Source organism: Salmo trutta, unplaced genomic scaffold, assembly GCF_901001165.1.
Source record: "Salmo trutta unplaced genomic scaffold, fSalTru1.1, whole genome shotgun sequence".
In the NCBI taxonomy this organism is placed as follows: domain Eukaryota; kingdom Metazoa; phylum Chordata; class Actinopteri; order Salmoniformes; family Salmonidae; genus Salmo; species Salmo trutta.
The window spans coordinates 658,500-730,588 of NW_021823073.1; the positions used below are offsets into that span (position 1 = coordinate 658,500).

General features: G+C 43.9%; 3 protein-coding genes and 1 long non-coding RNA gene across 8 annotated transcripts; all 4 read left to right on the forward strand.

Annotated features, from left to right (window-relative positions):
• Positions 1 to 2,283: 2,283 nt before the first annotated feature.
• LOC115188764 (uncharacterized) lies at positions 2,284 to 23,876 on the forward strand. Of its 3 annotated transcripts, XM_029747587.1 has the most exons (10): positions 2,284 to 2,390; positions 5,497 to 5,684; positions 6,207 to 6,397; positions 6,650 to 6,865; positions 9,009 to 9,345; positions 13,974 to 14,110; positions 14,689 to 14,928; positions 15,315 to 15,485; positions 23,032 to 23,121; positions 23,554 to 23,876. In XM_029747587.1, exons 2-10 carry the CDS (start codon positions 5,504 to 5,506, stop codon positions 23,728 to 23,730), a joined length of 1,740 nt encoding a protein of 579 aa, XP_029603447.1. In that variant the 5' UTR covers positions 2,284 to 2,390; positions 5,497 to 5,503; the 3' UTR covers positions 23,731 to 23,876. The 3 variants fall into 3 exon arrangements, with proteins under 3 accessions (XP_029603447.1, XP_029603445.1, XP_029603446.1); XM_029747585.1 differs by lacking the exon at positions 2,284 to 2,390 and having other exon boundaries at positions 5,422 to 5,684; XM_029747586.1 differs by lacking the exon at positions 2,284 to 2,390 and having other exon boundaries at positions 5,422 to 5,684; positions 13,977 to 14,110.
• LOC115188766 (pirin-like) lies at positions 23,764 to 45,353 on the forward strand. Of its 2 annotated transcripts, none has more exons than XM_029747591.1 (10): positions 23,764 to 24,178; positions 24,510 to 24,666; positions 24,799 to 24,891; positions 29,682 to 29,762; positions 31,810 to 32,016; positions 40,655 to 40,739; positions 42,313 to 42,357; positions 44,697 to 44,779; positions 44,862 to 44,928; positions 45,032 to 45,353. In XM_029747591.1, exons 2-10 carry the CDS (start codon positions 24,574 to 24,576, stop codon positions 45,148 to 45,150), a joined length of 873 nt encoding a protein of 290 aa, XP_029603451.1. In that variant the 5' UTR covers positions 23,764 to 24,178; positions 24,510 to 24,573; the 3' UTR covers positions 45,151 to 45,353. The 2 variants fall into 2 exon arrangements, with proteins under 2 accessions (XP_029603451.1, XP_029603452.1); XM_029747592.1 differs by having other exon boundaries at positions 23,977 to 24,178; positions 24,524 to 24,666.
• Positions 33,775 to 35,239, forward strand: LOC115188767 (uncharacterized). The gene is made up of 2 exons (XR_003876595.1): positions 33,775 to 34,229; positions 34,605 to 35,239. It is a non-coding gene; the product is annotated as an uncharacterized LOC115188767 (long non-coding RNA).
• A 133-nt stretch (positions 45,354 to 45,486) lies between the features above and the next one.
• On the forward strand, positions 45,487 to 56,199 carry LOC115188765 (vascular endothelial growth factor D-like). 2 transcript variants are annotated; one of them, XM_029747590.1, is made up of 7 exons: positions 45,487 to 45,563; positions 47,302 to 47,496; positions 52,904 to 53,156; positions 53,922 to 54,112; positions 54,769 to 54,902; positions 55,037 to 55,155; positions 56,020 to 56,199. In XM_029747590.1, the coding sequence occupies exons 2-7, from the start codon at positions 47,395 to 47,397 to the stop codon at positions 56,154 to 56,156; spliced, it is 936 nt and encodes a 311-aa protein (XP_029603450.1). In that variant the 5' UTR covers positions 45,487 to 45,563; positions 47,302 to 47,394; the 3' UTR covers positions 56,157 to 56,199. The 2 variants fall into 2 exon arrangements, with proteins under 2 accessions (XP_029603450.1, XP_029603448.1); XM_029747588.1 differs by lacking the exon at positions 45,487 to 45,563 and having other exon boundaries at positions 46,245 to 47,496.
• The last annotated feature ends 15,890 nt before the right edge of the window (positions 56,200 to 72,089 follow it).

Genomic DNA, 72,089 nt, shown 5'->3' on the forward strand with positions numbered 1-72,089 from the left:
ACATCGTTGTCGCTGATTGGGAGCCATACTTAGGCAGCCTGTTTTCCTTTGGGGTTTTGTGGGTAGTTGTTTTCTGTCTTGTGTTTTTCACCTGACAGAACTGTTGGCTTTCGTTTTTGTTTCTTTAAGTGTTTCGTCATTTATAATAAATTATGACCACTTACCACGCTGCATCTTGGTCCCCTCTTTCAGACAATCGTTACAAGGCTTCACCATGTTTCATTGAAATGTACAGCTGTGTGTCATCCGCATAGCAGTGAAATGTAACATTATGTTTTCGAATGACATCCCCAAGAGGTAAAATATATAGTGAAAACAATAGTGGTCCTAAAACGGAACCTTGAGGAACACCGAAATTTACAGTTGATTTGTCAGAGGACAAACCATTCACAGAGACAAACTGATATCTTTCCGACAGATAAGATCTAAACCAGGCCAGAACTTGTCCGTGTAGACCAATTTGGGTTTCCAATCTCTCCAAAAGAATGTGGTGATCGATGGTATCAAAAACAGCACTAAGATCTAGGAGCATGAGGACAGATGCAGAGCCTCGATCTGACATCATTAAAAGGTCATTTACCACCTTCACAAGTGCAGTCTCAGTGCTATGATGGGGTCTAAAACCAGACTGAAGCGTTTCGTATACATTGTTTGTCTTCAGGAAGGCAGTGAGTTGCTGCGCAACAGCTTTTTCAAAAAAAATTGAGAGGAATGGAAGATTCGATATAGGCCGATAGTTTTTTATATTTTCTGGGTCAAGGTTTGGCTTTTTCAAGAGGCTTTTTTAGTGAGTTTGGTACACATCCAGTGGATAGAGAGCCGTTTATTATGTTCAACATAGGAGGGCCAAGCACAGGAAGCAGTTCTTTCAGTAGTTTAGTTGGAATAGGGTCCAGTATGCAGCTTGCCTTCAGACTAGTTGAGTATCTGGAACATCAGCATTTGTGGGTTCGGTTACAGGCTCAAAATGGCCAGTAACAAAGAACTTTCTTCTGAAATTCGTCAGTCTATTCCTGTTCTTAGAAATGACGGCTATTCTATGCGATCAATTGCCAAGAAATTGAAGATCTCGTACATCACTGTGTACTACTCCCTTCACAGAACAGCTCAAACTGGCTCTAACCAGAATAGAAAGAGGATTGGGAGGTCCCGGTGCACAACTGAGCAAGAGGACAAGTACATTAGAGTATCTAGTTTGAGAAACAGACCCCTCACAAGTCCTCAACTGGCAGCTTCATTAAATAGGGGCCGCAAAACACCAGTCTCAACATCAACAGTGAAGAGGCGACTCTGGGATGCTGGCCTTCTAGGCAGAGTTCCTCTGTCCAGTGTCTGTGTTATTTTGCCCATCTTAATCTTTTCTTTTTATTGGCCAGTCTGATATATGGCTTTTTCTTTTTCTAAATCTGGGACACTCAAATGAGTATGGTATGTTACGCTTAGTATAGTTATTTAAGACAGAAGGTTACTTAAGGCCAAAACAAAAGGAGGGTGGTTGGTCGGGGTGGATGGGCCGTTTTTTATAACGAGAATGTCGAGCAACCCAAGGGTTGCGTGTTTGAATATAATTACGGACAACTTCAGCATTTTAGCTAAGGAATTTTTCAAGTACTTAGCATTCTAGCTAACCCTTACCCTAACCCTAACCATAATGCCTTTAGCTATCCTTTCCCCTAACCCTAACCTTAACCCTAACCCCTAGCCTAGCTAACGTTAGCATTAGCCACCTAGCTAACATTAGTCACAACAAATTGGAATTTGTAACATATCGTACGCTTAGCAAATTCGTAACATATTATACTTTTAGCAAATTCATAACATGTCATACAAATTGTAATTCGTAACATATCATACAAAATGGGTGCTGGACATCCACAAAATAATACATACCATACGAAACGTAAAATATCATGCTAAATGGGATGTCTCGGACTTACGTAAAGAATAATATTAAATGCTCTGAGACCAGGTTGTGTGTTTACACATTTATCATATTTATAGGACGTCTCTATAGTGCAATTGGTAGGTAGCCTATAGGTTAGAGCAAAGGACTTATAGCCAGAAGGTTGATGGTTCAAGTCTAGTGGTCTAAAAAACCACTAAAGTGCTGTTATATTTTTTTAATATCAATCCTATGATGTTATAGGTTCAGGGAGCACCATTGGTGGACAGTATCAAGTCAGTTTAGATAACAGTGGTAATAAGCTGTGAGACTGTGAGAGAGTTCAGAGCACCCCCCCCTCCCACCCCCCACCCTGCTTTACAAGGCTATTTTGAGAGCCCTCCCGGTAGCCAATGACACTCAACTGTGTCTATAGATTCCTGGGGTAGATAGGGTTACGTATTTACGTATTTTGACAAACTGAGTTGACAGATACTGGAATCTTAAGGTACTGTGTTTTATGTTTTGTTTTTGTGTTTGACAAACTGAGTTGACAGATACTGAAAGTTCAATGAGGTACTGTTATGTGTTTACTTTGTCTTGGTACTTTTTAGGTAGCTAAATGACTAACTAGCCTATGGTAAGTGAAAATATATCTGAAGCAGTAGGCTTGAAGTGTTGGCATGAAATCTTAAACTGCCACACATTCCTGTAGGGTAGAGATCCCTCTGGAAGCCTTAGTGGTTTCAAAATCACTCACTGTTTTGCTCGGTTGTACTTTGCGGTGGAGAGTTAGAGATTGACAGTGTGTTTGAGTGTGTGTGTGTGTGTGTGTGTGTGTTTGTGTGTGAGTGTGGTTGTGTGTGTGTGTGTGTGTGTGTGTGTGTGTGTGTGTGTGTGTGTGTGTGTGTGTGTGTGTGTGTGTGTGTGTGTGTGTGAGTGTGTGTGAGTGTGTGTGTGTGTGTGTGTGTGTGTGTGTGTGTGTGTGTGTGTGTGTGTGTGTGTGTGTGTGTGTGTGTGTGTGTGTGTGTGTGTGTTATATGAACAGTTTCTACTCCCAAGTCATAAGACTGTTAAATAGTTAACCAAAAAGCTACCTGACTATCTGCAATGACTCTTTTTACACTGACTCTTTTGACTCATCACTGCTGTTACTGTTTACTATCTATCCTGTTGACTGGTCACTTTATCCCTACCTATATGTACATATCTACCTCAATTACCTCGTACCTGTGCACATGGACTCGTACTGGTACTCTGTGTATACAGCCAAGTTATCATTGACTCGGTACTGGTACTCTGTGTATATAGCCAAGTTATCATTGACTTGGTACTGGTACTCTGTGTATACAGCCAAGTTATCATTGACTCAGTACTGTTACTCTGTGTATACAGCCAATTTATCATTGACTTGGTACTGGTACTCTGTGTATACAGCCAAGTTATCATTGACTCGGTACTGGTAATCTGTGTATACAGCCTTATCATGGACTCGGTACTGGTACTCTGTGTATATAGCCAAGTTATCATTGACTCAGTACTGGTACTCTGTGTATACAGCCAAGTTATCATTGACTCAGAACTGGTACTCTGTGTATACAGCCAAGTTATCATTGACTCATTACTGGTACTCTGTGTATACAGCCAAGTTATCATTGACTCAGTACTGGTACTCTGTGTATACAGCCAAGTTATCATTGACTTGGTAATGTTACTCTGTGTATACAGCCAAGTTATCATTGACTCAGTACTGGTACTCTGTGTATACAGCCAAGTTATCATTGACTCAGTACTGGTACTCTGTGTATACAGCCAAGTTATCATTGACTCAGTACTGGTACTCTGTGTATACAGCCAAGTATCATTGACTTGGTAATGTTACTCTGTGTATACAGCCAAGTTATCATTGACTCAGTACTGGTACTCTGTGTATACAGCCAAGTTATCATTGACTCAGTACTGGTACTCTGTGTATACAGCCAAGTTATCATTGACTCAGTACTGGTACTCTGTGTATACAGCCAAGTTATCATTGACTTGGTAATGTTATTCTGTGTATATAGCCAAGTTATCATTGACTCAGTACTGGTACTCTGTGTATACAGCCAAGTTATCATTGACTCAGTACTGGTACTCTGTGTATACAGCCAAGTTATCATGACTCAGTACTGGTACTCTGTGTATACAGCCAAGTTATCATTGACTCAGTACTGGTACTCTGTGTATACAGCCAAGTTATCATTGACTCAGTACTGGTACTCTGTGTATACATCCAAGTTATCATTGACTCAGTACTGGTACTCTGTGTATACAGCCAAGTATCATTGACTTGGTAATGTTACTCTGTGTATACAGCCAAGTTATCATTGACTCAGTACTGGTACTCTGTGTATACAGCCAAGTTATCATTGACTCAGTACTGGTACTCTGTGTATACAGCCAAGTTGTCATTGACTCAGTACTGGTACTCTGTGTATACAGCCAAGTTATCATTGACTCAGTACTGGTACTCTGTGTATACAGCCAAGTTATCATTGACTCAGTACTGGTACTCTGTGTATACAGCCAAGTTATCATTGACTTGGTAATGTTACTCTGTGTATATAGCCAAGTTATCATTGACTTGGTAATGTTACTCTGTGTATACAGCCAAGTTATCATTGACTCAGTACTGGTACTCTGTGTATACAGCCAAGTTATCATTGACTCAGTACTGGTACTCTGTGTATACAGCCAAGTTATCATTGACTCAGTACTGGTACTCTGTGTATACAGCCAAGTTATCATTGACTTGGTAATGTTATTCTGTGTATATAGCCAAGTTATCATTGACTCAGTACTGGTACTCTGTGTATACAGCCAAGTTATCATTGACTCAGTACTGGTACTCTGTGTATACAGCCAAGTTATCATTGACTCAGTACTGGTACTCTGTGTATACAGCCAAGTTATCATTGACTCAGTACTGGTACTCTGTGTATACAGCCAAGTTATCATTGACTTGGTAATGTTATTCTGTGTATATAGCCAAGTTATCATTGACTCAGTACTGGTACTCTGTGTATACAGCCAAGTTATCATGGACTCAGTACTGGTACTCTGTGTATACAGCCAAGTTATCATTGACTTGGTAATGTTACTCTGTGTATATAGCCAAGTTATCATTGACTTGGTAATGTTACTCTGTGTATATAGCCAAGCTATCATTGACTCAGTACTGGTACTCTGTGTATACAGCCAAGTTATCATTGACTCAGTACTGGTACTCTGTGTATACAGCCAAGTTATCATTGACTCAGTACTGGTACTCTGTGTATACAGCCAAGTTATCATTGACTCAGTACTGGTACTCTGTGTATACAGCCAAGTTATCATTGACTCAGTACTGGTACTCTGTGTATATAGCCAAGTTATTGTTACTCATTGTGGATTTATTCCTTGTGTTTTTATCTTTCTATTATTTCTCTTTTTGTCTCTCTGTATTGTTGGGAAGGACCGTCAGGAAGCATTTCACTGTTAGTCTACACCTGTTGTTTACCAAGGAGTAGAATGTTTTTTAAATTTGATTTAGATTTTGTAACTTTTTTTCTGTGCGTGTGTGTGTCTCATGCCAGCCGTGTGATGTTGGACGTCCTAATAATAGGTGGAGGACCCCATGCCCTGACCCTGGCCACCCTGCTGTCCTGTCCAGACCAGGCCCTGTCCCCACCTCCCCCCAACACAGACATCCTCCAGGGGATCCAGCTCAGCCAGGGCAGGGCCAAGACCAGCCGCTCTAAGAACAAGAGAGGAGGAGCTACCAGTGAGGCTAACTACACTACAGCTCAATGTTTTTACATGAGCTTTTCATAAAGGGCCCAGATGAAGCCTGTTCCCAGACTAAAGAGTGAATGTTTATTAAAAGGACGTTTTAGTCAGAGGTTAGACGCAGGCATGATCTGGGTCCAGGAAAACAGACCATCAAGTAGACAGATGTTTTTCCTCACATTTTGGCCTTTCTTTATTTCAGTTAGGAGAGACATTCCTCTCTAATCTCTCTACACATATACTGTAAAGCCTGCTGTTAGTGCTCTCTGTTTGACAGGTCTCTAATGTCTCCCCATCCTCAGGACAACAGCCAGCTGAGGAGCAGGCCGCTCCAGGCCTGGCCCAGACCCAGTCTCTAGACTAAAAAGCAAATCTCCATTGAAAGTGCTTTTTAGTCGAGGTTGAAGGTGTAGGCTTAATTTGAAGTAGACACTGTATAGACTGTATTTTAGTCTCTCCAGTTCACACCATTCTGCTGGTGATGCTGTCTGGTTAACAGGTCTGTAATATCTCCCAGGACAGCAGACAGCCGAGCCCGAGGAGCAGGCCGCTCCAGACCCAGAGTCAGTTTCATCCTGCCCTCCGCTGGCCTTCAGAGTGGTGGACTCATACGGAGCATGGACCTCACTGTGGGAGAGCCAGTTCAGAGCACTCAACATCCCTCACCTTCGCTCACACACCCTGGTGCACACAGACCCACTCAATAAGGTACATCCATCACCTCTGCTCACACACCCTGGTGCACACAGACCCACTCAATAAGGTACATCCATCACCTCTGCTCACACACCCTGGTGCACACAGACACACACACTCAACAAGGTGATGGTCCCAGCTGTAGGGTTGAATGAATGGTTCCTTCTGGACAACGCGAGTTGAGGTTTCATCAGTTTTCAATCCAGTCAATTCAGGCAGTGTACTTGTTTTTGCCGATAATGCCTTTGTGTTGGTTCCCCCCAGAGGGCTTTGCAGGAGTTTGTTCTGGAGAAGGATCGGACAGCGGAGCTACACTGCCTCCCTGACCACACCTTCATTCTGGATGAGAACGCCTTCTTCAACGACATGCGCCTGGGCAAGAAGGACAGGAGGAGACTGAGCAGCAGCAGAGGCCTGCAGAAGAGCCTGTACTTTAGCCTGCCAGGCACCAGGCTCAGTGTGGACTTCTTCAGGCAGCAGGTCGGAGATGGAGATGCACGTTGGCCGTGGCTTGAGTTGAAGTGAAAAGGCACCATACCATGGTTGGGGTGAATTCCATTTCAATTCAGTCAATTCAGGAAGTTAACTGAACTTCCAATTGGAATTGAAATGGAATTGACCCCAACACTGCACCATACTAAACATACTATGTGAGTCACTCCACTACACCAAATTGTGCAATAACAGTGACGCTTCTCTGTGTGACACAAGTAGGACTTGGGCCTTAACTGGTAGTGACCAACTAACCCTCCTCCTGGAGAGCTACTGGGGTTACAGGCTTTTGTTCCAGACCTGCACTAATACACTTGAAGACTGCTAATTATAGTGAATGTGAGTTTAACAGTGAATGCTTGCTATATTGTAGGGTTCATGAACAGCAAGAAAAAGTCAGTGAACCCTTTGGAAATACCTGGATTTCTGCATAAATTGGTCATAAAATTTGATCTGATCTTCATCTAGGTCACAACAATAGACAAACAATCTGCTTAAACTAATAACACACAAACAATTGTACGTTTTCATGTCTTTATTGAACACACCATATACACATTCACAGTGCAGGGTGGAACAAGTATGTGAACCCTTGGATTTATTAACTGGTTGACCCTCCTTCGGCAGTAATAACCTCAACCAAATGTTTTCTGTAGTTGCAGATCAGACCTGCACAATGAGGAATTTTGGACCATTCCTCTTTACAAAACTGTTTCAGTTCAGCAATATTCTTGGGATGTCTGGTGTGAACCGCTCTCTTGAGGTCATGCCACAGCATCTCAATCGGGTTGAGGTCAGGACTCTGACTGGGCCACTCCAGAAGGCATATTTTCTTCTGTTGAAGCCATTCTGTTGTTGATTTACTTCTGTGTTTTGGGTCACTGTCCTGTTGCATCAACCACCTTCTTTTGAGCTTCACTTGTCGGACAGAGCCTTACATTCTCCTGCAAAATGTCTTGATAAACTTGGGAATTCATTTTTCCGTCGAAGATAGCAAGCTGTCCAGGCCCTGCGGCAGCAAAGCAGCCCCAAACCATGAAGCTCCCTCCACCATACTTTACAGTTGGGATGAGGTTTTGATGTTGGTGTGCTGTGTCTTTTTTTCTCCACATATAGTGTTGTGTGTTCCATCCAAACAACTCAGTTTTAGTTTAATCTGTCCACAGAATATTCTGCCAGAAGTGCAGTGGAACATCCAGGTACCACTTTTGCAAACTTCAGACTTGCAGCAATGTTTTTTTTTAGGACAGCAGTGGCTTCTTCCGTGGTGTCCTTCCATGAACACCATTCATGTTTAGTGTTGGACGTATCGTAGACTCGTCAACAGAGATGTTAGCATGTTCCAGAGATTTCTGTAAGTCTTTAGTTGACACTCTAGGATTCTTCTTAACCTCATTGAGCATTCTGCTCTGTGCTCTTGCAGTCATCTTTGCAGGACGGCCACTTCTATGGAGAGTAGCAACAGTGCTGAACTTTCTCCATTTATAGACAATTTGTCTTACCGTGGACTGATGAACATCAAGGCTTTTAGAGAAACTTTTGTAACCATTTCCAGCTTCATGCAGGTCAACAACTCTTAATCTTAGGTCTTCTGAGATCTCTTTTGTTCGAGGCATGGTTCACATCAGGCAATGCCTCTTCTGAATAGCAAGAGGCATTGTTTTTTGTAGGGCAGGGCAGCTCTAACCAACATCTCCAATCTCGTCTCATCGATTGGACTCCAGGTTAGCTGACTCCTGACTCCAATTAGCTTTTGGAGAAGTCATTAGTCTAGGGGTTCACATACTTTTTACAACCTACACTGTGAATGTTTCAATGATGTATTCAATATAGACAAGAAAAATACAATAATTTGTATGTTATTAGATGAAGATCAGATCAAATTGATGACCAGTTTATGTATAAATCCAGGTAATTCCAGAGGGTTCACTGATTTTTTCTTGCCACTGTAGTTGTTCATTAAAATCTATGAACTTGTGATATATAATGTAATATGTGTATGCATGTAATCTATTATTAAAATCTATGAACTTGTGATATATAATGTAATACGTGTACGCATGTAATCTATTAGCCATCAACTCAAATCACCCTGAACAAAATAACTATACAACGACATTACTCTATACAGGTGGACAAATATGGCCTGGACAGTGTCCTGACAAAGGGCACAGTGGACAGACTGACCCCTGTCATGTCTGAAGGAATTGTGACATCATTCAGGGTGTTCCTTCAGAACGGGGACGTCCTTGAGGCAAAGAGGGTAGTCATGGCGACCGGGCCGACCCGTGCCCAGATGGCCAACATTCCTTTCTGGGTGTCGTCCATAGCGGAGAGCTACCCTGAGGAACGCCTGCAGCACACCGTGCAGCTCATGCACCACCACCCCGCCTCACGGCCAGCACGGCAACAGGAACCAAGAAGCCAGAACCAGGAACAGGAAGAGAGTTCTTCTTCTTTCTCATCAGGTGGGTTGAGATGAGAATCCTCTGGTATTGAAAGCTATAGAAGTCACACATCTATATAGATGGACCATATGTCTCCACATGATACTGTACAATAATGCCCTCTCCTGGTGTAGAGGTGACATGGCATGATACTGTACAATAATGGCCTCTCCTGGTGTAGAGGTGACATGACATGATACTGTACAATAATGCCCTCTCCTGGTGTAGAGGTGACATGGCATGATATTGTACAATAATGGCCTCTCCTGGTGTAGAGATGACATGGCATGATATTGTACAATAATGCCCTCTCCTGGTGTAGAGGTGACATGACATGATACTGTACTATAATGCCCTCTCCTGGTTTAGAGGTGACATGGCATGATATTGTACAATAATGGCCTCTCCTGGTTTAGAGGTGACATGACATGACACTGTACAATAATGGCCTCTCCTGGTGTAAAGGTGACATGACATGACACTGTGCTATAATGGCCTCTGCTGGTGTAGAGGTGACATGACATGACACTGTACAATAATGGCCTCTCCTGGTGTAGAGGTGACATGATACTGTACTATAATGCCCTCTCCTGGTGTAGAGGTGACATGATATTGTACAATAATGCCCTCTCCTGGTGTAGAGGTGACATGACATGACACTGTACAATAATGGCCTCTCCTGGTTTAGAGGTGACATGACACTGTGCTATAATGGCCTCTGCTGGTGTAGAGGTGACATGACATGACACTGTACAATAATGGCCTCTCCTGGTGTAGAGGTGACATTACATGACACTGTGCTATAATGGCCTCTGCTGGTGTAGAGGTGACATGACACGGTGCTATAATGCCCTCTCCTGGTGTAGAGATGACATGACATGATACTGTACAATAATGCCCTCTCCTGGTTTAGAGGTGACATGACATGATAATGTACTATAATGGCCTCTCCTGGTTTAAAGGTGACATGACATGACACTGTACTATAATGGCCTCTCCTGGTGTAGAGGTGACATGACATGATACCATACAATAATGGCCTCTCCTGGTGTAGAGGTGACATTACATGTCACTGTGCTATAATGGCCTCTGCTGGTGTAGAGATGACATGACATGACACTGTACAATAATGCCCTCTCCTGGTTTAGAGGTGACATGACATGATACTGTACTATAATGGCCTCTCCTGGTGTAGAGGTGACATGACATGATACCATACAATAATGGCCTCTCCTGGTGTAGAGGTGACATGACATGACACTGTACAATAATGGCCTTTCCTGGTTTAGAGGTGACATGACATGATACTGTACTATAATGCCCTCTCCTGGTTTAGAGGTGACATGACACTGTGCTATAATGCCCTCTCCTGGTGTAGAGATGACATGACATGATACTGTACAATAATGCCCTCTCCTGGTTTAGAGGTGACATGACATGATACTGTACTATAATGGCCTCTCCTGGTTTAGAGGTGACATGACATGACACTGTACTATAATGGCCTCTCCTGGTGTAGAGGTGACATGACATGATACCATACAATAATGGCCTCTCCTGGTGTAGAGGTGACATTACATGTCACTGTGCTATAATGGCCTCTGCTGGTTTAGAGGTGACATGACATGATACTGTACTATAATGCCCTCTCCTGGTTTAGAGGTGACATGACATGACACTGTGCTATAATGGCCTCTCCTGGTGTAGAGGTGACATGATAGTGTACTATAATGCCCTCTCCTGGTGTAGAGGTGACATGACATGACACTGTACAATAATGCCCTCTCCTGGTGTAAAGGTGACATGACATGACACTGTGCTATAATGGCCTCTGCTGGTGTAGAGGTGACATGACATGATACTGTGCTATAATGCCCTCTCCTGGTGTAGAGGTGACATGACATGATACTGTACTATAATGCCCTCTCCTGGTGTAGAGGTGACATGACATGACACTGTACTATAATGCCCTCTCCTGGTGTAAAGGTGACATGACATGACACTGTGCTATAATGGCCTCTGCTGGTGTAGAGGTGACATGACATGACACTGTACAATAATGCCCTCTCCTGGTGTAAAGGTGACATGACATGACACTGTGCTATAATGGCCTCTGCTGGTGTAGAGGTGACATGACATGACACTGTACAATAATGCCCTCTCCTGGTGTAAAGGTGACATGACATGACACTGTGCTATAATGCCCGCTCCTGATGTTGAGGTGACATGACATGACACTGTGCCTTCAATGGCCTCTCCTGGTGTTGAGGTGACATGACATGCTGTCAAGCCAAAGGCTGCAATATTGTAATATCACACTGACAGGGCATCTGTTTGAGTTATCATATGTAGAAATTCACTTATTTACTTAGTACTTAGTCCTCACCATCTTAAATAAGCATGCCCCATTCAAAAAAAATTAGAACCAGGAACAGATATAGCCCTTGGTTCTCTCCAGACCTGACTGCCCTTGATGAGCACAAAAACATCCTGTGGCGTTCTGAATTAGCATCGAACAGCCCCCGTGATATACAACTTTTCAGGGAAGTTAGGAACAAATATACACAGGCAGTTAGGAAAGCTAAGGCTAGCTTTTTCAAGCAGAAATTTGCATCCTGTAGCACAAACTCAAAAAAGTTCTGGGCCACTGTAAAGTCCTTGGAGAATAAGAGCACCTCCTCCCAGCTGCCCAGTGCACTGAGGCTAGGAAACAGTGTTACCACCGATAAATCCACAATAATTGAGAATTTCAATAAGAATTTTTCTACAGTTGGCCATGCTTTCCACCTGGCCACGCTCAAGGTCCTAAACGATATCATAACCGCCATCGGTAAGAGACATTGCCTGGCTAAGGCTTTCGACTCTGTCAATCACAACATTCTTATTGGCAGACTCAACTGCCTTGGTTTCTCAAATGAATGCCTCGCCTGGATCACCAACTACTTCTCGAATAGAGGTCAGTATTTCAAATCGGAGGACCTGTTGTCTGGACCTCTGGCAGTCTATGGGGGTGCCACAGGGATCAATTCTCTGGCTGACTCTTTTCTCTGTATACATCAATGATGTTGCTCTTGCTGCTGGTGATTCTTTGATCCACCTCTACGCAGACAACACCATTCTGTATACCTCTGGCCCTTCTTTGGACACTGTGTTAACTAACCTCCAGATGAGCTTCAATGCCATACAACTCTCCTTCCGTGGCCTCCAACTGCTCTTAAATGCAAGTAAAACTAAATGCATTCTCTTCAACCGATCGCTGCCTGCATCTGCCCACCCGCCCAGCATCACTACTCTGGACAGTTCTGACTTAGAATATGTGGACAACTACAAATACCTAGGTGTCTGGTTAGACTGTAAACTCTCCTTCCAGACTCACATTAAACATCTCCAATCCAAAGTTAATCCAAATTTCGCAACAAAGCATCCTTCACTCATGCTGCCAAACATACCCTCGTAAAACTGACCATCATACCGATCCTCGACTTAGCCTCCTCGACTTAGCCTCCTCCTCCTCGACTTAGCGACCTGTACGCTCTTGTTGGCTGGCCCTCGCTTCATACTCGTCGCCAAACCCACTGGCTCCAGGTCATCTACAAGTCTCTGCTAGGTAAAGCCCCGCCTTATCTCAGCTCACTGGTCACCATAGCAGCACCCACCCGTAGCACACGCTCCAGCAGGTATATCTCACTGGTCACCCCCAAAGCCAATTCTTCCTTTGGCCGCCTCTCCTTCCAGTTCTCTGCTGCCAATGACTGGAACGAATTGCAAAAATCACTAAAGCTGGAGACTCTAACCTCACAGATCACTGCACCTGTACATAGCTCATCTGTAAATAGCCCATCCAATCTACCTCATCCCCATAATGTATTTATCTTGCTCCTTGCACCCCAGTATCTCTACTTGCATATTCATCTTCTGCACATTCTACCATTCCAGTGTTTAATTGCTATATTGTAATTACTTCACCACCATGGCCTATTTATTGCCTTACCTCTCTTATCCTACCTCATTTGCACATGTTGTATATAGATTTTTCTACTGTATTATTGATTGTATGTTTGTTTACTCTATGTGTAACTCTGTGTTGTTGTATGTGTCTGTAACGGCTGTCTGAGGAAGAAGTGGACCAAAATGCGGCGGAGTTAGGGTTCGTCATATTTAATACACGAACACTATGCAATTCACAAAAAAACAACAAAACTGACAGCCAACACAGTCCTGTCAGGTGCAACCACAATGACAAGAACAATTACCCACGAAACACAAAGGAAACGTAGGCAACTTATGTGTGACTCCCAATCAACCACAACCCTCTACAGCTGTGCCTGATTGGAAGTCACACGGCCAAAATCAATGAAACAATAAAAAACACACACTCCCTTCTGCCACGTCCTGACCCAACTACCCCCTCTACTGGTCAGGACGTGACAGTGTCGAACTGCTTTGCTTTATCTTGGCCAGGTCGCAGTTGCAAATGAGAACTTGTTCTCAACTAGCCTACCTGGTTAAATAAAGGTGAAATAAACAAATAAAAAAAATATTTGTGTTGGACAATCTGTTCCTGTTAATTAAGAGTCAGTGTGGTGTCAATATCTCTGTCTCCATCCAGCAGGTCCCTGCATGGTGTCACTAACTCTGTCTCCATCCAGCAGGTCCCTATGTGGTGTGTGAGCCTGGCCAGAGGGTGGTGGTGGTTGGTGGAGGCCTGACCAGCGCTCACATCATCTCCATCGCTCTGCAGCAAGGAGCCAGTCATGTGACCTGGGTGATGCGTAAACACTTACAGGTCTGTTTCTGTTTAGATCTATGGCCATGTCCCAGTTATCTTTCCTTCCTCCTGAAGTGGAAACTTGTTAGTTCTGGGAATTATCACATAGAAACTTCATTTGGAAGATCAAGGAGGTTTTAATATGCTTTTAAATTTGTAGCACAAACCATTGTTTAGAAAATCATGGTGAAAGTGGCCATTTTAGACGTATACATGCCTCCTGTAAGACCCTATGATCTGTGAACCCTACATGACACAGACATCATGGTGTCATTACACTCTTCATAGAGTACTCTAAAATATGGACTATTTATATATGTATTTAATATAGTATGTCTATATTGTTTAATACAATTTTACACATGAATTTATTCAACATTAAAACTAATAATATGAATATCTCAAAAGTACCCTTTTTGATTTTGTTCACTTTTAGACATATTGTTTTAAACAATATACTCTAGAAGTACATCACATTTGCAGAGTGCCCCCCCCCCCCCCCCCTCCACTGAAGCAGTTTGATGTTAAGAGACTGTTATAGTCAGACCACCATGATCTCCAACCCCAGACCCCTCTGCCTCGGTCCTCTCCCCCAGCTGAAGCAGTTTGACGTGGGTGACGTGGAAAGCCTGGTGGGGCGGTACTCCCATGTGGAGCATGGCATCAAGATGGACGGCCTGGCCTACTTGCGCCAGTTCTACAACGAGAGCAGCGTCCATAAGAGACTGGCCATGATCAGACAGGCCAGGAAGGGAGGGGCAGTTACACCTGAGGCCTACGCAGCTCTGCAGCCCTACATCCAGAATGGACAGCTGGCTGTCCGAGCATACTGCCAGGTACAGAAATAACAATAATATTGTAATACTACTAGTCAGAATAATACTGCTAGGTAAATAGATATCAATAATATTAATACTACTGCAACCCCCAGATACACACAACCTCTGTCCACCCTCTCTACTGTGACCCCCCTCTGTCCACAGAGGTTGTGTGTGCCTGGGGGTCACAGTAGAGAGGGTGAACAGAGGTTGTGTGTGCCTGGGGGTCGCAGTAGAGAGGGTGGACAGAGGTTGTGTGTGCCTGGGGGTCACAGTAGAGAACTAACATTTGGAACTAACATTTTGAAACATAAAACAATACAATCTGGTGAAAGAGAGAAAGTAGAGCCATGGTATTCATGGTGAACAGTGGTTATGGATTCATAACCTGTTGTGTTCTACAGGTGACTGAAGCTAAGTGGTGCTATGAAAGCCAGGTGTGGAGACTGTCACTGTGTGGACAGAATGGCTGTGAGACTTGGACTGGGGACAGGATATGGCTGGCTACAGGATGCAAACTGGACGTCAACCAAGACCCTATGCTCTCTTCTGTCATCAAGGAATTCCCCATTCAGGTGTGCTGCTATCATATCATATCTCAACCTCTGTACAAAATGACTATGCTACTATACTATACTACAGTGGTGTAAAGTACTTAAGTAAAAATACTTTAAAGTACTACTTAAGTCATTTTTTGGTGTATCGGTACTTTACTATTTATATTTTTTTACTACTTTTACTTTTACTTCACTACATTCCTTAAGAAAATATTGTACTTTTTACCCCATACATTTTCCTTGACACCCAAAAGTACTTGTTACATTTTTAATGCTTAGTAGGACAGGAAAATAGTCCAATTCACACACTTATCAACATAACATCCCTGGTCATCCCTACTGTCTCTGATCTGGTGGACTCACTAAACAGAGAACATCCCTGGTCATCCCTACTGTCTCTGATCTGGTGGACTCACTAAACAGAGAACATCCCTGGTCATCCCTACTGTCTCTGATCTGGTGGACTCACTAAACAGAGAACATCCCTGGTCATCCCCTACTGCCTCTGATCTGGTGGACTCACTAAACAGAGAACATCCCTGGTCATCCCTACTGTCTCTGATCTGGTGGACTCACTAAACAGAGAACATCCCTGGTCATCCCTACTGTCTCTGATCTGGTGGACTCACTAAACAGAGAACATCCCTGGTCATCCCCTACTGCCTCTGATCTGGTGGACTCACTAAACAGAGAACATCCCTGGTCATCTCTACTGTCTCTGATCTGGTGGACTCACTAAACAGAGAACATCCCTGGTCATCCCTACTGTCTCTGATCTGGTGGACTCACTAAACAGAGAACATCCCTGGTCATCCCTTCTGCCTCTGATCTGGAGGACTCACTAAACAGAGAACATCCCTGGTCATCCCTACTGTCTCTGATCTGGAGGACTCACTAAACAGAGAACATCCCTGGTCATCCCTTCTGTCTCTGATCTGGAGGACTCACTAAACAGAGAACATCCATGGTCATCCCTTCTGCCTCTGATCTGGTGGACTCACTAAACAGAGAACATCCCTGGTCATCCCCTGCCTCTGATCTGGAGGACTCACTAAACACGCATGCTTTGTTTGTAAATTATGACTGAATGTTGGACAAGAAAATGGTGCCATCTGGTTTGCTTAATATAAGGAATTTAAAATAGTTTATACTTTTACTCTTGATACTTTAGTACATTTTAAAACAAATACTTTTATACTTTTACTCAAGTTTATTTTACTGTGTGTATTTTACTTTTACTTGAGTCATTTTCTATTAAGGTATCTTTACTTTTACTTAAGTATGATAGTTGGGTACTTTTTCCACCACTGCTATACTACTATACTATACTACACCACAATACCACTATACTACTACACTACAGGCTTCTAGTATACTACTATACTATAGGATACTACTATACTATACTACATGATACTACTATACCATGCTACTATACTATAGGATACTACTATACTATACTATACTATGGGGTGCTACCATACTATACTACTATACTATCGGCTGCTAAGATGCTATGTTAATATACTATAGGCTACTATTATACTGTACTACTATAATATAGGCTAATACTATACTACTATACTATAGGCTACTACAATACTATACTACTATGCTATAGGCTACTACTATACTATAATACTATACTACAGGCAACTACTATACTGCTATATGCAACCGCTATACCATAGGCTACTACTCTACTCTACTACTATACTATAGGCTACTGCTATGCTATGATTCTCTACTATACTACTATAGGCTGCTACTATACTATAGGCTACTACTACATGACAATACTACCATACTACTATACTGCAGGCTACTACTGTACTACTATACTACACTACTATAGGCTACTGCTATACTATAGGCTACTACTATACTACACTGCAATACTATTATACTACTATACTGTTGGTTACTACTATACTGCTATATGCTACTACTATACTATACTACAACGCTATAGGTTATTACTATACTACTACAGGCTACTACTATACTATACTACCATAGGCTACTACTATACTACTATACTACACTACTATACTATTAATAGGCTACTACTATACCATACCACTATAATATAGGCTACTACTATACTACACTACTATACTAATATAGGCTACTACTATACTATAGGCTACTACTATACTATAGGCTACTACTATACTATACTACTATACTATACTAATATAGGCTACTACTATACTACATTACTATACTAATATAGGCTACTACTATACTATAGGCTACTACTATACTATAGGCTACTACTATACCATACCACTATAATATAGGCTACTACTATACTACTATACTACACTACTATACTATTAATAGGCTACTACTATACCATACCACTATAATATAGGCTACTACTATACTATACTACCATAGGCTACTACTATACTACTATACTACTATACTACACTACTATACTATTAATAGGCTACTACTATACCATACCACTATAATATAGGCTACTACTATACTACACTACTATAGTAATATAGGCTACTACTATACCATACCACTATAATATAGGCTACTACTATACTATACTACCATAGGCTACTACTATACTACTATACTACACTACTATACTATTAATAGGCTACTACTATACCATACCACTATAATATAGGCTACTACTATAATACTCTACTATACTAATATAGGCTACTACTATACTATAGGCTACTACTATACTATACTACTATACTATACTAATATAGGCTACTACTATACTATACTACTATAGGCTACTACTGTACTATACTACTATACTATACTAATATAGGCTACTACTTTACTATACTGCTATACTATACTAATAAAGGCTACTACTATATTCTACCACCATAGGCTACTACTATACTATACCGCAATACTATACTACTATAGGCTACTACTATACTATACTACTATAGGCTACTACTATACTATACTACTATAGGCTACTACTATACTATACTACTATAGGCTACTACTATACTATAATTTAGGCAACTACTATACTATGCTACTATACTATACTACTATAGCCCACTACTATACTATATCCTACTATACCATACTATACTACTATAGGCTACTACTATAGGCTACTACTATGCTGTAGGCTACTACTATACGGCAATACTATACTACTATAGGCTACTACTATACTATACTACTATACTATAGGCTACTACTATACTATGCTACTATACCATACTACTATACTATACTATAGGCTACAACTGTACTATACCATACTATACTACTGTACTATACAATTATACTAGTTGAATATACTACTATAGGATACTACTATACTACTATACTATGGGCTAAAACTATACTAGTATACTATACTACTATACTATTAAAAGGCTACTACTATGTTACTATAGGCTGCTAATTTAATATTAAACTATAGGCTACTACAATACTACTATACTATAGGCTGCCACTATACTATACTACTATGCTATACTACTATACTGCTATTGTCACGTCCTGGCCAGTATATAAGGTTAATTGTTTGTAGTTTGGTCAGGGCGTGACAGAGGGTATTTGTTTTATGTGGTTCAGGGTGGTGTGTTTGGTTTAAGGGTGTTTGTTTTAGTAATTCCGGGTGTTGGTTTGTTTAGGTATTTCTATGTGGAGTCTAGTATGTCTGTTTCTATGTCTGGTGAATTGGTGTTGGGACTCTCAGTTGAAGGCAGGTGTTTTCTATCTGCCTTTGATTGAGAGTCTCATAAATGAGGGTGTGTTTGTGTTTGTGTTTTGTGGGTGATTGTTCTGTGTAAAGCACTATGCTTTGACAGACTGTTAGTTGTTCGTTTTCGTATTTTGTATGTTCATTTTTGTAGTGAATAAAAATCAAGATGAGCATTCACGAACCTGCTGCGTATTGGTCCACATTTTCCGATGACGATTTCGTTATATCGTCAGAGGACGAAGACAATCGTGACAGAATCACCCACCTCAAAAGGACCAAGCAGCAGAGGAAGGAGCAGACGGCGTTCGAGTTGGACTGGCGGGAGAAGTGGACTTGGGAGGAAGTTCTGAACGGGGCCGGACCTTGGCATCAGGCTGGGGAGTATCGCCGCCCGCAGTGGGAAATAGAAGCAGCCAAGGCAGAGAGGCGGTGGTACGAGGCCAGAGTGGACGCGCTGAAGGAGATGCACGAGAGGCACCCCCAAGAAAATTTTGGGGGGGGGCACACGGGTAGTTTGGCTAGGCGTAAGAAGAGCCGGAAGCCAGCTACCCGTGGATATATGGAGGAGCGTATGGGGTGGAGAGCGCCATGTTTCACTGAGAAGCGCAATATCTCACCCATACGCACGCACAGTCCGGTGCGAGTTATTCCAGCCCCTCGCAGGTGCCGTGCTAGAGCGGGCATCCAGCCTGGTAGGAGGATGCCTGCGCAGCGCATCTGGTCGCCGGTACGCCTCCGAGGACCAGGCTACCCAACTCCCGCTCTACGCACGGCTACCATCAAGCCCCTGCACAGCCCAGTCTGCCCTGTACGAGCACTCCGCTCGTGCAGGGCTACTAGTTCCATCGAGCCAAGGCGGGTTGTGCAGGAGGTAAGATCTAGACCGGCTGTGCGCCTCCATAGCCCTGGGTTTCCAGCTCCTGTCTCTCGTGCGGACCCGGAAGTGCGTCCACCCAGTCCGACTCGTCCTGTTCCCGCTCCCCGCACTAAACGGCAAGTGCGTAAACCCAGCCTCGCCAGTCAACAGTCGTCAGAGCTGCCCGCCAGTCAACAGTCGTCGGAGCTGCCCGCCAGTCAACAGTCGTCGGAGCTGCCCGCCAGTCAACAGTCGTCGGAGCTGCCCGCCAGTCAACAGTCGTCGGAGCTGCCCGCCAGTCAACAGTCGTCGGAGCTGCCCGCCAGTCAACAGTCGTCGGAGCTGCCCGCCAGTCAACAGTCGTCGGAGCTGCCCGTCAGTCAACAGTCGTCGGAGCTGCCCGTCAGTCAACAGTCGTCGGAGCTGCCCGTCAGTCAACAGTCGCCGGAGTGGTCAGACTGCGCTGAACTGCCGGAGTGGCCAGACTGCGCTGAACTGCCGGAGTGGCCAGACTGCGCTGAACTGCCGGAGTGGCCAGACTGCCTGAACTGCCGGAGTGGCCAGACTGCCCTGAACTGCCGGAGTGGCCAGACTGCCCTGAACTGCCGGAGTGGCCAGACTGCCCTGAACTGCCGGAGTGGCCAGACTGCCCTGAACTGCCGGAGTGGCCAGACTGCCCTGAACTGCCGGAGTGGCCAGACTGCCCTGAACTGCCGGAGTGGCCAGACTGCCCTGAACTGCCGGAGTGGCCAGACTGCCCTGAACTGCCGGAGTGGCCAGACTGCCCTGAACTGCCGGAGTGGCCAGACTGCCCTGAACTGCCGGAGTGGCCAGACTGCCCTGAACTGCCGGAGTGGCCAGACTGCCCTGAACTGCCGGAGTGGCCAGACTGCCCTGAACTGCCGGAGTGGCCAGACTGCCCTGACCTGCCGGAGTGGCCAGACTGCCCTGACCTGCCGGAGTGGCCAGACTGCCCTGACCTGCCGGAGGGGCCAGACTGCCCTGACCTGCCGGAGTGGCCAGACTGCCCTGACCTGCCGGAGTGGCCAGACTGCCCTGACCTGCCGGAGTGGCCAGACTGCCCTGACCTGCCGGAGTGGCCAGACTGCCCTGACCTGCCGGAGCTGGCCAGACTGCCCTGACCTGCCGGAGCTGACAGACTGCCCTGACCTGCCGGAGCTGACAGACTGCCCTGACCTGCCGGAGCTGACAGACTGCCCTGACCTGCCGGAGCTGACAGACTGCCCTGACCTGCCGGAGCTGACAGACTGCCCTGACCTGCCGGAGCTGACAGACTGCCCTGACCTGCCGGAGCTGACAGACTGCCCTGACCTGCCGGAGCTGACAGACTGCCCTGACCTGCCGGAGCTGACAGACTGCCCTGACCTGCCGGAGCTGACAGACTGCCCTGACCTGCCGGAGCTGACAGACTGCCCTGACCTGCCGGAGCTGACAGACTGCCCTGACCTGCCGGAGCTGACAGACTGCCCTGACCTGCCGGAGCTGACAGACTGCCCTGACCTGCCGGAGCTGACAGACTGCCCTGACCTGCCGGAGCTGACAGACTGCCCTGACCTGCCGGAGCTGACAGACTGCCCTGACCTGCCGGAGCTGACAGACTGCCCTGACCTGCCGGAGCTGACAGACTGCCCTGACCTGCCGGAGCTGACAGACTGCCCTGACCTGCCGGAGCTGACAGACTGCCCTGACCTGCCGGAGCTGACAGACTGCCCTGACCTGCCGGAGCTGACAGACTGCCCTGACCTGCCGGAGCTGACAGACTGCCCTGACCTGCCGGAGCTGACAGACCGCCCAGACTGCCCCGAACCGCCAGACTGCCCAGACTGCCTGGAACGGCCAGAACCTGAGCCGCCTCCAAGATAGGTGGGTTGGGGAGGGGGGGGTGTAGCACAGTGCCGTCGTTGACGGCAGCCACCCTCCCTTCCCTCCCTTTAGTAAGGGGGAATTTTTCTTTTAGGTATTGTTTGGGGGTATTTTTTTTTGTTTTTAAGGTGCTTCTGGGGTAGCACCTTTAAGGGGGGGGTACTGTCACGTCCTGGCCAGTATATAAGGTTAATTGTTTGTAGTTTGGTCAGGGCGTGACAGAGGGTATTTGTTTTATGTGGTTCAGGGTGGTGTGTTTGGTTTAAGGGTGTTTGTTTTAGTAATTCCGGGTGTTGGTTTGTTTAGGTATTTCTATGTGGAGTCTAGTATGTCTGTTTCTATGTCTGGTGAATTGGTGTTGGGACTCTCAGTTGAAGGCAGGTGTTTTCTATCTGCCTTTGATTGAGAGTCTCATAAATGAGGGTGTGTTTGTGTTTGTGTTTTGTGGGTGATTGTTCTGTGTAAAGCACTATGCTTTGACAGACTGTTAGTTGTTCGTTTTCGTATTTTGTTATTTTTGTATGTTCATTTTTGTAGTGAATAAAAATCAAGATGAGCATTCACGAACCTGCTGCGTATTGGTCCACATTTTCCGATGACGATTTCGTTATATCGTCAGAGGACGAAGACAATCGTGACAGCTATACACCTATACTATACTACTATACTATAGGCTACTACTATACTATAATAATATAGGCTCCTACTATACTATAGGCTCCTACTATACTATAATACTATAGGCTACTACTATACTATACTACTGTAGGGTACTACTATAGGCTACTGCTATACTATACTACTATACTATAGGCTGCTACTATACTACTATGGACTACTGCTATACTACACTACTATAGGCTACTACTTACTACTATACTACTATACTATAGGCTGCTACTATACTACTATAGACTACTACTATACTATACTACTATACTACACTACAATAGGCTACTACTATACTACTACTATACTATACTACTATACTATTGGCTGCTACTATACTACTATAGACTACTACTATACTATACTACTATACTATGTTATACTACTATACTACAGTTACCTGCATTTGATCCAAGTCTAATTACAACGTGTCTCAACGTAAGGTCCTGGATGGCTGGCCGTGTATATCTGAAAGCTTGCAGTGGGCTCCAGGATGTCCTCTGTACCTGATGGGACAGTACACAGCACTTCAGGTATATTGGTATTTTTTGCTAATCACACAATGAAAACATTTTGTAGAAAATAATAGAATGGAATGTCAGAGGGAGAATATTTCATTCATATTGCTGGGAATTTGTCAAAGCATTGACAGACACATGTAATGAAAAAATGCCCATATGGATTAAAATAAAAGTAGCTTTTCTGGGTTTTGTAGGGGTGGAACGATAACCCAATTGAGTCTTGTCAAAAACGAAGCAGAGGAGGGATAGCCTTTTGATATATTTATAAACTTGTATTTTCTTTAGTCTTTCAAGGACACATGTAATGAAAAATGTAGGCTCTGAAATATAGGCAGCAAATACCTACTAAATATGGCTTGGAAAGTAGACCTAGAGAGAGAGTTGGTTATGTAACACTGTACAGTCAGAGTGACTCAGCTGGATTCCCTTTGTTATCACAAACAGGTTGGTCCACACGCGCTGAATCTGGCAGGAGGACAGGCTGCAAGTGCGCGCATCGCGAAGGACATAATATTCCAGCACAGCCAGAGTGGTGACGGAGGGACAGGGACACAAACCACCGTGGAGAGAGCACACACCGAAGAATACATTCAACAGATGCACGGGCTGATGTGGTTATGATTAAAGACCTTAGCGCAAATCATGTTTTGATGTCAAAGGGAGATTTACGCAGCGATAGATCATGGATTCAGCTGCCTTCCTAGCTGAGAATAAACTACACCTCACCCCTTCCTAGCTCAGAATAAACGACCCCCCTTCCTAATAAACTACACCTCACCCCTTCCTATCTGAGAATAAACTAACCCCCCTCTTTTTTAATTCAAACTAATCCCTTGCGGTCAAGCCACGCCCTTCATGTCCGTACATGCGCAACAGATGCAGTGTTGGCCACCGCGACAACAACATGACTGCGCTTGGAAGATGATAGGCTCCTAATGATGATAGGCGTCTAATTTTGTTGTTGCCAACACACTGGGAGGATTTGATAGCCTACATTACGTGCTTGCGTGATTGTAGTTGATATTCGGAGTAAATTAGTCTTGTTGAGTCCACATCCAACTTCTGCCAGGTTAGTGACATTGAGTTTCATGTATCAAAGTAAACTCCACTCCACGGAGAAGGACGTTTTTATTCACCATGGAGTGGAGTTTAGTCCGCTAAACTTAATTTATCCTAGCTAGAGACCGATGCTGTTATTGATCTGTCATGTTGTCTTTTTACTCCATATTATCCCAATAAAAGTCTTAGCAAAATAAGAAATATTGTAACATCTAATAACAAACACTCGTTATGGTGTTTGGTATTGACGTGATGTTTTGTATTGACGTTGAACATCAACGGTGGGTATTTGAAGGCTTAGGCTATATATTCAATGCAGTTATTTTTCCTTTTCTCTTCAGTATTTTTGTTCAAGGTGTACCATAATAAATAAGGTACTACTAGTAAATAACCCTATCCTCTACAATGAGGATAAGAAGAGTTGTGAAGACAGTTTTGAGTGTGGAGCAGGTAGAAGGTGTGGGAGCCCATGTCCGCAGAAGCATAGGAAGAAAGGAGGTGAGTTACTGTCATACTGTCTGTCTTACATCTGCCTAGTTTATCATGTTTAATAATATCCTTTTAAAATACCAAACTAAAGCACAAATTATGACATGGTAGGCTGATATCTTGTCCATCCATTTATTTCAGCTGATTAACCTGGATCCTTTCTTGATGTTGGATGAGTTCAAAGTCAAAAAGCCATCTGGCTTCCCTGATCACCCCCACAGAGGCTTTGAGACCGTGAGTAGGCTATCTATTCTCTCTCTCTCTATTCTGTCTCTCTGTCTCTCTCTGCCTCTGTCTGTCAAGCTAGCGCGATGCAGCATCTATACTGTCTCAATCTGGAGTGATACAATGTTGTGTTCTGACTGAAACCCTGGCAGATCGGACCGTCATGTGGAATAACAGGTTCATATGAGGCCGTTGAGGGAGGGTGAGGCACATACACCATTAATGATGAGGGAGGGTGAGGTACATACACCATTAATGAGGCACATACACCATTAACGATGAGGGAGGGTGAGGCACGTACACCATTAATGATAAGGGAGGAGGAGGCACATACACCATTAATGATGAGGGAGGGTGAGGCACATACACCATTAATGATGAGGGAGGGTGAGGCACGTACACCATTAATGATGGAGGGTGTGGCACATACACCATTAATGATGAGGGAGGATGAGGCACGTACACCATTAATGATGAGGGAGGGAGGGTGAGGCACATACACCATTAATGATGAGGGAGGGTGAGGCACATACACCATTAATGATGAGGGAAGGAGGGTGTGGCACATACACCATTCATGATGAGGGAGGGTGAGGCACATACACCATTCATGATGTGGGAGGGTGAGGCACATACACCATTCATGATGAGGGAGGGTGAGGCACATACACCATTAATGATGAGGGAGGGTGAGGCACGTACACCATTAATGATGAAGGAGGGTGTGGCACATACACCATTAATGATAAGGGAGGGTGAGGTACATACACCACTAATGACGAGGGAGGGAGGGTGTGGCACATACACCATTAATGACGAGGGAGGGAGGGTGTGGCACATACACCATTAATGACGAGGGAGGGAGGGTGTGGCACATACACCATTAATGAAAAGGGAGGGTGAGGCACATACACCATTCATGATGAGGGAGGGTGTGGCACATACACCATTAATGATGAAGGAGGGTGAGGCAGATACACCATTAATGATGGAGGGTGTGGCACATACACCATTAATGATCGAGGGAAGGATGGTGTGGCACATACGCCATTAATGACGAGGGAGGGAGGGTGTGGCACATACACCATTAATGATGAGGGAGGGTGAGGCACATACACCATTCATGATGAGGGAGGGTGTGGCACATACACCATTCATGATGAGGGAGGGTGTGGCACATACACCATTAATGATGAGGGAGGGTGTGGCACATACACCACTAATGACGAGGGAGGGAGGGTATGGCACATACACCATTAATGATAAGGGAGGGTGAGGCACATACACCATTAATGATGAAGGAGGGTGTGGCACATACACCGTTAATGACGAGGGAGGGAGGGTGTGGCACATACACCATTAATGACGAGGGAGGGAGGGTGTGGCACATACACCATTAATGATAAGGGAGTGTGAGGCACATACACCATTCATGATGAGGGAGGGTGTGGCACATACACCATTAATGATGGAGCGTGTGGCACATACACCGTTAATTATCGAGGGAAGGAGGGTGTGGCACATACACCGTTAATGACGAGGGAGGGTGTGGCACATACACCATTAATGATAAGGGAGGGTGAGGCACATACACCATTAATGATGAGGGAGCGTGAGGCACATACACCATTCATGATGAGGGAGTGTGTGGCACATACACCATTAGTGATGAGGGAGGGTGAGGCACATACACCGTTAATGATGAGGGAGGGTGAGGCACATACACCATTAATGAGGCACATACACCATTAACGATGAGGGAGGGTGAGGCACATACACCATTCATGAAGGAGTGTGAGGCACATACACCGTTAGTGATGAGGGAGGGTGTGGCACATACACCATTAGTGATGAGGGAGGGTGAGGCACATACACCATTCATGATGAAGGAGGGTGAGGCACATACACCATTAATTATGGAGAGTGTGGCACATACACCATTAATGATGAGGGAAGGTGAGGCACATACACCATTCATGATGAGGGAGGGTGTGGCACATACACCGTTAATGATGTGGGAGGGTGAGGCACATACGCCATTCATGATGAGGGAGGGTGAGGCACATACACCATTAATGATGAGGGAGATTGAGGCACATACACCATTAATGATGCAGGAGGGTGAGGCACATACACCATTAATGATGAGGGAGGGTGAGGCATATACACCATTCATGATGAGGGAGGGTGAGGCACATACACCATTCATGATGAGGGAGGGTGAGGGACATACACCATTAATGATGAGGGAGGGTGAGGCACATACACCATTAATGATGAGGGAGGGTGAGGCACATACACCATTAATGATGAGGGAGGGTGAGGCACATACACCATTAATGATGAGGGAGGGTATGGCACATACACCATTAATGATGAGGGAGGGTGAGGCACATACACCATTAATGATGAGGGCGGGTGAGGCACATACCCCATTAATGATGGAGGGTGAGGCACATACCCCATTAATGATGAGGGAGGGTAAGGCACATACCCCATTAATGATGAGGGAGGGTGTGGCACATACACCATTAATGAGGAGGTAGGGTGAGGCACATACCCCAGTAATGATGAGGGAGGGTGAGGCACATACCCCATTAATGAGGAGGGAGGGTGAGGCTCATACACCCTTAGTGATGAGGGAGGGTAAGGCACATACCCCATTAATGATGAGGTAGGGTGAGGCACATATCCCATTAATGATGAGGGAGGATGAGGCACATACACCATTAATGATGAGGGAGGATGAGGCACATACACCATTAATGCACTTCCTGCTAACGCCAGCAGATGGCACTAACAGGCCTACTGTCGGTAATCCTCGTCCAGAGAAAGCTTCTCAATAGGTTTGTTATACATAGCATTATCTTGCTTTTGGATACTGGGGTTTGAATGAAAACCCACCAATATCACATATTTAGACAGAGGGGAGGAGGGAAATTAAACTTCTGCTTTGGAAGTGGTGTTGGTGAATCACGGTTTCCTCAACCATAAAGGCGATGGTCCACAGTGGGAATTTATAGAGTCAAAACAAGTGTTTTTAATAGAAAAGTCTTGGCCTGTGTTTGATACTGTAGATACATGTGTAACCTAGCCTAGTGTCCACCATGGCCCAGACCAGATGAGGCCATAGGCCCAGCTGATACTGTAGATACATGTGTAACCTAGCCTAATGTCCACCATGGCCCAGACCAGATGAGGCCATAGGCCCAGCAGATACTGTAGATACATGTGTAACCTAGCCTAGTGTCCACCATGGCCCAGACCAGATGAGGCCATAGGCCCAGCTGATACTGTAGATACATGTGTAACCTAGCCTAGTGTCCACCATGGCCCAGACCAGATGAGGCCATAGGCCCAGCAGATACTGTAGATACATGTGTAACCTAGCCTAGTGTCCACCATGGCCCAGACCAGATGAGGCCATAGGCCCAGCAGATACTGTAGATACATGTGTAACCTAGCCTAGTGTCCACCATGGCCCAGACCAGATGAGGCCATAGGCCCAGCTGATACTGTAGATACATGTGTAACCTAGCCTAGTGTCCACCATGGCCCAGACCAGATGAGGCCATAGGCCCAGCAGATACTGTAGATACATGTGTAACCTAGCCTAGTGTCCACCATGGCCCAGACCAGATGAGGCCATAGGCCCAGCAGATACTGTAGATACATGTGTAACCTAGCCTAGTGTCCACCATGGCCCAGACCAGATGAGGCCATAGGCCCAGCAGATACTGTAGATACATGTGTAACCTAGCCTAGTGTCCACCATGGCCCAGACCAGATGAGGCCATAGGCCCAGCAGATACTGTAGATACATGTGTAACCTAGCCTAGTGTCCACCATGGCCCAGACCAGATGAGGCCATAGGCCCAGCTGATACTGTAGATGCATGTATAACCTAGCCTAGTGTCCACCATGGCCCAGACCAGATGAGGCCATAGGCCCAGCAGATACTGTAGATACATGTGTAACCTAGCCTAGTGTCCACCATGGCCCAGACCAGATGAGGCCATAGGCCCAGCAGATACTGTAGATACATGTGTAACCTAGCCTAGTGTCCACCATGGCCCAGACCAGATGAGGCCATAGGCCCAGCTGATACTGTATATGTGTAGCTTAGTGTCCAACTGGCCGCGGACTGGACCAGACCTGACGGGGGCGGGGCTGAAGCGCCCACGGCCCAGCATGCCATGCAGCAGGTGTGTTGGCTCACGGTTACATCTCAGAGCTCATAACCACGTGCACTGCCAGATCAGAGAGAGGCTCTCGCCCCCCTGGCTGGAGGTTTGGAAGCCTCTCTGAGAGACAGATGTTTACCTCTAACCTCTATAGCTTTCTACTTCCTGTCCGTTTTGACCTCAGTCCATGTGGCAGTGGAATGGACACGGAGTGAACACGTGCTCTTGTCTGTCCTGCTCAACGGACACTGCATTACACACACGCACACACACACTGTACATATTTAATCTGTTAGACTTGCATGAGGAAAATATGAAGGAAATTATTTACCATACTATGTTTTCCAGTCGTACAAGCTTTATGATGAGATTTCCTTCCGAAACCATTCATGTTTACAACTGAGATTCATTCATCTCTTTCCTAACCTCAACCTCAATTGGCAAAGACTTAGAGAAAGTTGTTTTCCAATTCTCTAGACATGGTTGGTATTCGGGAGAGGGACAACTGCAGAGCACAGTTAATGTTTTGTTTTGCCTCTCAGCTGTTATATAAAATCAGCAATGGCTCATCTATGGGTTTGAGAATATATTTGGATCTATTCTGTCTTTGTTTAGGTGACCTACGTTTTGAAAGGCGTTTCAGCCCATGAGGATTTCTGTGGCCACTCTGGACTACTGAAACCAGGGGATTTACAGGTAGAGAAACATCTTGTGACAGTACTGTAAGCAGGTTCCTACTCTTCACCATACTCCCACCAGAACCAATGAAGCATCGTGCCTTCAGGGCATTTCCTGTGTTTTTCCCATGCAGCAGTCGTAAAGCTGTTGTCCCTGGTCAGTCAGTCAGCATCGACCAGGGAGTGGTTTAAAAGGCACTAATGCCACTGGCATTTAACAAAGCATGTTTGTCCATGTATGCTAATGATTCAACCATATCCGCATCAGAAACCACAGCTAGTGAAGTCACTGAAGCCCTTAAAGAGTTGCAGTCTGTTGTGGAATGGGGAGTAATAAACTGGTCCTGAACATCTCTAAAACTAAGAGCATTGTATTTGGTACTAATCATTCCCTAAGTTCTAGACCTCAGCTGGATCTGGTAATGAATGGTGTGGCTGTTGAACAAGTTGAGGAGACTAAATTATGTCATGTTCTGTGTGGACCCAGGAAGAGTAGCTGCTTCTTTCGCAACAGCTAATGGGGATCCTAATAAAATACCTAAATCCTACTACAAGAGACTTGGTGTGTGTGCGTGCGACAGCGAGAGAGAGCCAAACACCATTGGGGGGGGGGGGGGGGGGGGTGCTGGAGCTACTAACCCAGGGCAGACGGGTTTCCTCACAGTGGAACAGGAGGGGAAAGCTGCTGACTAAACTTGAAGTGTTATTGCTCAATTAGCTTCCCACAGCAACGCTGCATCACCCTTAGGGCACTGAAAAGTTGCATCAGAAATGGCTCCCTATTCCCTATGTAGTGCACTACTTTTGGCTAAAACCCCTATTCCCTGAGCCCTTATTCTCTAGACCAGGGGTACTCAACTCTTACCCTGCTGGTTTTCTGTTTTACCTGATAATGAATTGCACACTCCTGGTTTCCCAGGACTAAATCAGTCCCTGATTAGAGGGGACAATGAGAACATGCAGTGGAACTGGCTTCCAGGTCCAACGTTGAGTTGGAGGGCTCTAGACCCTATTTAGTGCACAGCTTAGCCCCTAGACCAAAAGTAGTAGCAGTCATTTTGAACACAACCTTCCAGTGTGTTATTTTGATGTTAGCGGAGCTTTGAGAAGAACAATGGACATCCACTAGGTACATATCACAGCAGTGGGGAAGATGGACATGCACTAGGTGCATATCACAGCAGTGGGGAAGATGGACATCCACTAGGTACATATCACAGCAGTGGGGAAGATGGACATCCACTAGGTACATATCACAGCAGTGGGGAAGATGGACATCCACTAGGTACATATCACAGCAGTGGGGAAGATGGACATCCACTAGGTACATATCACAGCAGTGGGGAAGATGGACATCCACTAGGTACATATCACAGCAGTGGGGAAGATGAACATCCACTAGGTACATATCACAGCAATGGGGAAGATGAACATCCACTAGGTACATATCACAGCAGTGGGGAAGATGGACATCCACTAGGTACATATCACAGCAATGGGGAAGATGAACATCCACTAGGTACATATCACAGCAGTGGGGAAGATGGACATCCACTAGGTACATATCACAGCAGTGGGGAAGATGAACATCCACTAGGTACATATCACAGCAGTGGGGAAGATGGACATCCACTAGGTACATATCACAGCATTGGGGAAGATGAACATCCACTAGGTACATATCACAGCAGTGGGGAAGATGGACATCCACTAGGTACATATCACAGCAGTGGGGAAGATGGACATCCACTAGGTATATATCACAGCAGTGGGGAAGGAAAGGTGTAAATGTGAAGTAAATTTCCTCCTGGAAACCAGTTAGTTCCAGTATTAAGTCCACATGGGTGATTTATTATGGAAATCATATCAGACAACACTTATTTCATGTATATTATACTGTACAATTCTCCTTTATATTTTTAGTAATTGTGTTTTGTGTGTGTGTGTGTGTGTGTGTGTGTGTGTGTGTGTGTGTGTGTGTGTCTATGCCTCTCTGTATCTGTGTGTGTGTGTGTGTGTGTTTCTGTGTCCGTCTCTGTGTGTCTATGTCCATGTCTCTTCATAAGTGGATGACGGCAGGCCGAGGGGTGGTCCATGCAGAGATGCCTGTGTCTGAGGAGCCGGTCCAGGGCCTGCAGCTGTGGGTCAACCTGAGGAGGGAGGACAAGATGGTGGAGCCCCAGTACCAGGAGCTGAAGGACAGCCAGGTCCCCAAGCCCAGCAGGGAGGGGGTCACTGTGGCCGTCATCTCTGGACAGGCCCTTGGGGTACAGGTGAGGAGCACCATACAGGTCAGGAGCACCATACTAACCATAACCCTGGGTGTACAGGTCAGGAGCACCATACTAACCATAACCCTGGGTGTACAGGTCAGGAGCACCATACTAACCATAACCCTGGGTGTACAGGTCAGGAGCACCATACTAACCATAACCCTGGGTGTACAGGTCAGGAGCACCATACTAACCATAACCCTGGGTGTACAGGTCAGGAGCACCATACTAACCATAACCATAACCCTGGGTGTACAGGTCAGGAGCACCATACTAACCATAACCCTGGGTGTACAGGTCAGGAGCACCATACTAACCATAACCATAACCCTGGGTGTACAGGTCAGGAGCACCATACTAACCATAACCATAACCCTGGGTGTACAGGTCAAGAACACCATACTAACCATAACCATAACCCTGGGTGTACAGGTCAGGAGCACCATACTAACCATAACCCTGGGTGTACAGGTCAGGAGCACCATACTAACCATAACCATGGGTGTACAGGTCAGGAGCACCATACTAACCATAACCATAACCCTGGGTGTACAGGTCAGGAGCACCATACTAACCATAACCATAACCCTGGGTGTACAGGTCAGGAGCACCATACTAACCATAACCCTGGGTGTACAGGTCAGGAGCACCATACTAACCATAACCCTGAGTGTACAGGTCAGGAGCACCATACTAACCATAACCGTGGGTGTACAGGTCAGGAGCACCATACTAACCATAACCCTGGGTGTACAGGTCAGGAGCACCATACTAACCATAACCCTGGGTGTACAGGTCAGGAGCACCATACTGACCATAACCCTGGGTGTACAGGTCAGGAGCACCATACTAACCATAACCCTGGGTGTACAGGTCAGGAGCACCATACTGACCATAACCCTGGGTGTACAGGTCAGGAGCACCATACTGACCCTAACCCTGGGTGTACAGGTCAGGAGCACCATACTAACCATAACCCTGGGTGTACAGGTCAGGAGCACCATGCTAACCATAACCCTGGGTTTACAGGTCAGGAGCACCATACTAACCATAACCCTGGGTGTACAGGTCAGGAGCACCATACTAACCATAACCCTGGATGTACAGGTCAGGAGCACCATACTAACCATAACCATAACCCTGGGTGACAGGTCAGGAGCACCATACTAACCATAACCATAACCCTGGGTGTACATGTCAAGAACACCATACTAACCATAACCATAACCCTGGGTGTACAGGTCAGGAGCACCATACTAACCATAACCCTGGGTGTACAGGTCAGGAGCACCATACTAACCATAACCCTGGGTGTACAGGTCAAGAACACCATACTAACCATAACCATAACCCTGGGTGTACAGGTCAGGAGCACCATACTAACCATAACCCTGGGTGTACAGGTCAGGAGCACCATACTAACCATAACCATGGGTGTACAGGTCAGGAGCACCATACTAACCATAACCATAACCCTGGGTGTACAGGTCAGGAGCACCATACTAACCATAACCATAACCCTGGGTGTACAGGTCAGGAGCACCATACTAACCATAACCCTGGGTGTACAGGTCAGGAGCACCATACTAACCATAACCCTGAGTGTACAGGTCAGGAGCACCATACTAACCATAACCCTGGGTGTACAGGTCAGGAGCACCATACTAACCATAACCCTGGGTGTACAGGTCAGGAGCACCATACTAACCATAACCCTGGGTGTACAGGTCAGGAGCACCATACTGACCATAACCCTGGGTGTACAGGTCAGGAGCACCATACTAACCATAACCCTGGGTGTACAGGTCAGGAGCACCATACTAACCATAACCATGGGTGGTGGTAGTGGGTGTGGCCAGTGGTGCAGTTTTAGAGGCCCTCTTCTTGGCCGCAGAGACAAACTGCTGCTGTTTTAAAGCAAATTTCCTGCAATTTTATACATTTTGCTGTGGGGCAGAGAGAACATTGTACTGTTTTTTAAAGCTAATTTCATGCCATTCAAAAAAATGTGCCATAAGGCTGAGAGAAGATTTTAAAGCAAAATTCCTTCAATTCTAAACATTTTGCCAAGGCTTATGCCGTGTTCTTATGCTGTCTGAATGACTCAAACGTTATAACAAAATCAATGTGGGGCCCCATGACATGACATTTTTTACATTTTAGATTCTCCCTGACGGTTAAATTTTTCTTTTGGGGATTGTTAGTTCTCAAAGGTAATCTTTTAAAAAATATATATTGCTCTATTATATTTTCTACATATTTTATCTGGGTTTTAGTTATTTAAGTTTATACAAGTTCTGGATGTTTGTTCTGACTTCCACATGACATCAACCAGTGTTTCCCATATATGCGCTTAGCAGCGGTGCACCACGGGATGGTCAAATTATTTATTATTTTGATATCTTTTTTTGGTGGCGTCCACGAATTAGCAACCGCAGTGTGCCGCTGCTGAACGCATATAGGGGAAACACTGGTTGATGTCATGTGGAAGTCAGAACAAACAGCCATAAGAACATGTATAAACTTAAACGACTAAAAATAGATTTCTATATTTCTCACCCTTCAAAGTAACGCATTTGTAATCACAGGTCCAAAACCACAGTGGATGAAGAAGGGGGGGAGTTTATTATCGCCATCATTGTCATCATCATTGTTCCGTTGTCACTGTATTATACAGAATGAATACTTAGTGTCGGCTGTTGATATGACGTGCTGGGGTCTTGCCCATATCAAGCCAGAAAACTTTATACAAAACAATGACTGAGATGTTGAAAGCCTCAGGCCTAGATATGCCTCGCCAGAAATCCCAACCAACCACAAGACATTCAGCTTCATCATGTGACGTTTGCAGGCAATTACATCCTCTTTCTCACCACCGCCCCCTCCTTATTTTTTCTGTGTCTGTCTGCTGAGTTAGACGAGACAGGAAATGAGTAAGTGGGTTTGTCATGTTTCAGATGTAAATTTGACCGGGCCGGTTGGGTTTGGGGTTACTCTAGGGCAGGAGAGGAGACTGACAGACAGAGTTTCTAATGACGTCTATAAGGTTTGTCATTTTACAGATGAAAATGTGTTGGAGCTGGGAAACGGGCCCAACTTGGGATTGGGTTGCCTCTGCTTACTATAGGGCAGGGGGAGACACTACAGACAGGCAGAGAGGCTAACGATGTCCAACAGGGTAATAGACAAGTAACTGTCAAAATAAATGAAATACCAACATAAAGTGTTTTGTCATTGGGCCACCACGAGCTGCCAGAACAGCTTCAATGCACCTTGGCGTAGATTCTACAAGTGGAGGGATGCGACACCATTTTTCCAGTAGAAATTCCATCATTTTGTGTTTTGTTGATGGTGGTGGAAAACGCTGTCTCAGGCGTTGGTCCAGAATCTCCCGTAAGTGTTCAACTGGGTTGAGATCTGGTGACTGAGACACACACACATTATACATGAACCTAAGCATGATGGGATGTTCATTCCTTAATTAACTCAGGAAACACACCTGTGTGGAAGCACCTGCTTTCAATATACTTTGTATTCCTCATTTGTGTTTCCTTCATTTTGGCAGTTATCTGTATGTAAATGTATTGGGGCTGGGACTGGGCTGGGGGTGGGACTGAGCTGGGACTGGGTGGGATAGCTGCACAGCAAAATTTGATTGGTAAAACACACTGTGGTTGTTCAATTTCACACTTTTTAAGTGTTTATATGAGAACCAGACAGAAAGTGTTGAATTAACGCTTTTCGAAGTGTTGCCCTTTTAACACTGATACTTTCCAACACCAGTGGCATTAAAATGTTACACTAACTCAGTGTTAAAGTTACACTGTTATGGTGTTCACTGATACCTTCACAGCATATTCTTCAATATTAAATAAACACTAAGAGTGTTAAATTTAACACTGGTCCAGTGTCTATACTGGTCCACACTTTCAGTGTTAAATGAACACACTGCTTAGTGTAAAGCCTTATTTTCCAGAGTGCCTTGCCTTTTGAGTGAATTGTTGAGTTACGACCCATGACTGTATTTGTTAGTGACAGAGACATGAGCAGCCGAAGTCTGATGAGAGCAGATAGAAATTCATTGCTTTAACAAATTATGACAAAAGTTAAAGAAATGTTGAGCAATGTAATAAAGTAATGACTTTTCAAATAAGTTACGTTACACGTTATGCTGGCTTACAATTTGTTAGCTACGCTAGCCTTACGAACCGCATAGCATATCATTACAACAATTGCTTGTATGTACTGACTCGTATGTTAGCTAGCTACCTAATGTTAGTTGGCTACTAATACATTGAACTTTCCAGTATATTAACTATACGCTATCTAACTACCTACCCAACATTTATTAACTTGATTATTCACTTCATTCTTAGCTTAGCTAAGTGGTATAGTCTTGGTGCGTTCTCAATGGACATTGTTAATGAAGTCATAAGATGTCTAGCTATTAATTTGCTATCTATGCTAACAAACTAGCAAGAAGTTACATAGCAACAGCATCAACTTCCAGTAGACAGGCGAAGCGCTACTACACTCAACTGAAAGGATACCGTTTGTTTACAGTATATTAAAATGAACTAATATTATGTAGTATATATACTCATTAAGTATGTCATTTACAGTATGTTAGTATGGGTATTCAAACACAGCTATGGTTGTTGCATTCATCCATTTTCTGTCCTGTGGCCTTCACCAAGTGAGATCCTAAGCAATTATGTTATCATTACAATTGTATTATTTAACACAATACAACACATAATTCATAAGGCCTTATTTTTGAGGGCTTAGTTTTACCATAATACAGTGGCCTGAAACTCATGGTTTACAGGAAAAATGTAGGTCTGCAAATCACATTATGCTGGCTTGCAAAGTGATGTGTAATTCCTATTGGAAGCTAGCCAGAGTGGGGATATCCAACATTTAGAATTTGTATTCACCTGCAACCTGATTCAGAATGACTGCCGGGATGGAAAGATTAAGGTATGAGAATACCTTAAGCATCTAAACTGGATCAACCATTTCAGTAATGGGTGCAGTGAATTGATGTATCATATTGGATTAGTTTAGAAAAATGTATGTTATTCACATTGAATTAATTAATCAATGTACATTCAAAACATAGATATTGAAACAAACTATTCTAAAAATCTAACTACAGTAGAGCATGCTGGGAAATATGATAATGATGGGTGTGGTTTTAGTTCAACACTCGGTATTAACACCAACACTGGGTTTATTCTAAACCAATGAGTGTTTAACACTTACAGAGCTACTTTAACACCTTAATCAACACTAGAAATGTTACACTGAAAAATCAACACTAGGTAACACTGGCTAACACCCTGATTGAACAACAGTATTTTTTAACAACAACAACAACAGTATTTTTTAACAACAGCTTAAAACACAACACCAGCTGGGCGTTCAGTCTGTTCATAGTAACACAAAGTAACACTACATCAACACCTAAACTGCTTAAACCAGGATATGAACCCTGACCATTTACTGTGTGGTAGAGTTACTCTAGGACGAGAGGATACAGACAGCGAGACAGAGTAATGACTTCCAACAGGGGTTAATACAGCTGGGTTTGGGCTGACGCTGACTGACAGGGTAACAGAGTAATGACTTCCAACAGGGGTTAATACAGCTGGGTTTGGGATGCCGCTGACTGACAGGGTTGCAGAGTAATGACTTCCAACAGGGGTTAATACAGCTGGGTTTGGGCTGCCGCTGACTGACAGGGTAACAGAGTAATGACTTCCAACAGGGGTTAATACAGCTGGGTTTGGGCTGACGCTGACTGACAGGGTAACAGAGTAATGACTTCCAACAGGGGTTAATACAGCTGGGTTTGGGATGCCGCTGACTGACAGGGTTGCAGAGTAATGACTTCCAACAGGGGTTAATACAGCTGGGTTTGGGCTGACGCTGACTGACAGGGTTACAGAGTAATGACTTCCAACAGGGGTTAATACAGCTGTGTTTGGGCTGCCGCTGACTGACAGGGTTACAGAGTAATGACTTCCAACAGGGGTTAATACAGCTGGGTTTGGGCTGCCGCTGACTGACAGGGTAACAGAGTAATGACTTCCAACAGGGGTTAATGCAGCTGGGTTTGGGCTGCCGCTGACTGACAGGGTAACAGAGTAATGACTTCCAACAGGGGTTAATGCAGCTGGGTTTGGGCTGCCGCTGACTGACAGGGTAACAGAGTAATGACTTCCAACAGGGGTTAATACAGCTGGGTTTGGGCTGCCGCTGACTGACAGGGTTACAGAGTAATGGCTTCCAACAGGGGTTAATACAGCTGGGTTTGGGGTGCCGCTGACTGACAGGGTTACAGAGTAATGACTTCCAACAGGGATTAATACAGCTGTGTTTGGGCTGCCGCTGACTGACAGGGTTACAGAGTAATGACTTCCAACAGGGGTTAATACAGCTGGGTTTGGGCTGCCGCTGACTGACAGGGTAACAGAGTAATGACTTCCAACAGGGGTTAATACAGCTGGGTTTGGGATGCCGCTGACTGACAGGGTAACAGAGTAATGACTTCCAACAGGGTTAATACAGCTGGGTTTGGGCTGCCGCTGACTGACAGGGTTACAGAGTAATGACTTCCAACAGGGGTCAATACAGCTGGGTTTGGGCTGCCGCTGACTGACAGGGTAACAGAGTAATGACTTCCAACAGGGGTTAATACAGCTGGGTTTGGGCTGCCGCTGACTGACAGGGTAACAGAGTAATGACTTCCAACAGGGGTTAATACAGCTGGGTTTGGGCTGCCGCTGACTGACAGGGTTACAGAGTAATGACTTCCACTGACAGGGTTACAGAGTAATGACTTCCAACAGGGGTTAATACAGCTGGGTTTGGGCTGCCGCTGACTGACAGGGTAACAGAGTAATGACTTCCAACAGGGGTTAATACAGCTGGGTTTGGGCTGCCGCTGACTGACAGGGTAACAGAGTAATGACTTCCAACAGGGGTTAATACAGGTCAGACAGATAGACTGCCCATTGAGTTTGACTGGAACCTGGACTAGTCTAGAGGATGAAACATTCACGTATGTACAGCTGATCTGGTCTTCCCTCACAGTAGGGCTGGTCTGGTCTTCCCTCACAGTAGAGCTGGTGTGCCGTGGCCTCTTCACAGTCTATCCTTATGACTTCCTATGACTCTTCCTATTTTGCGGGTGATAAAGGGCAACTCCTTCACTTTCAACCTCATGTTTATTATCTCCAGCACCATACCAGTGTCTACATATGTGAAAACATCACGTGAATATGAGGTTGAAAAGTTGTGGAATTGCCCTTTAAAAGAGGAAGTGGGAAGGGTAACACCAACGGATCAGGGTGCTAGGTGTTAAAAGAGGAAGTGGGAAGGGTAACACCAACAGATCAGGGTGCTAGGTGTTAAAAGAGGAAGTGGGAAAGGTAACCAACAGATCAGGGTGCTAGGTGTTAAAAGAGGAAGTGGGAAAGGTAACACCAACAGATCAGGGTGCTAGGTGTTAAAAGAGGAAGTGGGAAAGGTAACACCAACAGATCAGGGTGCTAGGTGTTAAAAGAGGAAGTGGGAAAGGTAACACCAACAGATCAGGGTGCTAGGTGTTAAAAGAGGAAGTGGGAAAGGTAACACCAACGGATCAGGGTGCTAGGTGTTAAAAGAGGAAGTGGGAAAGGTAACCAACAGATCAGGGTGCTAGGTGTTAAAAGAGGAAGTGGGAAGGGTAACACCAACAGATCAGGGTGCTAGGTGTTAAAAGAGGAAGTGGGAAGGGTAACACCAACAGATCAGGGTGCTAGGTGTTAAAAGAGGAAGTGGGAAAGGTAACACCAACAGATCAGGATGCTAGGTGTTAAAAGAGGAAGTGGGAAAGGTAACACCAACAGATCAGGGTGCTAGGTGTTAAAAGAGGAAGTGGGAAAGGTAACACCAACAGATCAGGGTGCTAGGTGTTAAAAGAGGAAGTGGGAAGGGTAACACCAACGGATCAGGGTGCTAGGTGTTAAAAGAGGAAGTGGGAAAGGTAACACCAACAGATCAGGGTGCTAGGTGTTAAAAGAGGAAGTGGGAAAGGTAACACCAACGGATCAGGGTGCTAGGTGTTAAAAGAGGAAGTGGGAAAGGTAACACCAACGGATCAGGGTGCTAGGTGTTAAAAGAGGAAGTGGGAAAGGTAACCAACAGATCAGGGTGCTAGGTGTTAAAAGAGGAAGTGGGAAGGGTAACACCAACAGATCAGGGTGCTAGGTGTTAAAAGAGGAAGTGGGAAGGGTAACACCAACAGATCAGGGTGCTAGGTGTTAAAAGAGGAAGTGGGAAAGGTAACACCAACGGATCAGGGTGCTAGGTGTTAAAAGAGGAAGTGGGAAAGGTAAGCAACAGATCAGGGTGCTAGGTGTTAAAAGAGGAAGTGGGAAAGGTAACACCAACGGATCAGGGTGCTAGGTGTCTGTCTCACAATTTGCAGACAGAGTATATAGACAAAGAATTTACACAAATAACATACAGCAATAAACGCTATTCTTTGTAACAATTCATGTCCATGAGAGGACTCAGTGAGTGGGGTGCTGCCTGGGGGTCAATGAAACTCAGAAATACTATAAATGTCTTGTCCTTTTTTTCTGTCCAGTCAAAGATTTTCACCAGGACTCCAACACTGTATCTGGACTTCAAGCTGGATGGAGGATCCAAGCATGTACAACCAGTTCCTTCAGGTAAAAACCATCTTTACTCAGTAGGCCTTCTGTGGCTCTGGTCCAGGGCGTTACGTGCTCCTTGAAGAAGGCTCAATCTGCATGTAACACCATGGACCAGAGCTTGGCCTTCTGTAACTATAGTGTTCTGTGTGCTCCATTCATCCACAATCTGGCACTAAATCTGTTAACCTTTTCAGTAAAGTTAGCAGAACCTTTCAACTCAAACCCTAGCTAAGTGCTGTGTGGTTTGTATGACACAAGCTTTCTAATTCTGGGAACTGTACTGTACCTGACGTTGGTTTGTGGTGGGAGAGAGTTGCTATCTACTGTCTGTGACAAACAGAAGTCCTCCAGGGGTTGGGAGTCTTCTAAAGTTTATACAACTGGCTTGGTTTCCATTGTCACCCTGCCTGTTCTCTATGGCGTCTGGTTCTGTGTGGTTGCTATGGAGTCAGTGGTGTTGTGTGGTTGCTATGGAGTCAGTGGTGCTGTGTGGTTGCTATGGAATCAGAGGTGCTGTGTGGTTGCTATGGAGTCAGTGGTGCTGTGTGGTTGCTATGGAGCCAGTGGTGCTGTGTGGTTGCTATGGAATCAGTGGTGCTGTGTGGTTGCTATGGAGTCAGTGGTGCTGTGTGGTTGCTATGGAGCCAGTGGTGCTGTGTTGAATGGTTACCATACCTGTTGTCTATGGAGTCAGTGGTGCTGTGTTGAATGGTTACCATACCTGTTGTCTATGGAGTCAGTGGTGCTGTGTTGAATGGTTACCATACCTGTTGTCTATGGAGTCAGTGGTGCTGTGTTGAATGGTTACCATACCTGTTGTCTATGGAGTCAGTGGTGCTGTGTTGAATGGTTACCATACCTGTTGTCTATGGAGCCAGTGGTGCTGTGTTGAATGGTTACCATACCTGTTGTCTATGGAGCCAGTGGTGCTGTGTTGAATGGTTACCATACCTGTTGTCTATGGAGTCAGTGGTGCTGTGTTGAATGGTTACCATACCTGTTGTCTATGGAGTCAGTGGTGCTGTGTTGAATGGTTACCATACCTGTTGTCTATGGAGTCAGTGGTGCTGTGTTGAATGGTTACCATACCTGTTGTCTATGGAGTCAGTGGTGCTGTGTTGAATGATCACATATAGTACGTAAGACGTTAAGTAGTCCATTACTCTACTCTGTGTGTGTGTGTGTGTGTGTACACGCAGTCAGTGTTGGTGTGTTGAATGGATTGCTCCCACGTCATCATACCACAGGGCCCTACAGTATGTAAGACGTTAAGTAGTCCATTACTGTGTGTGTGTGTGTGTGTGCCAGCGTTGGTGTGTTGAATGGATGGCTCCCACGTCATCATACTACAGGGCCCTATGGTGGATTAGATGTTAGACCATCTCAGTGTTATGGCCCACAGCTCACATGGCAAGACGTTGGTATACCAAGTGGTCAGACTCCCCCACCAAGTCACATCATTTAGAATATGACGCTTTATAAATGTCATGATTGTTGTGTATACTGTGGCAGTTAACTTGTTAATGAGGTGACAAAATGCATTATCAATGCCAGCCCAAAACAACAGTTTTTCTATCATCTCTGCTAGGATGGACCTCGTTTATCTACACACTGGCAGGATCTGTTTGTGTTGGTGAGTTTCCTCTATTTAGTTTCTCTTGAACAGTTTTCCATTAGGTCCTAACTGCCCTGCAGCCTGTTGATGGTCATCCAGAACAGTGTTGTGTTTGGTAGTGGTTCAGAAACACTCTGCATCTTGTTGCTGTCCCTCGTCCAGAGAGAGGGACAATCAAACAGAGCAGGTGCATTTATTTATTTATTTTCCCTTCCTCGTCTCCTCCGTCCTCTCTGGGATGTTCCCTTCCTCTTCTCCTCTCCTCCGTCCTCTCTGGGATGTTCCCTTCCCTTCCTCTTCTCCTCTCCTCTGTCCTCTCTGGGATGTTCCCTTCCTCTTCTCCTCTCCTCCGTCCTCTCTGGGATGTTCCCTTCCCTTCCTCTTCTCCTCTCCTCTGTCCTCTCTGGGATGTTCCCTTCCCTTCCTCTTCTCCTCTCCTCCGTCCTCTCTGGGATGTTCCCTTCCCTTCCTCTTCTCCTCTCCTCTGTCCTCTCTGGGATGTTCCCTTCCTCTTCTCCTCTCCTCTGTCCTCTCTGGGATGTTCCCTTCCCTTCCTCTTCTCCTCTCCTCTGTCCTCTCTGGGATGTTCCCTTCCCTTCCTCTTCTCCTCTCCTCCGTCCTCTCTGGGATGTTCCCTTCCTCTTCTCCTGACCTCTGTTTCCTCTGGGATGTTCCCTTCATCTCCACCGTCCTCTCTGTGATGTTCCCTTCCTCTCCACCGTCCTCTCTGGGATGTTCCCTTCCTCTCCACCGTCCTCTCTGGGATGTTCCCTTCCTCTCCACCGTCCTCTCTGGGATGTTCCCTTCCTCTCCACCGTCCTCTCTGTGATGTTCCCTTCCTCTCCACCGTCCTCTCTGTGATGTTCCCTTCCTCTCCACCGTCCTCTCTGTGATGTTCCCTTCCTCTCCACCGTCCTCTCTGTGATGTTCCCTTCCTCTCCACCGTCCTCTCTGGGATGTTCCCTTCCTCTCCACCGTCCTCTCTGTGATGTTCCCTTCCTCTCCACCGTCCTCTCTGTGATGTTCCCTTCCTCTCCACCGTCCTCTCTGTGATGTTCCCTTCCTCTCCACCGTCCTCTCTGTGATGTTCCCTTCCTCTCCACCGTCCTCTCTGTGATGTTCCCTTCCTCTCCACCGTCCTCTCTGTGATGTTCCCTTCCTCTCCACCGTCCTCTCTGTGATGTTCCCTTCCTCTCCACCGTCCTCTCTGTGATGTCATGTCAACATTGGGATGTAGCCTTGTGATCTGAAGCCAATAGCAACTCTAGGAATGGTTTAGGAATAGTTTAGGAATGGTTTAGGAATAGTTTAGGAATGGTTTAGGAATGGGACACAATCACACTGGAACCCTTCATGTTGTGGTTCATGTTCTAGGGCAACCTTTTCCCTATATAGTGCCCTATGGGGCCTGGCCAAAAGTAGTGCACTATGTAGGGAATAGGGTGCCATATGGGACGCAAGCCATAGATGTATGTCTTATGGTACTATACCTGTAACAAATGGTTTCACCTACAGTCCTGTGACACCCTGCTATACAGAGTTGAACTGTTCCCTACAGTCCTGTGACGTCCTGCTATACAGAGTTGAACTGTTCCCTACAGTCCTGTGACGTCCTGCTATACAGAGTTGAACTGGTCCCTACAGTGTTTGTCTTTACAGGACACATTAGGCCTGTCCTTTTTCATGTGTAAAAATGTCCTTATGCTGAAGTTTTTTGACGTTTCTTTTGTTTGTCTATGGGAAGCACATATTTGAGTAGGAGGAATTGTATTTTCATTATGATAGATGTTAGCTAGCGTGAGAAGGCGTTATTTAACGCTCTTCACTCATTTAGAAAAGGGTTTTGTTACATTTCATACATAGTTGATATTTGTTTCTACAGGAAGTTGCATTATGATCTGATTAAATGGAATCGTTGTTTCGTAGGATCTCACGGAAAGCTCCTTTTTAATTGTAGACAGATGTTTTGAAACCAGAATAAAGTTGAGCCGTTCGCTGTAACTAAGATGAAGGTGGGTTTGAACGGAGATGCCACTGAATCGACAGAGTGTAGTCTGTAAGGCAAATCCAGCACAGCTGTGTCTGATAAATATATCCACCACAACTTGAAGCGTTTGGCGTTTCAGCATTTCTTTTGACCGTAGTATTCAGACGACGGAAGCAGACTTAACCATGTCAGATGAAGAGGAAATGCACATTTTCTTTGGTTCTTTATCCCAGTGTTTGTCTCGGGTTCAAATCTGACAGAAATCCTCAAATGAAAGCTGTTTTGTTGCCATTTGTTTTGAGGTAATAATCTTGTTTTCATCCCAGGGACCATCTGTAGACTTCTATTCTGTTTTCCATTGCTCTTTCAGGCCCAGAGGCAGAGCAGCAGAAAGTGGAGCCACATCACACCATAGTGTTTGATGATGGAGACTGCATAGCAGTAGAAAATAAGGTAGGCTGTCTGAGCTTCTTACAGACTCTAACACAGTTTTCAGGAATTGTAAATTCACTACAACTCAAATTCCTTTCTCCAGACATCAGAGGTCTCCCATTTTGTCTTGATTGCTGGACAGCCGATCAATGAACCGGTGGTCCAACATGGTAAGACCTTAATTTCTTTACATTACTGAACTCCGGTCAGTTACCACAATATTGGATTGTTCTTGTGTAATGCGACACACTACACTTTCCTCTTTCTCTCCAGGTCCGTTTGTGATGAACACGGAAGAGGAGATCAACCAGGCAGTCAGAGACTACAGGACAGGGACCAATGGGTTCGAGAGGGCTAAGGCTTGGAGGTCTAAGATCAGGGATTCCTTCTAAGAATCAGCAGACATCTTCTAATCATGTTATAGGTCTTGTAATGGTCATGTGACCAAAGTGTATTTTAATAATGAACCAGCTTGATGTGTGTTTGTCTCTTTTTAAATCATTAAGTTCTCATTTTATACTGATTTTTTTTTCTTAAATAGATGTTTTGTCACTGTGCCTCCAAGCCATTAAACTGAAATGTAAATGATGAAAAAGGCACTTTTAATTCAACCTCAATAAAACTCTCCTGCCGTGATGTCTCCAGAAGCTATCTAATGGAACCACTGATTAGTTCCAGTCATTATGTCTTTAGACAGACCTCAGAGGAGATGCAAGTATCCATTACAGGAAGGAGGGAAACCAACCACGTCTCACATTTCAAGGCCATTTGCATCTGGCAGAATGATGTCTCATGCTGCGAAACAGTGGGTCTCCCCTCCCTCCTCTCTATCACATCTCCTGTTTCTCCCTCCCTCCTCCCTCTCTCCCTCTCTCCCTATCACATCTCCTGTTTCTCCCTCCCTATCACATCTCCTGTTTCTCCCTCCCTCCTCCCTCCCTCTCTATCACATCTCCTGTTTCTCCCTCCCCCCTCCCTCCCTATCACATCTCCTGTTTCTCCCTCCCTCCTCCCTCCCTCTCTATCACATATCCTGTTTCTCCCTCCCTCCCTCTCTATCACATCTCCTGTTTCTCCCTCCCTCCTCCCTCCCTCTCTATCACATCTCCTGTTTCTCCCTCCCTCCTCCCTCCCTCCCTCTCTATCACATCTCCTGTTTCTCCCTCCCTCCCTCCTCTCTATCACATCTCCTGTTTCTCCCTCCCCCCTCCCTCCCTCTCTATCACATCTCCTGTTTCTCCCTCCCTCCTCCCTCCCTCTCTATCACATCTCCTCTTTCTCCTCTCCCTCCCCCCTCCCTCCCTATCACATCTCCTGTTTCTCCTCTCCCTCCATCCCTCCCCCCACAGACAATCAAACCCCTGGGCACACACTGGTTGAATCAATGTTGTTTCCTCGTAATTAGATGTTGAAATGAAGTCTCTGCCCAGTGGGAAGTGAGTTTTGGCTGGGATGGGATAGGGGTGGGGTGGAGGGTGGGAGCGTCCCTCTCTGGCCCATGTATCCATGCTGCATAGCTGAGGTCTGGATCACATTTAAAACACATGTTCATGCTGCTCCAGATAAGCTGAACTCTGTGGAAATACAGTGGCATTGGATTTAACAGCCAAGGCAGGGGCAGACAGAACAGACTTACAGAGACAGAGCAAGGCAACATCAGACAGACAAACAGAACCAGGCAGCAAAGGTAGGGACAGAGAGACAGACAGAGCCAGGGAGACAAGGCAGGGACAGAGAGACAGACAGAGCCAGGGAGACAAGGCAGGGACAGAGAGACAGAGAGACAGACAGACAGCCCTCTCAACCCTGAAGAACGGGAACTAAGTGTGGGGCCGTGCTCGCTCGCTGTGACAAGCAGGCCCTTTAACGCAGAGGCTGAGACAGTAGATAATGAGTTCTGAAGAGGTCTGGACTAACTGGGGAGAAGAGAAGAGAGGGGATAGTCAAGACAGGCAAAAGATACAGTCTTAAGAGTCCTTGCTTGTAGTTGGACCAAAAGATACAGTCTTAAGAGTCCTTGCTTGTAGTTGGACCAAAAGATACAGTCTTAAGAGTCCTTGAGGCAGTCTCAAGTGACTAAGTGAAACTGTAAGTGTCCTTGCTGTGTGTAGTTTGGGGGGAGTGAGAATGACAGAGGTAGAGGTAGAGGTGTTTTAAATCCTCTTTAGCTGCTCCATTTGCTCTGGGGTGTCTGTGACCAGACGGAGAAAGAGAGAGGGAGAGGTGTCTGTGACCAGGGAGAGAGAGAGGTGTCTGTGACCAGGGAGAGAGAGAGAGGTGTCTGTAACCACGGGGAACGTGACAGGAGCTTGTGTGTGGTCTGAGGAGTCAGCGCTGGTCTGAGAGGGGCTGGTCTGTAGTGAGGAGACTCCTTCCTCTGGCTCTGCTCTCTATTATAGAGGATTACCCAATACAGAAACGTCTCTCTGTTATAGAGGATTACCCAATACAGAAACGTCTCTCTGTTATAGAGGATTAACTGTTAGAGAAACGTCTCTCTGTTATAGAGGATTACCCAATACAGAAACGTCTCTCTGTTATAGAACAGTCTGTCCAGAGACTGAAAATTGACCGTACAGAGACTGAAGGAGAACTTTGAACACAGAAGAGATTGAGATACAGCATCGAACCAGAGGATGCAGAGTATGCTTGCTGCAAGTGTTGGAATGATGCTGGTGTTGGTGAAGTTGAACTTGGGAATGCCAAAAAAGTTTCAAGATGATCCCAGCTCTCTCAGGGTAAGTGTCCAGTGTCTATGCACTTCATTCCTGTATGGTTTCAATGTCCAGACACTGTTTCATCTGCAACTCATGTTCTGCTCAGGCTTTTATTCTGTGGATTCAATGCACGATCAGCATCATCATCAAGAGGCTGTTTATTAATGACCAGTATGTCATGAAATGCAGACATGTGTCTCCCACTGGAGACACCAGCTTTGAGTCCATCTTTATGTTCTTATGAACTGAATCAACTCTCCTTACAACTCACCATGTGAGCTAATAAAGCTAGCGCTGACCAGTTGGCAGGGGGCGTAGAGAAACCACACACACACACACACCACCTGTGATCTGTCCATGAAGATCAGAGCTGACATGGTCTAATGAGCAGTGTGTGTGTGCCTCTTATGTAAATGGAGCAAATGTATTGGAAGTGCAAATGCAGCGTCACCGGTAACAAGATCTCACTGACCTGGAGAGGAGCGTTTGAACTTCCTAAATTATCAATCACTTCTTTCTCTTGCTCTTCTTCGCTCTCTCCTCTCTCTTGTTCGCTCTCTCCTCTCTCTTGTTCGCTCTCTCCTCTCTTGTTCGCTCTCTCCTCTCTCTTGTTCGCTCTCTCCTCTCTCTTCTTCGCTCTCTCCTCTCTCTTGTTCGCTCTCTCCTCTCTCTTGTTCGCTCTCTCCTCTCTCTTCTTCGCTCTCTCCTCTCTCTTGTTCGCTATCTCCCCTTGGGCCATGCTTTCCCCTGGGTCTAAATTGCAGAAGAGGGAAAAGAAAACTCCTTGTCTGTCTGGTTTAAGAGGAAGCAGCCAGCTACTCCCTAACATCACAATCCTCACATAGAGGAAGCAGCCAGCTACACCCTAACATCACAAGCCTCACATAGAGGAAGCAGCCAGCTACACCCTAACGTCACAATCCTCACATAGAGGAAGCAGCCGGCTACACCCTAACATCACAATCCTTACATAGAGGAAGCAGACAGCTATACCCTAACATCACAATCCTCACATAGAGGAAGCAGCCAGCTACACCCTAACATCACAATCCTCACATAGAGGAAGCAGCCAGCTACACCCTAACATCACAATCCTCACATAGAGGAAGCAGCCGGCTACACCCTAACATCACAATCCTCACATAGAGGAAGCAGACAGCTATACCCTAACATCACAATCCTCACATAGAGGAAGCAGCCAGCTACACCCTAACATCACAATCCTCACATAGAGGAAGCAGCCAGCTACACCCTAACATCACAATCCTCACATAGAGGAAGCAGCCAGCTACACCCTAACGTCACAATCCTCACATAGAGGAAGCAGCCAGCTACACCCTAACATCACAATCCTCACATAGAGGAAGCAGCCAGCTACACCCTAACATCACAATCCTCACATAGAGGAAGCAGCCAGCTACACCCTAACGTCACAATCCTCACATAGAGGAAGCAGCCAGCTACACCCTAACATCACAATCCTCACATAGAGGAAGCAGCCAGCTACACCCTAACATCACAATCCTCACATAGAGGAAGCAGCCAGCTACACCCTAACATCACAATCCTCACATAGAGGAAGCAGCCAGCTATACCCTAACATCACAATCCTCACATAGAGGAAGCAGCCAGCTATACCCTAACGTCACAAACCTCATATAGAGGAAGCAGCCAGCTGCACCCTAACATCACAATCCTCACATAGAGGAAGCAGCCAGCTACACCCTAACATCACAATACTCACATAGAGGAAGCAGCCAGTTGCACCCTAACATCACAATCCTCACATAGAGGAAGCAGCCAGCTATACCCTGACTTCACAATCCTCACATAGAGGAAGCAGCCAGCTATACCCTAACATCACAATCCTCACATAGAGGAAGCAGCCAGCTACACCCTAACATCACAATCCTCACATAGAGGAAGCAGCCAGCTACACCCTAACATCACAATCCTCACATATTGAACAGATCAGTGGCGGCTCATGTCGTTACAACGACTGGAAGAAATTAAAGCAAACTGTTTCTGTTTGACAAGTTTTATATTGCATGACAGTCCTTTTCTCTGCCTCGCCTCTGACCCGGCCTCTCTCCTCTCCTCTCCTCTCCTCTCTGTCGTTTATTAAACTTTCCATCTGTTCTGTGGGTTTCCCTTCCCGTCTCATAAATGATTGGAAGTCCCTTATTCCCTCGCTATTTGTCTTTCTCAACAAATCTGACCGCACCCTTTTTATATTGTAAATGTTTAAAAGGTTATTATGATTTTTAACTTTTACAATTGGCAACAATAGACAATTTAAATTGCAACATTTCGTTGTTATATTTACATTACACCAACACAGTCATAATGTAATGTCTTAGTTTTTTGGGTAATAGTGTGCAGAGTGAATTTAGTGTAAATATTATTTGAACACTATAAGTGGAGGCAGGGAAGAAGCCACAGCTCCATAGGACTGGTCAGCTGTAATACCAGACTCAGAGGGGTTTCCTCCAATGTGTTTGGAGTTGGACACGTGACTGTCCCCATTCTCCATGTTGGCCTGTAGGGCACTGAGAGAGATCACACAACACAAGTTTCTGAATTATGGTGGTCTGATTTTCCTACCTGCTTGTTATCTGCAGTAACACAGTATATTAGTTAGTGACCTACCTGCTTGTTATCTGCAGTAGCACTGTATATTTGTTAGTTAGTGACCTACCTGCTTGTTATCTGCAGTAGTACTGTATATTTGTTAGTTTGTGACCTACCTGCTTGTTATCTGCAGTAGTACTGTATATTTGTTAGTTAGTGACCTACCTGCTTGTTATCTGCAGTAGTACTGTATATTTGTTAGTTAGTGACCTACCTGCTTGTTATCTGCAGTATTTGTCAGTTAGTGACCTACCTGCTTGTTATCTGCAGTAGTACTGTATATTTGTTAGTTTGTGACCTACCTGCTTGTTATCTGCAGTAGTACTGTATATTTGTTAGTTAGTGACCTACCTGCTTGTTATCTGCAGTAGTACTGTATATTTGTTAGTTAGTGACCTACCTGCTTGTTATCTGCAGTAGCATGTGCAGCAGCAGTTGTAAGCTTGTCTCTGTGGGAAACAGTAGCTAGGTCTCCTAATATTCTGTGTCTCTCCTCCATCCTCTGCTCCATGGGAAGGAGGAAGCGTGTCTTCTCAGAGCTCCTAGAGCTCCTCAACAGGTGGAACCTGGGAACTCCTGCCCCCCAGTACCCCTTAATGCCACCCCAGCCAACTCCACATTTCCAGCTGTTATGTTGTCTATGGGCTGATGCCAGGGGATCTACTGTGCATTTGGGGTACAATGGGCCTCCTCTCGTCCCAGTTATAAACAGTCATGGGAATGAGAAGTAATGATTACAAACGTAGTACTATAATACTGTAGAACTACAATACTACAATACTGTAGTGCCATAATACTACAATACTGCAGTACTATAATACTGTAGTGCTATAATACTGTAGTACTATAATAATATAATACTGTAGTACTATAATACTGTAGTACTATAATACTGTAGTACTATAATAATATAATACTGTAGTACTATAATACTGTAGTACTATAATACTGTGGTACTATAATACTGTAGTACTATAATAATATAATACTGTAGTACTATAATACTGTAGTACTATAATACTGCAATACTGCAGTACTATAATACTGTAGTACTATAATAATATAATACTGTAGTACTATAATACTATTATACTGTAATACTATAATACTGTAGTACTATAATACTTTGGTACTATAATACTGTAGTACTATAATACTGTAGTACTATAATACTGTGGTACTATAATACTGTAGTACTATAATACTGTAGTACTATAATAATATAATACTGTAGTACTATAATACTGTAGTACTATACTACTGTAGTACTATAATAATATAATACTGTAGTACTATAATACTATTGTACTGTAGTACTATAATACTGTAGTACTATAATACTGTGGTACTATAATAATATAATACTGTAGTACTATAATAATATAATACTGTAGTACTATAATAATGTAGTACTATAATACTACAATACTGTAGTACTATAATACTACAATACTGTAGTACTATAATACTACAATACTGTAGTACTATAATACTGTAGTACTATAATACAACAATACTGCAGTACTATAATAATATAATACTGTAGTACTATAATACTATTATACTGTAGTACTATAATACTGTAGTACTATAATACTACAATACTGTAGTACTATAATACTGTAGTGCTATAATACTGTAGTGCTATATTACTATAATACTGTAGTACTATAATACTGCAATACTGTGGTACTATAATACTGTAGTGCTATAATACTACATTACCATAGTACTATAATACTGTAGTACAATAATACTGTTGTACTATGATGCTACAGTACTGTAGTACTACAATACAGTAGTATTATAATACTACAATACAATACTGCAGTGCTATAATACTACATTACCACAGTACTATAACACTGTAGTACTATAATACCACAATACTGTAATACTATAATACTGTAGTACTATAATACTACAATACTGTACTGCTATAATACTACAATACCGTAGTACTATAATACTGTGGTACTATACTACTGTCATGCTATAATACTATAATACTACAATACTGTAGTACTATAAAACTGTAGTACTATACTACTGTAGTGCTATAATACTATAATAATGTAGTACTATAAAACTACAATACTGTAGTACTATAATACTACAATACCATAGTACTATAATACTGCAATACTATAATACTACAATGCTGTAGTTCTATAATACTTTTGTACTATAATACTACAATACTTTTCTACTATAATTCTGTAGTACTATAATACTACAATACTGTGGTACTATAATACTGTTGTACTATACTACTGTAGTGCTATAATACTATAATACTGTTGTACTATAATACTACAATACTGTAGTACTATAATACTGTAGTGCTATAATACTGTGGTACTATAATACTACAATACTGTAGTACTATACTACTGTAGTACTATAATACTATAACACACAGAAGCATCTGTGTATCTGTTGTAATCTAAATGATGATAGTCTTAAATCTTAAATCCCAGGACAGCTGTTAATGGTCTGTGGGACCTGGCTTTGGGCAATAATTGCACAGTCAGAGGTGGATATGTGTGTGAGGAATCAGACTGACTTGCATGTATCATCAGCTCAGTCCTTATAAGCCAGCCTCAATGGTATCTAAAGTTTATCCTGACTTTGATGTTAGAGTGCTGCCCTCTTGTGGTGAGACAGTTGACTCTCACAAACCAACTGACAATGTTAACCTACACTTTACCAGCGTGTTGGAGCTTATTTTCTATCCTGTCTTTAAAACAACATATATCATTAAATGATTTGTGTCCTCCTCCTCTCCTCCCTGCAGGTGATCAACCAGGAGAAGTGGGAGAGGGATGTGCGTTCGGCCTCCAGTCTGGACGAGCTGCTCATGCTGACAGATTTCCCTGACTGGAAGCTGTGGAAGTGTCGTCTAAAACTCAAACACCTGGAAACGTCTCCCTCATCCTCTTCCTCTCAGCAGCCCAACCACCGTTCCTCCTCCTCCTCCTCTGCTGGATCTGGGTCACACCGCTCCACACGCTACGCTGTAGCATCCTACAGCCTGGAGATACTCAAAGGTATGTGGGTTCGAAACCTGGGTCTCCTCAAAACTGTGTTGACTCTCTAAGCTAAAGCTTTGGTATTGTTTGTTGAGATATGCTGCTGGCTCCTACAGCCTCGGGATACTCAAAGGTATGTGGGTTCAATATCTGTGTCTACTGTGTACTTGTCAGGAGAATTTTCAATCCCAATGACAATAACTAACAATCAATAAGCTTTGACCAATCCCCAAGGTTTGTAAGACCCTGGGTTTAATAATAATTAGGCAAGGACTCAGCTTATGCAAAAGGTTCGTACAGTTTATTCACGAGAGCGCTCTGAAGTCCATAATACAAAGACATCCATTTTATAACTCATATGCACATACACACACACGAACAGTAGATGAGTACTTTAATTATTCATTATACATGCTACATAAACTAATAATCACTAATAGTTACGTTTCAGGGTGGAATCCTTTAATCATTACCTTTAAGCATATAAATACCCTTATCAGCACTGCAAGAATGTGTTAGACCTCTGAGCTAAAGGCTGGGCATTATTCAATCTTCTCCCTGGAGATATTCATAAAGTATGTGACAGACTGGTTTGAACCCTGGCTCTTCTCGAGACTGTGTTAACCCTCCAAGCAAAAGCCAAGACATTCATTCCAGGTTGCTAATGCATGTTTTGTTGTTAGAATGTGAGTGTACCCAGACGGTACCCAAAGCAAGTCTCTATAGTGGCTATTAGTTTTGTTGTGTGTGTAACTGTTGGTGTTGTGTGTATGTGATCATCAGCTATAGACGATGAGTGGCAGAAGACCCAGTGCATGCCCAGAGAGACGTGTGTAGACGTGGCAAAGGAACTGGGCACCACGACCTCCATGTTCTTCAAGCCCCCCTGCGTGTCAGTCTTCAGGTGTAACGGATGCTGCAACAAAGAGGGTGTCTCGTGCAGAAACACAAGTACTGCCTATGTTAATAAAACAGTGAGCATTTCCTCTTTAAATATCTGTTAGAAAGTGTATTACAAATAAAACGCATTATTAATATTATTCTTAATAAATGGCAATGATTTCTGGCAGGGATCGGCAACGGGCAACAGGCAGCCCGCGGGCCCAAAGTTTTTAGTAAATAAATATCATTTTTTTAAATATTATTTTAGTTTTTGGTCTAAAAATTACGTTTTAAATTCACCAGGAATTCAGCTAAAAATGTGTTTAATTTAGGAAATCTGTTCCCAAGTATTCCTACTAATAAAAAAATAGATATTTAATTGTGTCTCAATGTAATCAAGGTATGAAATAATGTTTATTTTCAAATACAACCTCTTGGGATGTTTGCGGTGTACAAATGATTGTAATTATGTTCCGGCCCCCTGACCATCCGCTCCAACAAAAATCATCCCGCGGCTATAGTTGTGGACCCCTGATTTAGATTTTAAGACAATTGTGATCATGATAAGTGCTCCTAAATTACAAGGATTTTGGAGAATGTGAATATATACAGTACGTATAGACTACGTAATGTACACTCTGCACATCATTGGGCCATCAATGAGTCAAATAAAATACAGCTCTCTCTACAAAATGGATCGCTGACTCCAGAAACGGACTACTGTGTTCTGACACTTTTTGTCCTGCAGCTGCTGAGTGTGATACCATTCAAATACGGACCTGAGCCGGTGTTGATAAAGGTAGCCAATCACACAGAGTGTAAGTGTATGGAACCACCCCTGATCCGACGGCAAGCCCATATACGCTCTCACAGGAGGAACGGGTGAGTCCAGATGTACAGATACACACACACACACACACACACACACACACACACACACACACACACACACACACACACACACACTCTCTCTAGTCGTACCCTTAGCACTAACCAGGCTGTGTGTTTGGTTGCAGGTGCTCTCCGATGCGTCAGCTCTCTAAATCGGAGGACTCCAGGCGCCTGTGTGCTAGTGGGTTGATCTGGGACTGCATGGCCGACCGTTGTGTGTCCTACCCCTCCACTGAACAACCAGGTTAGTCTACCACTGTATCCTACCCCTCCACTAAACAACCAGGTTAGTCTACCACTGTATCCTACCCCTCCACTGAACAACCAGGTTAGTCTACCACTGTATCCTACCCCTCCACTAAACAACCAGGTTAGTCTACCACTGTATCCTACCCCTCCACTAAACAACCAGGTTAGTCTACCACTGTATCCTACCCCTCCACTGAACAACCAGGTTAGTCTACCACTGTATCCTACCCCTCCACTAAACAACCAGGTTAGTCTACCACTGTATCCTACCCCTCCACTGAACAACCAGGTTAGTCTACCACTCTATCCTACCCCTCCACTGAGCAACCAGGTTAGTCTACCACTCTGTCCTACCCCTCCACTGAACAACCAGGTTAGTCTACCACTGTATCCTACCCCTCCACTGAACAACCAGGTTAGTCTACCACTGTATCCTACCCCTCCACTGAACAACCAGGTTAGTCTACCACTGTATCCTACCCCTCCACTAAACAACCAGGTTAGTCTACCACTGTATCCTACCCCTCCACTAAACAACCAGGTTAGTCTACCACTGTATCCTACCCCTCCACTAAACAACCAGGTTAGTACCATTGGTAGATATATCAACTATCCAGCCCAGTTGATGCACTAGATTTAGCTGGTATGCAGCACCGGGTTTGGGTAGAGTTTGCACTTTGGGGACCATTCCATTGTAATGTGCTGGGGATGCTAAATCAGGGTGTTATTCAGGATATTATTTAGCCTCTGTAGAAAGTCATTATTCTGATGTTTTGTTTTGTTCTCGCTCCATTTTCCCTGGTCTGGTCTCTGTAGTAATATTAAGTCATTCCTATGTTTTTCTCTCTGTTTGTTCCAGACTTCTCTCCCAATATGAGAACGGTGGACTGTGACATAGATGTTGACAGGTGTGACTGTGTCCCAGACCGCACTACCCTGTCCCCACAGCCCACCCTAACCCAGGACCCAGACCATCCTACCCTGCGTGTCACCTGAACCATACTGCCTGTGCTAACAACAAACAGCACTTCAACCATGCCTCTTGCAGGTAGAGTGCAACTTGAGACACACCCCTTTTGACTAGTTAGTTTGATCGTTTTCATAGTAGTTAAATTGATAAATGTATGCCATTACATGGCCAGAGAGTCCACTCAGCTGATGTTCAAGGTCTGAATGAATCAGTACCTGATGTACATCAGAAATGTTTGGGTCCTCAGAGACCGTGGTTGAACAGCCATATCACAACACATGTAATAACACCTTTCCATTCGTTTGATCCACAGATACCAGTGATACTAAGAAGAATATAACCTTTGACATCTGCTTGGCTTTGAAGTTTGGAAGCAGAGAAAAAGTTCATAATTTATTTATATCGCTATTTATATATCTAACTTCAAATAAAATAGTTTATCTTTCTAACCTACATACATGACCCTGTTAAGTTTAAAAAAAAAGCTTTACATGTTTTCTTTACATATGTAAATTATTAGTATTTCTATGCACTGAACATGTATTTTACGCTAAAGAACGATATTTTTGTAATAATTGCTTCCAACATTTTGTAAATATAATCGCAGTTTGTTATTTTGGTGTCTATCCTTCATATTTACAATTACAGTTTTAACAGTTATGTTCAAAGTTCTCTCACCTTGTTTAGTATGGGTCGCGACCGGACCTGTTAATGGTGGGTCGCGACGTGTTAGAGAAAACGTATCATTATTTCATTAATTACTGGAATTGATTTGGCCAAGTACAAATGGTCTGTGTTCACTGCGCTCTCTGCTCAGCAGCGGTGTCAGTTCGGCAGCTGCGCGAGGGAGAAGCCGGTGTGTTCGCGGTTTACCGGATCTTGTTTCTGCGGTTTTCTTGAAGATCACTCCGCGACCCACACGACGCAGCGCTGTGGTTCAGCAGCAGATGATGCGCTGTCAGCCAATGACTTGTTGTTCCCACTCACCGCTGTCATTAAATGGAGTCAAGCTAGCCATACATTTTGACAGCTCAATCGTCATTAAACGCAAATACAGCGATGAGCTTCTCTCTCTTGGTTTCATACAAACTTTGAGAAATAACGAGGAGCGCCCACAATGTGTTTTGTGCGGGGAAGTGTTTAGTAATGAGTCTCTCAAAACGAACACATTAAAACAACACATCCTGACCAAACATCCACAGCATGACGGTAAACCCAGGGAGTTATTTCAGAACAGGGCAGAATGCTTCAGGAAACAGTGCTTCGACAGTGGAAAAGTAAGTCAACTAGCAAATCATTGTTGTCATTTTCTAACAGGTAAGCAGAAATAAGGGAGTACTATCTCTCAAAGTAGGAACTTAGATGTGAGTTTCCCTTTCAAACAATTCCATTGTAAACAGCTATTAACGTTAGTTAGATTGCTAATATTAGCCCAAGCAAGCTAGCTAGCTACTGTGCAACCCTAAATTACAGTACTGCACATTTTCAAGATAAAATGATCGGGCCTACTGTACAACTTACTGTAGAAAGGATTGTTGAAAACAACACGTCTAGGTTGGAACTGTTGCTGTTAAAATACAAGTAATAATTTTTATTCTGAACTGGAATAAACTGATTGAAGCAAGATGGTTTTTTAGGCAAAAACACAGTTCTGGGTTGCTCATCTACATCAGGAGGCGGTCTCCTGCCTGACTGAGAAAGCAGTAGATGTTCTGGTCCAGTTTGGCACCACATACCGATGCGAGTCATGGTTCCCAACTCTGGCATACTTAAAAAACAAGTACAGAAACAGACTCCATGCTGAGCATGACCTCAGGGTTGCACTGTTAAAAACTGATCCCAGAATAGAAATGCTTGTTGAAAGCTTCAACCAGCCACACACCTCTCATTAGGACTGTGTGTGTTTTCTGATGTGATCAGTCAGTGTATTCCAATTCAGAATGCAAATTATTTATTGTATTTTAACAACAGTTCCAACCTAGATTTTCTTTCAACAATACATTCTACAGTGAGATGTACAGTAGGCCTGATCATGCTTCTTCTGTACTGTTACTTCGGGTTGCTCTATCAAAACCTGAGCCTGTGTGTGTTCTGGTCTACATCTGTGTGATGTGATCAATCAGCTTATTCCAGTTAAGAATGAAAATTATTTCTTATATTATAACAGCAACAGTTCCAACCTAGACAGATGAGTACAGTGCATTCGGAAAGTATTCAGACCCCTTCCCTTTTCCCACATTTTGTTAAGTTACAGCCTTATTCTAAAATGGATTAAATAACAAAAAATCCTCATCAATCTACACCCAATACCCCATAATGACAAAGTGAAAACAGGTTTTTAGAAATGTTTGCAAAAAAAAACAGAAATACCTTATTTACATAAGTATTCAGACCATTTGCTATGAGACTGTAAATTGAGCTCAGGTGCATCCCGTTTCCATTGATTATCCTTGAGATGTTTCTACAACTCGATTGGGGTCCACCTGTGGTAAATTAAATTAATTGGACAATTGTCTGTATAAGGACCCACAGAGCAAAAACCAAACCATGAGGTCAAAGGAATTGTCCGTAGAACTCCAAGACAGGATTGTGTCGCAGCACAGATCTGAGGAAGGGTACCAAAAAATGTCTGCAGCATTGAAGGTCCCCAAGAACACATTGGCCTCCATCATTCTTTAATGTAGGAAGTTTGGAACCACCGAGACTCATCCTAGAGCTGGCCACCCGGCCAAACGGAGAAATCGGGAAAGGGGGATACCTAGTCAGTTGTACAATTGAATGCATTCAACTGAAATGTGTCTTCCGCATTTAACCCAACCCCTCTGAATCAGAGAGGTGTGGGGGGCTGCCTTAATCGACATCCACATCATCGGTGCCTGGGGAATATCATCAGCTCGGGGATTCAATCTAGCAACCTTTCGGTTACTGGCCCAACGCTCCTACCCGCCAGGCTACCTGCCGCCCCAGGGGAGAAGGGTTTTGGTCAGGGAGGTGACCAAGAACCCGATGGTCACTCTGACAGAGCTTCAGAGTTTCTCTGTGGAGATGGGAGAACCTTCCAGAAGGATAACCATATCTGCAGCACTCCACCAATCAGGCCTTTATGGTAGAGTGGCCAGACGAAAGCCACTCCTCAGTAAAATGCACATGACAGCTCGCTTGAAGTTTGCCAAAAACCACCTAAAGGATTCTCAGACCATGAGAAACAAGATTCTCTGTTCTGATGAAACCAAGATTGAACTCTTTGGCCTGAATGACAAGCGTCACGTCTGGAGTAAACCTGGCACCATCCCTACGTTGAAGCATGGTGGTGGAAGCATCATGCTGTGGGGATGTTTTTCAGCGGCAGAGACTGGGAGACTAGTCAGGATCGAGTCAAAGATAAAGATAGCAAAGTGCAGAGAGATACTTGATGAAAACCTGCTCCACATCGCTCAGGACCTCAGACTGGGGCGAAGGTTCACCTTCCAACAAGACAACAACCCTAACCACACAGCCAAGACAATGCAGGAGTGGCTTCGGGACAAGTCTCTGAATGTCCTTGAGTGGCCCAGCCAGAGCTCTGACTTAAACCCGATTGAACATCTCTGGAGAGACCTGAAAATACAGTTGAAGTCGGATGTTTACATACACCTTAGCCAAAAACATTTAAACTCAGTTTTTCACAATTCCTGACATTTAATCCTAGTAAATATTCCCTGTTTTAGGTCAGTTAGGATCACTACTTTATTTTAAGAATGTGTGATGTCAGAATAATAGCTGATAGAATTATTTATTTAAGCTTTTTTTTCTTTCATCACATTCCCAGTGGGTCAGAAGTTTACAAGCTCAATTAGTATTTGGTAGCATTGCCTTTAAATTGTTTAACTTGGGTCAAACGTTTCGAGTAGCCTTTCACAAGCTTCCCACAATAAGTTGGGTGAATTTTGTCCCATTCCTCCTGACAGAGCTGGTGTAACTGAGTCAGGTTTGTAAGCCTCCTTGCTCGCACACGCTTTTTCAGTTCTGGCCACACATTTTCTATAGGATTGAGGTCAGGGCTTTGTGATGGACACTCCAATACCTTGACTTTGTTGTCCTTAAGCCATTTTGCCACAACTTTGGAAGTATGCTTGGGGTCGTTGTCCATTTGGAAGACCCATTTGCGGTCAAGCTGTAACTTCCTGACTGATGTCTTGAGATATTGCTTCAATATATCCACATAAATTTCCTGCCTCATGATGCCATCTATTTTGTGAAGTGCACCAGTCCCTCCTGCAGCAAAGCACCCCCACAACATGATGCTGCCACCCCCGTGCTTCACGGTTGGGATGGTATTCTTCGGCTTGCAAGCCTCCCCCTTCTTCCCTCAAACATGACGATGGTCATTATGGCCAAACAGTTCTATTTTTGTTTCATCAGATGAGAGGAAATTTCTCCAAAAAGTGCGATCTTTGTCCCCATGTGCAGTTGCAAAGCGTAGTCTGGCTTTTTTATGGCGGTTTTGGAGCAGTTGCTTCTTCCTTGCTGAGCGGCCTTTCAGGTTATATTGATATAGGACTCGTTTTACTGTGGATATAGATACTTTTGTACCTGTTTCCTCCAGCATCTTCACAAGGTCCTTTGCTGTTGTTCTGGGATTGATTTACACTTTTCGCACCGAAGTGCGTTCATCTCTAGGAGACAGAATGCGTCTTCTTCCTGAGCGGTATGACGGCTGCGTGGTCCCATGGTGTTTATACTTGTATACTATTGTTTGTACAGATGAAGGTGGTACCTTCAGGCATTTGGAAATTTCTCCCAAGGATGAACCAGACTTGTGGAGGTCTAATAAAAATTCTGAGGTCTTGGCTGATTTATTTTGATTTTCCCATGATGTCAAGCAAAGAGGCACTGAGTTTGAAGGTAGGCCTTGAAATACATCCACAGGAACACCTCCAATTGACTCAAATTATGTCAATTAGCCTATCAGAAGCTTCTAACGCCATGACATAATTTTCTGGAATTTTCCAAGCTGTTAAAAGGCACAGTCAACTTAGTGTATGTAAACGTCTGACCCACTGGAATTGTGATACAGTGAATTAATTATAAGTGAAATAATCTGTCTGTAAACAATTATTGGAAAAATTACTTGTGTCATGCACAAAGTAGATGTCCTAACCGACTTGCCAAAACTATAGTTTGTTAACAAGAAATTTGTGGAGTGGTTGAAAAGCGAGTTTTAGTGACTCCAACCTAAGTGTATGTAAACTTCCGACTTCAACTGTAGCTGTGCAGCGACGCTCCCCATCCAACCTGACAGAGCTTGAGAGGATCTGCAGAGAACAATGGGGGAAACTCCCCAAATACAGGTGTGCCAAGCTTGTAGAGTTATACCCAAGATGACTTGAGGCTGTAATCGCTGACAAAGGTGCTTCAACAAAGTACTGAGAAAGGGTCTGAATGCTTATGTATTTTGCTAACATTTCTAAAAACCTTTGTTTGCTTTGTCATTATGGGGTATTGTGTGTAGAATGATGAGGGAAAAAAACGATTTAATCAATTTTGGAATAAGGCTGTAACTTAACAAATGTGGAAAAAGTCAAGGGGTCTGAATTCTTTCTGAATGCACTGTAAGAGTGTTTTTAATGGGGAAAAATAAACATGAATAGCTATTTATATTATTACATTTCGTTGTTATTTGCTATTTGTCTATATTGCATTTGTTTTATGCATAAGGGCAGTGAAAAGTACCACTATTTATGTATAGTTGTATGTTTTCATAAGCATAAGTTGGGTCCCAGGCTGAAAAGGTTTAAGAACCCCTGATTTAGAGATGACATAACAACCATTCAATGGTGTTGTTCATGCCTCCGTGATACAGCGGTTTTGTTTTTTTTAAATGGAAGAAACATTTATGTTGCTACGGCAACCAATTATTTAACAGAGACGATTTCAGAGCACTCTCGTGTGCCAAAGTGCAGAATAAATTATGAATTTACAAATGCTCAACACCAGTTGAATTTGGCCGGTGTCAGTAAACGTTGGCAAAAAAAGCGTAATTAAATTGTTGCCAGCACAGTTAGTCACCAACGCTCTGGATAACATAAACAGCCTGACCAGCTCTGCTACGATGAGTAAAATGGTCAGACTGAGGTGTTCTCTCATTTGTGTCTGGAAGTAGCTAGCAAGCTAGCCAAATGGACAATCTGACAACGCTCTGAATTTACAAACGTCCAGGGCGCACTCTGAGCGCACTCTGGCACTCCATATTGAATTTACCAACACACCCCTTCTCTGAACAAATTTGTGGAATGTTGCTCCAGGTATCTAGAAACTAGCCTGGGTACTAGTCTGTTTGTGCTAACATTCCACTCGTTGTCCTCTATATCCTATGCTAAACATGACTAGCTAGAAACCGAGGATGGAGACACTTTGTTCTGCTCCTAGTCATCTCATCTGTTCAAATATAGTTAGAATGTCCTAGTCTGGGTACCAGTCTCTTTAGCTAATCCTCTCCTCGTACTCCATGGCATTGTGCCAAAGTGAATGGCTTTACTGTCATCTTGAAATATGAGCATTTTATCATTAATGAGCTTGAGGAGAACAGAGGATTTTATCCTGATTTGGTCACCCTCACAGCTATCCTCCAACCACAACTCAATCCTTTTTTTTTCTCCTCAGAACACCTTGGTATCCGGTTGCTCAGCAAAAAAAAAGAATTGTCCAGAGGAAACTAGTGCATCAAAAGTTACTAGCTCATATCTAAAATTCTCTAACAAAATACATACTGCAATTCCAAACACAAAACACATTTTTAAGCCTCAAAATACAACAACTTGCCTAGCTAAAAGCTAAATGTTTGTTTTTTGAATTTGTTATAAATTCTAATTCTATTTTCGAGGCTCCACATGTTGTCCTGAAAATATGAATGTTATTGCAAACAACCAATGAGCAACTCCGAGGTAAATCCAGCGCATATTGAACGTTGAGATTGCCGAAAGGCCAGTCTCATTGGCAATGGCAAGGAGTGAAATGTTAGCTAAAGAGACTGGTACAGACTTCTAATGTCCCCCCCCTGTTGAAATATATAGGTATAAAGTCCCCCTCTGTTCAGATATAGCTAGGTCAAATCAAATTGTATGTGTCACATGCTTCGTAAACAACAGGTGTAGACTAACAGTGACATGCTGACTTACGGCTCCAGTCTGTGCTAGCGACACAGTCCTGTAGCTTAGCATCCGCTTCACCGGACCACTTCTGTATTGAGCGTGTCACTGTTCTTCCTATTAGAATCTTTTTCTTGTAAGCTGGAGTTATGGTCTAATTTGCCAAAGGGAGGGTGAGGAAGTGCCTTGTATACATTTCTGTGTGTGGAGTAAAGGTGATCTAGAGTTTGTGTTTCTGTCTGTGGAGTAAAGTGATCTAGAGTTTTTCGCCTCTAGTTGCACAGGTGACATGCTGGTCAAAATGAGGTCAAACGGATTTCAGTTTCCCTACATTAAAATCACTGGCCACGTGTGTTTTCTGAATGTGTCTGTGCTCAGTCGCACCTATAGCAAGCAAATGTCTGTGATAGCTTAGAGAAACCACTGACCTTCCAGCATCCATAGCTGGTTATGGTGTTTGAGGTTACAACAGGGGGGTAGTAGACATACATGTATGTACTGTTTAGATTGTAGATATGTTCCTATATATTACTGATATGTTCAGCTGTCTACACCAGATAACACATGGATTTCTACTGTATAGATTGTAGATATGTTCCTATATATTACTGATATGTTCAGCTGTCTACACCAGATAACACATGGATTTGTACTGTATAGATTGTGTATTATACCACATACAACTGATGTGTTTTAGTTGTCTGAACCAGATGAGACTGATGTTTATGGTAGCCTGGATATTCTCTCTTTTCCTTAGATTCCTGGTGAGGAGATTCTTGTGTAAGTCATAATCATGTCTTAATTACAGTATGTCATAAATTAACATCATTTGAGAAGCTAATTTCTTGGTTTTCACAGTGTGCATTGTTTTCACCAGTCTTGGAAAATTAAAGCTTTGTCCAGACTAGTCATTCTTATAAGTCAAGCCTTTAACCCCCTAGAGTCGATTGACTCACCCTGGTATCGTGTAAACACACAAGACATGGAAGAATGTGTAGAATTGCAGGAAATGTGCTTTAAAACAAAACCAAAAAATAATTGCCCCATGCAAAATGTGTAGAATTGTGGGAACTTAGCTTTAAAACTGCAACAAGTTCTCTCCGCCAACAAGAGGGGTGTGAACAGTTTGGGGTCGCATGGAACATGCCTTAGCATCCAGAACATCCTCTCAAACACTCACTGTGTGAACTTATGTGACTTTATAAGCTCCTCACAGATAGATTGTGCAATATTAACAGCTGCTCTGTTCTGCTTTAAGACCAGCCACGCACTGCGGTTTAGTGATATCAGAGCTGTTGTTCTGTCGTCTCGTCCTCCAGCCATTTCTCCCTCTCCATCTCCCTCCTTTTCCCCTGGTTATTGTTCTGTTCTGAGACCAGCTGTCATCCAATGAGCAGTGAGTCAGTGACCTTCTCCTAACAAGCCCCTGCATCTCTGCCCGGAGACCCCTGCTGGCCATGGGAGGGTGCTTTGAGGTCCAATCAGACTGAAGGACAGAGCACTAATGTGCTGGGCGCTGAGGGCAGTGGAGATGGTGTGAGGGAGGTGAGCCTTCACACCACTACCACCAACACTGTCAGATCCTTCACGTCAAACCCTCCCTCCATGTATCTGAGTCACCCCAAAAGCAATCGGCTAGGTTTGAGGTGTGGGCCATGTTACATTCAGCTAGGTTTGAGGTGTGGGCCATGTTACATTCAGCTAGGTTTGAGGTGTGGGCCATGTTACATTCAGCTAGGTTTGAGGTGTGGGCTATGTTACATTCAGCTAGGTTTGAGGTGTGGGCCATGTTACATTCAGCTAGGTTTGAGGTGTGGGCTATGTTACATTCAGCTAGGTTTGAGGTGTGGGCCATGTTTTACATTCGGCTAGGTTTGAGGTGTGGGCCATGTTACATTCAGCTAGGTGTGGGCTATGTTGATCAGACAAGCGTGTATTTGGACTGCAGGGGGCCAGTGTCGGAAGGGAGGGAGGGAGGGAGGGAAGGAAGGAAGGGAAGAGAAGATTTGGCTGCTGTTGCTGAAGGAGTGTGAGGTATGATGAGATGCATGCCACCTTCCTCTGTTGGTTCCTGACCAGAGATGATACGATGTGGGCTGTAGCAGAGGTCACTTTGGAGGGATGGATGGAGGGAGGGAGGGAGGGATGGATGGACCGAGGGAGGGAGGGCTGTGACAAGGGACTGTGTGATCTTTATTCTCTGTCATGCTGTGACAAGAGACTGGGTCTTTAGCCCCCACTCCTCCAGTTGTCAAAGAGAAAGTGAAAAGGTTGTGGTCTAGTCCAATCTCTCTACATTCTGGTGCTGAGGTAGCTGAGCACCATGGACAACATCTGGAATACTGTTGACATTGTCCTTTTTATTTGCTCTTCCAGTGCATTTAATCAGCTAATAATATAATTCAAGTTAAAATCCAAAGGACAAGAATAGTCATTTGTTTGCTGAGATGATTCTGTACTCTAGGTTGGTTAAATGTAGTCCATCTGCTGAGATGATTCTGTACTCTAGGTTGGTCAAATCAGAGGGCCTGCTGTCCGGACCTCTGGCAGTCTCTATGGGGGCACCACAGGGTTCAATTCTTGGGCCAACTCTTTTCTCTGTATACATCAATGATGTCGCTCTTGCTGCTGGTGAATCTCTGATCCACCTCTACGCAGACGACACCATTCTGTATACTTCTGGCCCTTCTTTGGACACTGTGTTAACAACCCTCCAGACGAGCTTCAATGCCATACAACTCTATTTCCGTGGTCTCCAACTGCTCCTAAATACAAGTAAAACTAAATGCATGCTCTTCAACCGATCGCTGCCTGCACCTGCCCGCCTGTCCAGCATCACTTCTCTGGACGGTTCTGACTTAGAATTTGTGGACAACTACAAATACCTAGGTGTCTGGTTAGACTGTAAACTCTCCTTCCAGACTCACATCAATCATCTCCAATCCAAAGTTAAATCTAGAATTGGCTTCCTATTTCGCAACAAAGCATCCTTCACTCATGCTGCCAAACATACCCTCGTAAAACTGACCATCCTACCAATCCTCGACTTCGGCGATGTCATTTACAAAATAGCCTCCAATACCCTACTCAACAAGCTGGATGCAGTCTATCACAGTGCCATCCGTTTTGTCACCAAAGCCCCATATACTACCCACCACTGCGACCTGTACACTCTCGTTGGCTGGCCTTCGCTTCATAATCATCGCCAAACACATTGGCTCCAGGTCATCTACAAGACCCTGCTCGGTAAAGTCCCCCCTTATCTCCGCTCACTGGTCACCATAGCAGCACCCACCTGTAGCACGCGCTCCAGCAGGTATATCTTTCTGGTCACCCCTAAAGCCAACTCGTCCTTTGGTCGTCTCTCCTTCCAGTTCTCTTCTGCCAATGACTGGAACGAACTACAAAAATCTCTGAAACTGGAAACACTTATCTCCCTCACTAGCTTTAAGCACCAGCTGTCAGAGCAGCTCACAGATCACTGCATCTGTACATAGCCCATCTATAATTTAGCCCAAACTACTACCTCTTCCCCTACTGTATTTATTTATTTATTTATTTTATTTATTTTGCTCCTTTGCACCATATTATTTATATTTTAACTTTGAACTTTCTTCAAATAACACAGCTACCATTCCAGTGTTTTACTTGCTATACTGTATTTACTCTGCCACCATGGCCTTTTTTGCCTTTACCTCCCTTATCTCACATCATTTGCTCACATTGTATATAGTCTTATTTTCTCTACTGTATCATTGATTGTATGTTGTTTTATTCCATGTGTAACTCTGTTTTTGTATGTTGTCGAACTGCTTTGCTTTATCTTGGCCAGGTCGCAATTGTAAATGAGAACTTGTTCTCAACTTGCCTACCTGGTTAAATAAAGGTGAAATAAATAAATAAAATTAAAAAATGTAGTCCATCTGCTGAGATGATTCTGTACTCTAGGTTGGTTAATAGTAGTCCATCTGCTGAGATGATTCTGTACTCTAGGTTGGTTAAAGGTAGTCCATCTGCTGAGATGATTCTGTACTCTAGGTTGGTTAAATGTAGTCCATCTGCTGAGATGATTCTGTACTCTAGGTTGGTTAAAGGTAGTCCATCTGCTGAGGTGATTCTGTACTCTAGGTTGGCTAAAGGTAGTCCATCTGCTGAGGTGATTCTGTACTCTAGGTTGGTTAAAGGTAGTCCATCTGCTGAGATGATTCTGTACTCTAGGTTGGTTAAATGTAGTCCATCTGCTGAGATGATTCTGTACTCTAGGTTGGTTAAATGTAGTCCATCTGCTGAGATGATTCTGTACTCTAGGTTGGTTAAATGTAGTCCATCTGCTGAGATGATTCTGTACTCTAGGTTGGTTAAAGGTAGTCCATCTGCTGAGATGATTCTGTACTCTAGGTGGGTTAAAGGTAGTCCATCTGCTGAGATGATTCTGTACTCTAGGTGGGTTAAAGGTAGTCCATCTGCTGAGATGATTCTGTACTCTAGGTTGGTTAAATGTAGTCCATCTGCTGAGATGATTCTGTACTCTAGGTTGGTTAAAGGAAGTTCAGACATGAAAATTATTCATCCTTGTCAAATAAAATGGCATTCAATTCATATTTAGTTAGCATTTGTTTTTGTAGGTTATTCTGTGCTTGAAAACCACTAGACTCTGACCTATCCCCATTAAAAGCCCAGCAGTGCGTTCCATTTGAAGTCATTATTGACTGGATAGGTTCATTCATGGGAAACCTGTAGCTATAGCAACAGACCATTCTTTTTACAAATGGTACTGAATCAAAGAGAAGACGTTCCATTAGTCATTCTCTTTGAGGGAAACTGGGTGGCCAAAGGTCTACCATGACGACAAATCCCCAATGGATGTAATCCCCATAGGTGTAGGTTCTGTGAAATGTTCTACTCTGTCAAATTACCCACGGCAAGGTTTATTTTAACAGCAATGAGAACAAGAAACCTAATTAAAACACTGGTGGTTAGTCTGAGCAGATACAGGATGGTTTTTAATGTGACAAATGTGTTACCTCTTCAATATGTGTTACATAATGAACACTGTATATTAATGTGTTACCTCTTCAATATGTGTTACATAATGAACACTGTATATTAATGTTACCTCTTCAATATGTGTTACATAATGAACACGGTATATTAATGTTACCTCTTCAATATGTGTTACATAATGAACACTGTGTATTAATGTGTTACATAATGAACACGGTATATTAATGTGTTACCTCTTCAATATGTGTTACATAATGAACACTGTATATTCCGTTACCTCTTCAATATGTGTTAGATAATGAACACTATCACAGAATGGTTTTAATAATGGTTAAATAAGGATTTTAATGATGTTTTATTTGTATAATATTGAACAGGGAGAGAAGACGGGCACCATAATCACATCAATGTATTGAAGCTCCTAGACACAGGTGGAGCAGGTCAATAGTCGGTTGTTATGGTTACTGAATATCATTCATGATACTACATTCAGCTCAGCATCAAATCAAATTGTATTTGTCACATGCGCCGAATAAAACAGGTGTAGACCTTACCGTGAAATGCTTACTTAAAGTACCAACAATGTAGTTTTAAGAAAAATAAGAGTTAAGAAAATATTTAATGAATTAACTAAAGTTAAAAAAATAAAAATAAGAATACCGAGGCTATATACAGGCGGTGGCAGTACCGAGTCAATGTGCGGGGGTACAGGTTAGTCCGGGTAATTGTGGTAATATTTACATGTAGGTAGTGGTAAAGTGACTATGCATGGATAATAAACAGCCAGTTGCTGCAGCGTAAAAAAGGGTGTCAATGCAAACAGTCCGGGTGGCCATTTGATTAGCTGTTCAGCAGTTTTATGGCTTGGGGGTAGAAGCTGGACCTAGAATTGGCACTCCGGTACCGCGGGCCGTGCTGTAGCAGAGAGAACAGTCTATTTTTTATTTTATTATTTTTTATTTCACCTTTATTTAACCAGGTAGGCAAGTTGAGAACAAGTTCTCATTTATAATTGGCGACCTGGCCAAGATAAAGCAAAGCAGTTCGACAACATACAACAACACAGAGTTACACATGGAGTAAAACAAACATACAGTCAATAATACAGTAGAAAAATAAGTCTATATACAATTTGAGCAAATGAGGTGAGATAAGGGAAGTAAAGGCAAAAAGGCCATGGTGGCGAAGTAAATACAATATAGCAAGTAAAACACTGGAATGGTAGATTTGTAGTAGAAGAAAGTGCAAAGTAGAAATATAAATAATGGGGTGCAAGGGAGCAAAATAAATAAATACAGTAGGGGAAGAGGTAGTTGTTTGGGCTAAATTATAGATGGGCTATGTACAGGGGCAGTGATCTGTGAGCTGCTCTGACAGCTGGTGCTTAAAGCTAGTGAAGGAGATAAGTGTTTCCAGTTTCAGAGATTTTTGTAGTTCGTTCCAGTCATTGGCAGCAGAGAACTGGAAGGAAAGACGGCCAAAGGAGGAATTGGCTTTGGGGGTGACCAGAGAGATATACCTGCTGGAGCGCGTGCTACAGGTGTGTGCTGCTATGGTGACCAGTGAGTGGAGATAAGAAGGGACTTTACCTAGCAGGGTCTTGTAGATGACCTGGAGCCAGTGGGTTTGGCGACGAGTATGAAGCGAGGGCCAGTCAACGAGAGCTTACAGGTCGCAGTGGTGGGTAGTATATGGGGCTTTGGTGACAAAACGGATGGCACTGTGATAGACCAGGGTGTCTGGAGTCTTTGGCAATTTTTAGGGCCTTCCTCTGACACCGCCTGGTATAAAGGTCCTGGATGGCAGGAAGCTTGGCCCCCAGTGATGTATGGGCCGTATGCGCTACCCTCTGTAGCGCCTTGCGGTCTGATGCCGAGCAGTTGCCATACCAGGCGTTGATGCAACCAGTCAAGATGCTCTCGATGGTGCAGCTGTAGAACATTTTGAGGACCCATGCCAAATCTTTTCAGTCTCCTGAAGGGGGAATAAGCGTTGTTGTGCCCTCTTCATGGCTGTGTTGGTGTGTTTGGTCCACATCACCAACAAACTATCATGGTCAAGTTTCAAACAGCGACCCACCCACAGAGAGAGAACTGAGGCAAACCTTCATGATTTCAGTTAGATACTTTTGGAGCTCACTGTATTGGGACTGTGACAATTTTTTGTTGTTGTTTTGGCTCTGTACTACTTTTAAATTATACACTTAGCTTTAATTTGAGGGTATTTTCATCCATATCGGGTGAACCGTTTAGAAATTACAGCACTTTTTGTACATAGTCCCTCCATTTTAGGGGACCAAAAGAATTGGGACAAATTCACTTATATGTGTAGTAAAAAGTGAAGTATTTGGTCCCTGATTCCTAGCACATAATGACTACATCAAGCTTGTGACTCTACACATTTGTTGGATGCACTTGCTGTTAGTTTTGGTTGTGTTTCAGATTATTTTGTGCCCAATAGAAATTAATGGTAAATAATGTATTGTGTCATTTTGGAGTCAATTTTATTGTAAATAGGAATAGAAATACTTCTAAACACTTCTACATTAACATGGATGCTACCATGATAACGGATAATCCTGAATGAATCGTGAAAAATGATGAGTGAGAAAGATACAGATGCACAAATATCATACCCCCCACAAAAAATGCTAACCTCCCCTGTTATTGTGGTGCGAGGTTAGCATGTCTTTGGGTATGATATTTGTGCGTCTGTAACTTTCTCACTCATCATTATTCACGGTTCATTCAGGACTATCCGCAGTGCACAATAAAGGGAATAAGGTACTATTTGGGACAGTCAGATGAAGGATTTTAGCTTTTCAGGCTACGACCCTCTGAAAGAACACCGAGGTAAAACTCCATGTATTTCATTGAGATATTACTGGACCCAAATTGTCTAGCTATCAGCTCGTGTCTGCATTTTAAAGAGAGGTTTTTGTGTTTGACATAGGAATGCTGTGATATCTGTGTGGTTTCCTGTTTTGCATATTTCACATAAAATACCACCTTCCTCTCCGACTGCTTTTCTCTGAAGTCTATCCATGTTTTTCTCACTTTCTCTTTTTTTGACTGGGAACACAGTAACAATTTTGTTCATTTTCTGGCAGAAAGATCGTCAGGACATTGCTCTGTAACTTTTATGTTGTTCATGCAGGCTCCATTCTTTCAGAACACACAGGGTATGGAGAGTTTAAGAAGACAGAGAAGGGGGGAGAGGGGGGAGAGAAAGGGGTAGAGGGGGGTCGATGAGAGCGAAGAGAGAGGGGGGGCGATGAGAAGAGGCAAAAAAGATGACATAAGAGGAAAGGAAAGGACGGTTCCCCTGTACCTACATTAAAATATTCCAGATTAGATGATATGTACAGCAGTAGATATATTCTAGATTACATGATATGTACAGCAGTAGATATATTCTAGATTAGATGATATGTACAACAGTAGATATATTCCAGATTAGATGTCCACAATGTGTTAATGCTTGATGTAGCTATATGTTTATTCCTGTTTATGACAGCTATGTATAAATAAGACTCATCACCTCTAATCTGCCACTACCATATGCTAAAAGGAGTGTCATATCAAGGTGTGTTAGATTCATAGCAGGCCTGGAGTGCCATATTAAAAATCAACAAAATACAAGATTTGGAAGAAATGTCTTCTCTTGAGAATAATGCTTCAGAATTCTTAGAACGTAATAAATTATTGAAGATTAAAGCGGTGTCTGTTTAAATCCAACAGTAAATGAAGGTCTGATTAGCTACACCTATCAGCTAACAGCCCTGTTATAGTCTATTTTGGGTAGTGAAATAATAAAAAAAACGTTATT

What these genes read in the sequence shown, in the direction of transcription:
- LOC115188764 (XM_029747585.1), top strand. Translation starts at nt 5,432, where the DNA reads ATGTTTTTTAAATTTGATTTAGATTTTGTAACTTTTTTTCTGTGCGTG. An exon ending in TGGACTTCTTCAGGCAGCAG is followed by an intron (nt 6,866 to 9,008) that starts GTCGGAGATGGA and finishes TACTCTATACAG; the next exon opens with GTGGACAAATATGGCCTGGA. An exon ending in TCAAGGAATTCCCCATTCAG is followed by an intron (nt 15,486 to 23,031) that starts GTGTGCTGCTAT and finishes TCTCAACGTAAG; the next exon opens with GTCCTGGATGGCTGGCCGTG.
- LOC115188766 (XM_029747591.1), top strand. Translation starts at nt 24,574, where the DNA reads ATGAGGATAAGAAGAGTTGTGAAGACAGTTTTGAGTGTGGAGCAGGTA. An exon ending in TGTACAACCAGTTCCTTCAG is followed by an intron (nt 40,740 to 42,312) that starts GTAAAAACCATC and finishes CATCTCTGCTAG; the next exon opens with GATGGACCTCGTTTATCTAC. An exon ending in GGCAGGATCTGTTTGTGTTG is followed by an intron (nt 42,358 to 44,696) that starts GTGAGTTTCCTC and finishes TTGCTCTTTCAG; the next exon opens with GCCCAGAGGCAGAGCAGCAG.
- LOC115188765 (XM_029747590.1), top strand. Translation starts at nt 47,395, where the DNA reads ATGCAGAGTATGCTTGCTGCAAGTGTTGGAATGATGCTGGTGTTGGTG. An exon ending in ATGATCCCAGCTCTCTCAGG is followed by an intron (nt 47,497 to 52,903) that starts GTAAGTGTCCAG and finishes TCCTCCCTGCAG; the next exon opens with GTGATCAACCAGGAGAAGTG. An exon ending in CCCCTCCACTGAACAACCAG is followed by an intron (nt 55,156 to 56,019) that starts GTTAGTCTACCA and finishes TGTTTGTTCCAG; the next exon opens with ACTTCTCTCCCAATATGAGA.